The following is a 72,089-nucleotide window of genomic DNA, read 5'->3' as shown; positions in this document are numbered from 1 at the left end:
GGTCTAGGCCCTGCCCTATATGAAATGACAGACTATGGACACCCCCATGGAGGGCCTCACCCTCCCTGGGGGAATGAGGGGATAACGGGGGGGGGGGATGGGGGGGAGGGCACGGGAGGAGGGGAGGGAAAGGGAGAGGGACCTCGTACTGACTTGTGAAGCAACCTTGTTTCTTATCTAAATTTAAAATGGAAAATAAAAAAAAATATTAATTAAAAAAAAAACTGTACCTGATACCTACAGTGACATACAGGCTGAGTATTTTAATACTAATTATATTTTAGCAAAAGAAGGATGAAATTTTGAATACAAGCCCAAGCCCAGTGCCCTGAGAGGTCGGCAGCACCATTCACAGGGGGGCAGACTACAGCAGTGCAGGTGAGAGTCCTCATAGTAACTTGTTAGCAGTTTACTAGCCATGTCTGTCTTTTTAATATTGAACCATATAAATGCAATCAATTTAAAATATGGAAATTTACAACTAAAAAGCATGTGTCCGTGGCAAAGAAAGGAGGGGAGGAAGGGAGAGAAAAAGTGAGTACTAGTCACACTTATGGACTAAGTTCAAATTTAGTCTAAGCTTTGAGTTTACAAAATCTCCAGTTTGTGCAAAGCTTCGTGTGCAGTAGATTGACTTGTTCTACCCACCTTTCAGCATAAAACTACTGCAAGAGTTAAATGGAAAAACAAAACAGCACAATGCCCATTAGTAAAAGCTGAAGTACTTTGGCAAATGTATTAACACTGTAATGTCACATGATCAGCCTGAAAGACATTTTATAAAATACCTAAAAAGACTATAAAGTGAATGGCCTAAAATGATGGCACCACAGAGCTCTGAGATGCGTCAGGAAAGGGATGCAAATGGTACTAAAATGACTAGGCCAGGCAGTGGCACACACCTGCGGTGGCCCAGGGTCGGCGGTGGGAGAATCACTGGAGATAAAGCCACAAAGGAAGAGAAAGGAATGTGCCGTTCTCTGTGGAGACAGGATGGACTTTATGCATCCTGGAAGAAGCTCAGTACAATGATGGAACTGAGCAACTGTCTGGCATTCTTGTCACTTTTCCAAAAGGATTTGTACGCAGTTCAGCAAGTAAATATTCTGCCGGCCTTTTCTCAGAACCCAGAACAAAATCTGATGAGGACATGTGATATATATCAATTCTTGAAAAACAAACTGCACTGTAATTTCCTCTTTAATCTTCAGCAAGTTCAGAGAAACACTGGCTATCTGGTGTTAAACTTTCATCAATGAATTATTGCATTAATGTACGGCTGCTGTGCACAAATTGATTCTCTAAACTTTTTTCATCAGAGTTCTTATCTTCTGAGGATAAAATGGCCAGATGCAACCTACTGACCTAGTAACAGAAATCAAAAGTTACTAACTGCTTGTGTGAATTTCCAGCTTCTAGAATCTAAGAGTGTCTGCTCAGCCACACATTATATTTAACACTTAAGCAAACCCTTTATGGAAAGTGTGCAATTTCACAGAAACTTTGTATACAACCACAAGCCAACACCAGCTGGATTATTAGAGACATTACCAGATTCTTTTGTTCTTTAAGTTTGCCGGGGGAAAAAAAAAAAAGGTTATCGGGCAACTGACTAAGCTCAAGATTTAGAGTGGCTTATGTTGAAAAGTGGTTTTATGATGCAAATTCCAAATAGACAAAATGGGATGGGGCAGAGAACTCACAAGCTGTGCACCAACAAACAGCTAAGCAAGACCTCAAACGCCTAAGTGTAGATAAAACATGCTCTGCCCCAAGTCAACAGCTGTAAGAACTCCTGGCATGCTACGGGGAAGCAATTGCTGATTTGAAATTATGCAACTATTGTCTGGAAATTGCTCAAGGAATTGAAAAGGTCAAGACTGTATGCTACCAAGCCATTTTCTTTAAAGGAAGCTGGCTGGACAGCAATGTGAAAATCATCACTGCTCCCTTTTCAGCACAAAGCCTAAAACCCGTGTGACATAAGCAAACCTCCCCTCCCCGCCAAAACACTGGCCACCAGCCCAAAGGACAACAAAGCCAGCTTGACACCAGCTTTCCTGACGTTTCCAGTTGACTGCACATTCAAGGCACCACTGATCTGCCAGCTCTCTTCCACGTCTCAGAACTGCTGTGCCTGCCTCCTACCACCCTGGTCTTCTCCCACAGTGGCACTCACTCTCCCTGCAGGACTCCAGCTCCCCTATACTAAGGACTGGCCCATAGGTGTAAAAGACCAACTTCATCTTGCAGTCTCCACTCTCTCCAGCTTCCATGCTCCAACAGCTCTGAAGGTGAAGAGCAAAGTCTGGTCTGGTCATTCCACTCCCATGATCTGGCTTCCTCCTTTCAAACAAGTCCAACAGGACTCTCCCCATCCTTCACTGTTTCTAGATGGTAATCAAACGTTATTTTTCATGCAGTGCTGAAGACTGAATCCAGAACCCCACACATGCTATTCAAGGCAAATGTTCTACTACTCAGCCAAACTGTTAATGATACAGTTGGGCATCAGACCATTTGGTCAATATCTGTCAATATCTATCCCACTAGATTCTAAAACTCTGCATTTTGTTTACCAATACATTCCTAGCATGGGCACACGAAAGCACTCACCAACTACAATTAAAAGATATTATTCATGTCTTAGAAGGTACTATACATCAACCTATAAAAAATATACTAGATTTTAGAAATACCAAAAGGCAAAACCAATCAACACACACCCTCAGGGGAAAAAAACAAAACTCAAACCAGGAAGACCAGTGGTCCATTCCAGCTACTTGAGAGGGAGACCATTTCAGTTTAAGAGTCAGAGGTCACTGGGAAATACTGCAAGACCCCCATCACTAAAATAAGTAGGGGGGGGGGAGGAAAACTCAACCAACAAAATGAGAAACACTTCCTATCTCTAATGAAATAAAAAATAATTTTAAAATTAAGTTAGAAATGATTTAATTATGAATTCTATGGTCACTATTAACTAGAACACTAGGTAATTCTTCAGTTGTTTGTGAGAACTAAATTGAATAGCACGTGAAGCACATATATCATTTCTGAGAACCGCAATGTTAAGTGGCAAAACTACTACTGCTACAAAAGGAGAAAGCTCCCTGAAGTAATATATTTCTTTATATCTCCGTTGGTTTATACAACTTTCAACAAACCTAAACTTAAAACCATGATCCCCTAAGTCTGGCTACGCCACCCCTCCCTTTCACCTATTCCTATAATATACTGAACCCAGCCCACCTGTCATTTACCCCAACGTTCACTTCAGCACCGCCTCCAGCACCTGCGGCTCATGGGGAGGCTACTCTTGTTCGACACTGTATCTCCAACCCCTTTATCCAGAACATTAGCTAATTCTGTGAACAGCGTGACTTGGCTTCTATTTGCTCATTGCGGGGGCATTTTAAAAATTACGGTGTTTCCTGTCTGCTTCAGTACACTCCTCCACAACGAGAACAAAATCAAACAGCCTGTCTTGCATCTGCTGAGTCTATTATCCCCTGACAGACCTGCTGTAACAGGGTCCTCAAAGAGTACTGGTTCTTTCTCATAATTCAACGGAATTAAACAATGAGCAATCTATCGACTCCACAACTATTTATGCTCAGTACTTCTTCAAAGCCTACACTTGGAGCAAAATAATCAGATTACTATGAACTAAATAAATGTGTAGATACAACAAAAAAAAGACAAGTTAGGGTCTTGGACGGAAAGATCATGAGTGGTTTCCTTAGTGTTTATTTCCATGTTTCTTTAATTCCCAAGTTCAGGGTGAATGTGATGGATTAGGGAAGCTGTTTTGCCTTGAGTGAAGACAATGAACCGCCTGGCAGGCAGAGGCAGGCAGATCTCTGAGTTGGAGGCCAGCCTGGTCTACAGATCGAGTTGCAGGGCAGCCAGGGCTACAAAGAGAAACCCCTCCCCTCAAAACAGACAGTAAGTCAAGCATTCCTGTCTCCTCTGACTGAAATCCCAGCATGACCCAGCTGGCCTTGAAATCAGAATCCCTGGACACCCCCCACCCCTGGCTTGCTCCTAGACCTACGGGTCAGTGACCTGAAAACTGACCACTGCGCAAACCCGGAAGAAGGCGCCAGGGCAGAGAAGCTGCCACGGCTCCCATGCAGCCTGCACCCAGCAGTCCACACCTTCCCCTCACTCACCACCAGCGAGGCCGTGAAGCCCGGTGCGTCCATGGTCCCGCGACCACGCGAGAACTAAAGGTGGAGCAGAAGCAGGTGCTGACCCAAAGAGCTGGGCGCCGCCATGTTTGGGGCGGGATGTGGAGCGAGTACTTCCGGGGCAGGTCTCGTGACGTCAAGCCATAACAAACGCACACGTGCACCTCCCGGTACTTGGGGTTGAGCCATTGCCGGGAGGCGGGAAAACTGGGAGCATGGAGAGGGGACGGGAGAGGGACCTGGGGGGTCTCGGGCGCCTGCATACTGCCCTCCCGCAGCCCTGACGTGATGCCTTAGGTAAGGACCTCGCCCAAGCCGGTGGTCCCAACTACGGCAAGAGCCGGGAGGAGAGCCCAGGGAAGCGCCCGGGCTGCAGGAATGGCTGGGAACCGGTACCCGACGGCCAGCCTGTGGTTTCCTACTCTCAATCCAAATCAGTTATTCCTTCGCTTTATCTGTACAAATTTCTGTCTGGATTTCTGCTAATTCATTATCAGAAAAATTGCTAAACAAACATACGTTTCCTTTACCCAAAAAGTAGCATACTCCATTTCTGATGACCTTTATTTCCCTTTAAATTAATTTACTTATTCAAGAGTAGGGGATTGGTTACTAGAGGCGAGAAAAGGAAGAAGAGTGGAGGTAGCTACTATCAAGATACAATAAGATCGCTTAGTAGGTGTCTTAGGATTTTTATTGCTATGAAGAGACACCATGACCATGGCAACCCTTGTAAGAAAAACGTTTACTGTTCAGAGGTCCAATCCATGACAGCGTGCAGACAGGCAGACACGGTGCTGGCACTCAGAGTACTACATCCTCTAGGGAACAGGAAATCGACTGCCAGTCACACTGAGGGAGCTTGAGTAAAAGAGACCTCAAGCCCACCCCCACAGTGATACACTTCCTCCATCAAGGCCATACCTAATGGACCCTTTGGGGGCCATTTTCTTTCAAACCATTGCAGTAAAGTGCTTGTCCCCAAGTCTGGAGGTGGCTACTAACAAAATACTATTTATTATTCAGGGTCAATGAGATGGTTCAGCAGGTAAAGGCCCTTGCCATCAATCCTGAGACCTGAGTTCACTCCCCAGGACCCATATGGTAAAAAAGACAACTAATTCCCACAAGTAGCCCTTAGCCTCTACACCTGCCCCATGGGGGGCACACCCACTCATACATACTAATATTATATTTATTATACAGCATACATTATATATTAATATAGTATATGAAAAAGAAAATATATTATCACATATTAATAAATGTAATTTCAAAATGATATATATATGTATGTATACAGTTTGATAGAGACTGTAACCCAATGGCAGAGTATGTGCTTACCTAGCAAGGCCCTTATATATGGGAAGACAGGAAGAAAAAGTACACTGTGTGTGTATGTGTGTGTGAGTTTGAGTTTTGTGGGGGATAGTATCTCACTGTAGCCCATGATAGGCTAGAAGTCACTATGTAATCCTGGGTAGCCTCAAATTCTTAACAGTTCTCCTACTTTTGCTTCCTAAGTGCTGGGATTATAGATGTCAGCCATTCCACCAGAATAGTCATTTGGTGTTTGTTTTCCAGGGTCTTGAACATGCAAGAGCAGCATTCTGCCACACAGGCTGCACCTACAGTCCACTACCTAGCCACTGTTATATATTTTATAAAGAACTAGAAGAAAATAGAAGATTGCAAAGCTTACCCACAAAGAAATGTTAAATATTTAATGAACTGAAATGTTAATTACTGCATTAGCCATTTCACATAGTGTGAGTATTGGACTATCACTCACTACCCCAATAAATTTGTACAATCACTGTGTTAGCTAAAAATAAAATGGCATAAAAAATCACTTGCCATGACATGCAATGGTTCTTGCTCACTGTGGAGGCCATGTGTGCACTTGGATGACCATGTCATAACTACTTAGAAAGTTTCTTGGAGTAGACTTGTCTTGATATTTACTAGACAATACCTTCTAGCCCTCCATATATATTAAGGGCCTGCTAAATCTCAGTCATGGCACTAAGTGACTAGTGGATTTTTTCCTCCCTCAGGTAATCTTGTGTGAATCTCAGAGGATAATCTGTCTTTTGATGAACTCAGTCAACTTATTGGAGACCTAATTTACATCTGTAAAACCCCTTTTTAGTAATATAATGCAACATAACCATAACTGAGTGTTCTGTCACAAAGGTCCTGCTTACACTCAAAGGCAGGGAATGATTGCACGAATAGGGCATAAGAGGGCAGGAATCTTGGGGCCATTTGAGAATTCTCCCTACCACACTTTTCTTTATATGGCCACTGGGTGGCAGGGGGTTGTCAGTAAGCTTCCATTAGCATTCCCCTCAGATTCTCCCCACTATAAGTTCAAGGCCCATAATGAGTATCATGCTAGCCAGATCTATATAACAAGCAAGACCTTGTCTCCAAAAAAGAAGGAAAGAAGAGGGAGGACTATACAAACATTCTCTGTGGTGGCTAAAATTAAAAAGACCAATGTTGTCTAGGATGACAACAATTCATGCACTGTCTTGCTGAACTTAATTTAATATTATACAACTACTATAAAGTACAATTGTCACCCTAAGAGACAAACAGTGCATCCAAAGCTGTTACGCTATTATTAAGAGTTTTGTATAAACGGGGAAATGGAAATACCCAAATGTCTACGAACTAATGAATGGGTGAACATTTTGTACTTCATACTTATAAAAGAGCATTACTTAATAAAAAGTAACCTGGGAGGCTTATGAGATGGCTTACTGAGTAAGACCACATGCTGTGAAAGCATGATGACCTGAGTTTGAGTCCCCAACAATAACATAAGAAAGCCAGGCATGTCTGAATGCACTTGTAACCTCACTATTGGGGAGCAGAGACAGGAACCCCAGGAGTTTGATTGCCAGGAGCTAACCAAAAATATGACAAGACTCAGGTTCAGTAAGAGACCCTCACTCAAGTGAATAAAGCAGACTGTGCCTGATAGTACAGGACACCAGTGTCTCCTCAAGACACAGGACACCAGTGTCTCCTCAAGACACAGGACACCAGTGCCTCCTCAAGAGAGCACATGGACATGAGCATCCTCACACATGTGTACATACATCACACACTCACTATGCACACAACAAATAAATACATAAACATTTTAAGTAAATGAATGATGCCTACAACAACACAGGTTAGTCTCAAAGCACTGTAGTAAGTGAAAAATAAATAAAAGAGGATTTACACTTTGTAATTTTACTTATGTCAAACTCTAGTAAAGATAAATTTTTAAACATTATACTGTGTTTGGGTAGGTGTATTTGTACAGACACATATGAGTACATATGTACCACAGCATGAGTTTAGGTTCTCTGAAATAACAGTCAGTATTATTAACTGCTGAGCCAGTTATTTTCTTTTTTCTTTTTTTTAAATTCAACATGTTGATCAACATTCTGGAATGGCATTCACAGGCTTACTAGCGAATGCTCATTCATTAACAGACATAACACAATCAGAAGCTTCCTCCCAATTGTAGATGTACCCTTGGCTGTAACATTTCCCTAAAACATCCTGCAGAGGGACATGTACAGACATGCTTGTACACACACATGCTTGTACACACTACAGTGCTCTTAGACCTTTGGGCTACAGTCTCATGTTGGGGGTCTTACAGGACAAATGATCGCAAATGGCTCTGTATCATTGACCCATCAGGTGGTTCATATGCCATTGGAAAACCTAGGCAAGCTGCAAAGACAGAAATAGAAAAACTTCAGATGAAAGGAATGACCTGCCATCATTAAAAGTTAAAGAAGATGCAAGAATAATTTATATTGCATATAATGAATTAAGGATAATGCTGGAGCTAGAGCTCAGCTGAGTTGGCGACATGAAGTGTTCTGAAAGACATGAAATGTTCCAAAATATAAGAGAGGAAGCAAAGAAATATGGTAAGGAAACTTGGAGGAAGAAGGTGAACCAAATGATAACAATGTATAACATTTGTGCCACCTACTCTGTTTTACATTTTGTGATAGGCCATGTGGCTGTTTAGTGCCATAAACTAGACAGACAGACAGACAGATAATCTCAGGATTTTCACTAAGCTTTTGTCTTATAAACAAAATTAAATAGAGGGGAAGAAGGAAAGAAGAAAGGTTCTATGAATTATTTTAAACAAGAGAACACATGCTGTATATATAGTAATCTCATTCAAGATTCAATATGTAAACAGGAGCTAGAGACGGCTCATCAACACCCACAGAGTCTCACCAACATAACTGCCTCTGCAGGAACTGACCAACAGGACAACAGCCATGTCAAAGTAGACAGAGAAAAGCCCACAAGGCCAGAACCCTACACAAAGAGCTACAAACAGCTAAGGAATGCTGAAAAGGGGAGAAACAGCCTTCCCCAAAGAAGAGCACACAATTGGTTATCCAATACCAAATAGTCATCCCTGAAAACATACATACAAGGAACATTATACAGACTGAGCTGCTTATATCTATGCATCTAGAAATGTACATGTATATACATATAGTTATGTGATGACAATGAAAAGAGAGGCCATGAATTTGAAAGACAACAATGAGGGGTATGTGGAAGGGTTTGCAGAGAAGAAAGGAAAGGGGGAAATGATGTAATTATATTTAATCTCAAAAAATAAAAAACAATTTTTTTAAAAATCTTGATCTGTAAATGACAGAGAGAGAGAGAGAGAGAGAGAGAGAGAGAGAGAGAGAGAGAGAGAGAGAGAGAGAGAGAGAGGAGAGAGAGAGAACTAGCAGTGGGACAAGATTGTAAACTCTCAAAGCCCACTCCAAGTTACATACTTCCTCAAGCAAGGTGGCACCTCTCAAAGTTTCCATAACATCCTCCAAACCAGGTTCCAAGTGTTCAACTACCTGAGCCTGTGGGGAATACTGGCTATGAATATCAACAGAAAAAAATTACAGAGGCTGAAAAACAAAAAAAAATACAGATAGCTAATGAACATATGGAAAGTATCTTAAATTCAGTAATATCAGAGTGAAAATTAACACAACCATAAAGCATGTACTTAGCTTATCAAATGGGTAAGGGATTTCCAGAGGCACAATGGGAACAACTTCCTGGAGAGCCAAATACATCAGAACCCTAAGACCCACTTTGTCTTTAACTGCCCTGCTTTCACTGTACTCCAAGGAACTGTTTGAGACAAGCCACTGAAACATGATGGGATGTTCATTTCACTGTTCATTACAGAAACTAAGATAGTTCTAGGACTGAATCTACGGCCTCCTCACATACACCAAGTACATTCTATCACTCTGAAACCCTATTCTCACTTCTTATTTTCAAGGTCTCACTAAGTCCAGACTGGCCTGTATTTTCTCCGTAGTCTCCACAGGCCTGATCTTCATGCCTCAGCTGGGATTATAGGCCCAAGTCAACAAGCCCAGATGACAATAAGAATTTATATAGTAAGACTGATTCATCAGTGTCTGGTTGATATAATTTGGCTGTACTATAATAAACAGCTATTTAAATCCATTGGGTTGAAGATTCTGTAAAGATGGAGACAAATGGGAAGCGCAGAAGCAGATCCCTGGAGTGTGGGCATGCGCTTGAGATGACCATCAAGAACTCATCTGGCTTACAATTGGAACTGACCGCTAAAGGAGAGCAATCAGAGACAGAAGAGTGGAGAGTATAACAGGAACCCAGACCTTAGTTGCCCCCAGGCCTTAGCACAACTGACTCTATGATGGAAGTGCCATTCAAGCTGTAAAACCCAGCATGTAGACAGCACTGCCTGCCAAAATAAAAACAAATGGACATAACCCATCAAAGTCCATAGTTAAGGAAAGTCTCTAAAAACCGTACTAACCATGCTTTTATGGCTTCTGTAGTTCTGTTTCTGGCTAACTGTTGTTGTTAACTGAAGTATGTCAACCCAGGACATGGTTTTGTTTTGTTTTTTACTTAGAGGCTTGCCCTGAGAAAGGGTTCAGGTCTATAGTGGGATCCTGAACACCCAGTGTGGTTGCTGGCCAGCTAATAAGAACTTTCTACTGGCTTAAAGTCATGTCCCTGCAGTCTTCTCTGAAGACCTCACAACAGAGAGAAGCTAAGGTCTCTCTCTCTCTCTCTCTCTCTCTCTCTCTCTCTCTCTCTCTCTCTCTGCCCCTTGCCTGCTGCTACCTAATTCTAACAGTTATGTTCTACCTCTGCAATGTCCCACTCTCCTCTCTGTGACTTAAGAGATCCATAAAATAAAAAATGTCGTTAACCTATAAGCACTTTGCCCAATGGCAGATACTTCCTGAGATCCTTGAGGTTGTTGTTCATATAAGATAAAAGTAAATCTTCGGGGCCGCTCCCGGCTTCCAGAAGAGCCGCCCACACAGGAAAGAGATCAGCCCCTCCAAGACCCCAACCCAGCGAGCCCAGCTTCAGGTGAGATTGGGTCCCCGGCTGGGACCACCCGCCCATCACCCATCCCCCTCCATCTTCGGGGCCGCTCCCGGCTTCCAGAAGAGCCACCCACACAGGAAAGAGATCAGCCCCTCCAAGACCCCAACCCAGCGAGCCTAGCTTCAGGTGAGATTGGGTCCCCGGCTGGGACCACCCGCCCATCACCCATCCCCCTCCATCTTCGGGGCCACTCCCGGCTTCCAGAAGAGCCGCCCACACAGGAAAGAGATCAGCCCCTCCAAGACCCCAACCCCAGCGAGGCCAGCTTCAGCTTCAGCTGCAGTAAGGAAGGAGACCAGTGGAAACAGAAAGCCCCCACCAGCACCCACTGGAAGAAGAGATGGGAAGAAGACAGAATAAGAGATCACTCAGCAATAGAAACACCAACACAACCCCAACAGAATCCAGGGATCCAACACCAGCAAGGCCTGAAAAGCACTACATAGATGAAGAAGAGGAGACAGACCTTAAAAATTATTTCATGAAGATGATGGAGAGCCTCAAAGAAGAAACAAGGAAATCCCTTAAAGAAATAGAAGAAAAAACAAACAAAAAAATCCATGAAATGGGGGAAAAATTCAAGAAATAAACAAATCTCTCAAAGAATCTAAAGAGCACCAAGAAAAAACAACCAAGAAAATTAAGGAAACAGCTCAAACAGTTGAAGGATTGAAAGCTAAAATAGAAACGATAAAGAAAACACAGAATGAAGGGATGCTGGAAATAGAAAAGCTCGGTAAACGGTCTGGAATTACAGATGCAAGCATCGCCAATAGAATACAAGAGATAGAAGAGAGAATCTCAGGTGTTGAAGACTCATTAGAGGACATAGCATCGTCAACCAAAGAAAATCTCAAAACCAACAAATCCTTAACACAAAATATTCAGGAAATATGGGACACTGTGAAGAAGCCAAACCTGAGAATAATAGGTATAGAAGAAGGTGAAGAACTTCAACTTAAAGGTACAGAAAACATATTCAACAAAATCATAGAAGAAAACTTCCCTAACCTAAAGAAAGATATGCCTATGAAAGTACAAGAATCTTACAGAACACCAAATAGGCTTGACAAGAAAAAGAACTCACCTCGCCATATAATAATCAAAACATCAAACCTACAGAGCAAAGAGAAAATATTAAGAGCAGCTAAAGAAAAAGGCCAAGTAACATATAAAGGCAGACCTATCCGAATTACACCTGACTTCTCAATGGAAACGATGAAAGCCAGAAGATCCTGGTCAGATGTCCTACAAACGCTAAGGGAACAAGGATGCCAGCCCAGACTACTATATCCAGCAAAGCTCTCAATTACCATAGATGGAGAAAACAAAATATTCCATGACAAAGCCAGATTTAAACAATACGTATCCATGAATCCAGCTCTACAGAAAATGCTAGAAGGAAAACCTAGAGCCAAGGAAGATAACTACATTCACAAAGACATAGGCAATATAGAATCATACTTTACAAAACACTAAAAGAAAAAGGGAGGAGAAACTACACAAAATAACTTCACTAACAATAAATCAAGCGCAAACAAGGATCACCAATCAATGGTCATTAATATCCCTCAATGTCAATGGCCTCAACTTACCTATAAAAAGACACAGACTAGCAGAATGGATACGAAGACAGAACCCTTCCTTCTGCTGCATACAAGAAACACATCTCAACACCAAAGACAGACGTTATCTCAGAGTAAAGGGCTGGGAAAAGATCTTCCAATCAAACGGCCCCAAGAAACAAGCGGGCGTAGCAATCCTAATATCTAACAAATTAGGCTTCAAATTAAAATCAATCAAAAGAGATGAAGAAGGGCACTTCATTTTCATCAAAGGAAAAATACATCAAGACGAAGTCTCGATTTTAAATATCTACGCCCCAAATACAAAGGCACCTACATTCGTGAAAGAAACATTACTAAAGCTCAAAATGCACATAAAATCTCACACACTAATAGTAGGAGACTTCAACACTCCGCTCTCACCGCTAGATAGGACCTCCAGACAGAAACTTAACAAAGAAACAAAAGAATTAATAGAAGTTATGACCCAACTGGGTTTAACAGACATCTATAGAACATTCCACCCAAATACAAAGGGATATACCTTCTTCTCGGCACCACATGGAACCTTCTCTAAAATTGACCACATAATAGGAAACATAGCAAATCTCCACAGATACAAAAAAATTGGAATAACCCCCTGCATCTTATCAGACCACCATGCATTAACATTAGAATTCAACAATAACACAAATCGCAGAAACCCTACAAACTCATGGAGATTGAACAATGCACAATTGCACCATCCCTGGGTAAAGGAACAAATAAAAAAAGAAATTAAAGACTTCCTCGATTTCAATGAGAATGAAGACACAACATACACAAACTTATGGGACACTTTGAAAGCAGTGCTGAGAGGAAAGTTTATAGCACTAAGTGCCCACATGAAAAAACTGGAGAACAGTCATACTAGAGAATTAATAGCACAGCTGAATGTTCTAGAACAAAAAGAAGCAAACTCCCCCAGGAGGAGCAGACGCCAGGAAATAATCAAATTGAGGGCTGAAATCAATCAAGTAGAAACCAGGAAAACACTGAGAAGAATCAATGAAACAAAGAGTTGGTTCTTTGAGAAAATCAACAAAATAGACAAACCTCTGTCCAAACTAACCAAAAGACAGAGAGAGAACATGCTAATTAACAAAATCAGGGATGAGAAAGGGGACATAACAACGGACTCTGAGGAAATCAAGAGAATCATCAGGGCATACTTTGAAAATCTGTACTCCACAAAATTTGAAAATTTAAAGGAAATGGACAATTTCCTGGATAGATATCACTTGCCAAAACTAAATCAAGAACAGATAAATAATCTAAACAGACCTATAACCCCTAATGAAATAGAAGCAGTCATCAAAAGTCTCCCAAACAAAAAAAGCCCAGGCCCAGATGGCTTCAGTGCAGAATTCTACCAGAAATTCAAAGAAGAGCTCATTCCAATACTCGTCAAAGTATTCCACACTATAGAAGCAGGAGGCTCACTGCCAAACTCTTTCTACGAGGCTACAATTACCTTGATACCCAAGCCACACAAAGACACAACTAAGAAAGAGAACTATAGACCAATTTCCCTCATGAACATTGATGCAAAAATACTCAATAAAATACTTGCAAACCGGATTCAAGAACACATCAGAAAAATCATCCACCATGATCAAGTAGGCTTCATTCCAGGAATGCAGGGATGGTTCAACATTAGAAAATCTATCAATGTAATCCACCATATTAACAATCTGCGAAAGAAAAACCACATGATCATCTCACTAGATGCTGAAAAAGCCTTTGACAAAATCCAGCACCCCTTCATGATAAAGGTCCTAGAGAGATCAGGGATAACAGGAACGTACCTGAATATAATAAAAGCAATATACAGTAAACCAACAGCTAACATCAAACTAAATGGAGAGAAACTCAAAGCAATTCCTCTAAAATCAGGAACAAGACAAGGCTGTCCACTCTCTCCATATCTCTTCAATATTGTACTTGAAGTTCTAGCTACAGCAATAAGACAACAAAAGGAGATAAAGGGGATACAAATAGGAAAAGAAGAAGTCAAACTTTCATTATTTGCAGATGATATGATAGTTTACATAAGTGACCCAAAAAACTCCGCAAGGTTACTCCTAGAGCTGATAAACACCTTCAGCAATGTGGCAGGATACAAGGTAAACTCAAAAAATCAGTGGCCCTATTATATACAGATGATGAAGTGACTGAGAAAGAAATCAGAGAAACATCACCTTTTACAATAGCCAAAAACAGCATCAAATATCTGGGGATAATGTTAACCAAGGAAGGGAAAGACCTGTATATCAAGAACTTTGTGTCTTTGAAGAAAGAAATCAAAGAAGATACCAGAAAATGGAAAGATCTCCCATGCTCTTGGATTGGTAGGATCAACATAATAAAAATGGCAATCTTGCCAAAAGCAGTCTATAGATTCAATGCAATCCCTATCAAAATTCCATCACAATTTTTCAAGGACCTGGAAAGAACATTAATCAACTTTATATGGAAAAACAAAAGGCCCAGGATAGCCAAAACATCCCTATACAATAAAGGAACTTCAGGAGGCATCACCATACCTGACTTCAAGCTCTATTATAGAGCTATAGTCCTGAAAACAGCTTGGTATTGGCACAAAAATAGGCAGGTAGACCAATGGAACCGAATCGAAAGCCCTAATTTTAACCCACACACCTATGAACACCTGATTTTTGACAAAGAAGCTAAAACTGTACAGTGGAAAAAAGAAAGCATCTTCAACAAATGGTGCTGGCATAACTGGGTAGTGGTATGCAGAAGACTGCAGATAGATCCATGTTTATCGCCTTGTACAAAACTTAAGTCCAAATGGATCAAAGATCTCAACATACATCCAGCCACACTGAAACTTTTAGAAGAGAAAGTGGGAGATACTCTTCAACGAGTTGGTACAGGAGACCACTTCCTAAACATAACACCAGTGGCACAGGCACTGAGATCAACAATTAACAAATGGGACCTTCTGAAACTAAAAAGCTTCTGTAAGGCAAAGGACACAATCAAAAAGACAAAAAGGCAGGCCACAGAATGGGAAAAGATATTCACTAACCCTACATCTGACAGAGGGCTAATCTCCAAAATTTACAAAGAACTCAAGAAACAAGTCTCCAAAACACCAAAGGATCCACTTGAAAGGTGGGGTACAGAGCTAAATAGAGAATTCTCAGTAGAGGAGGCTAAAATGGCCAAGAAACACTTAAGAAAGTGCTCAACATCCTTAGCCATCAGGGAAATGCAAATCAAAACAACTCTGAGATACCATCTTACTCCTGTCAGAATGGCTAGAATCAAAAACACTGAAGACAATTTATGCTGGAGGGGATGTGGAGAGAGAGGAACACTCCTCCACTGCTGGTGGGAATGCCAACTCATACAGCCTCTTTGGAAATCAGTATGGAGATTCCTCAGGAAAATGGGAATTAATCTACCACTAGACCCAGCAATTCCACTCTTAGGCATTTATCCAAATGAGGCAGGTTCATACAACAAGGGCATCTGCTCCACTATGTTCATAGCAGCATTGTTTGTAATAGCCAGAACCTGGAAGCAACCTAGATGCCCCTCAACTGAAGAATGGATAGAGAAAATGTGGTACATTTACACAATGGAGTATTACTCAGCAGAAAAAAACAATGGAATCTTGAAATTCGCAGGGAAATGGATAGCACTGGAAGAAACCATCCTGAGTGAGGTAACCCAGTCGCAAAAAGACAAACATGGTATGTACTCACTCATATATGGATTTTAGATATGGATCAGGATAGTGCCAGTCTGCACTTCCACAGATAGAGAGTCTGGGAAACAGGAAAGAACCTAAAAGATATGCATATATGCATAGTACCCAAGAGAAGAGGATGGAGACAAGATCCTCTGAATGGATGGGGAACAGGGCGAGGGGGGTAGTGGGACCTGGGAAGAATAGAGGGGGTAAAGAGGAAGGGAGTTGGTCATGGGGGAACAGGAAGTTGAGGGGGTGGGGGTAGAATAGGGGGAAGAGGGAATCATAGGATCGAAGACAGATCAGGCACCAGAGTGACCTCGAGTGATCTAAAGGTATAACATCAATTGGCAAGCTAAGCAATAGTGGAAGGACCACCTCGAATGCCCATTCCTGATAATGAACTTGATGTCTATAACTATCCGGGAGCCTTCATCCTGGGACTGATGGAAGCAGAGGCAAACACACAACTAAGCACTGAACTGAACCCAAGGAACCCAGTGACAGAGAGAGAGGAATGATGAGCAAATTGGCAAAGAATGGGCTGGCAAAACCAGCAGAGACAGCTCATCTGAACAGAGGAGTGCTCTTGGACCCCAGACCGACAGTGGGGAGGCCAGAATGGGACTGATCTGGACCCCCCAAATGTGAGTGTCAGTGAGAAGGCCTGGACAACCTATGGGGCTCTGAGCTGTGGATCAGTGTCTATCCCTGGTATACAATCTGTCTTCATGTGCCTATAGCACAAAGAGAGATGCTCTCTCAGCCTGGACTCTTAGGGGAGTGCCTTGACCCTACCAAGAGTAAAATGATAGACTCTAGACATCCCCTATGTGGAAGGATTTGGCAATAGGGTGGGAGGGAGGGTGGAAGGGGAGTGCGGGAGGAGGGGAGGGAGAGGGAACTGGGATTGACATGTAAAACAAGCTATTTAAAATTAAAATAAAAAAAATACAAACAAAAAAAAAGATAAAAGTAAAAGAAAAAAAACCTTGCCATATAATAATCAAAATACTGAACACACAGAACAAAGAAAGAATATTAAAGGCTGCAATGGGGAGGGAGTCAAATAAGATATAAAAGCAGACCTATTAGAATTACACCCCACTTTTCAATGGAAAAATCTAAAAGCTAGAGGGCTGAACAAATGTCCTACAGACTCCAAGAAACCACAGATACCCAATCCAGAAAAACTGCACCATACCCAGGAAAACTTTTCAAGCACAATAGATGCAGAAAACAAAACATTCAATGATAGGCAAAATAATACCTATCCACAAATCCAGCCCTACAGAAGGTATTAGAAGGAACACCCCAACTCAAGGTGGTTAACTATACCCATGAAAACATAAGAAATAAATAATCCCAGCACTCCAGAGGAAGAGGCAGGAAGATCTTTGAGTTTGAGGCCAGCCTGGTCTATAGATCGAGTTCCAGGGCAGCCAAGCTTAAGCAGTGAAGGAAAGTTGATGAAGATGCAATTGGATGAGGGGCCATGTTGCAGCCCCAGCCAGCAAGAACTTGACAGTTTTGACCTCATAGTTCTGGCTTTAGAACCAAGAATAGAAGAAAGGGATTATGGAATCTCCATCAAAGACTGAGGAAAACCTCTGTGTGGGAACCCACAGAATTGATTCCATTGCATCTTGACAAAAGGTCAGAGAGTTCTAGCCTATTACTGTTCTTCCAAAGTGAAACAACAAGGATATCTGGCCTAAGGCATAAATGCAACAGGATGTTTGGCCTAAGGTGTGGTCACTGCATGTCCTGCCTAAACAGCAGAATACTTAACTCAGGATATAGTTACTTTATGTTTTGAATATTGAAAAGATAATTACACTTTTTTGATCTTTGTATTTTGGTAAAGAAGTCTCTTTCCTTCTCCCCCTCTTTTGATGGGGGTATAAAAAGAGTTTGAACAATAAACATGGGCTGCTCGGTATTCACTTAATGCCCTTCTGACTCTATCCTGTGTTTCTGTCTTCTCTTTTGTAACTTTGATTTTTCTACCTGTCATTCCTCAATCCACACTCCTCCTTCCAAGCATGGACCAGACAGACTAGCCGATGAGACCAAGAGAAGCCACCAAAATTGGGTCACTACACCTCTGAGGCCAGATGTATGTCAGGGATGTCCCTGCATGGAGACCTAGAGAGGTTATTGTATGAGAAGCTGTGAAGGTGAAGCCTGGATTGCCATGGAAACCCCAAGATGTTGAAGAGCTGTGGGATACCTGCCAAGGACAGCTGCTAAGAGGGAGTGGACCCAGCCCAAAATAAAGAAGTGTGTTGCTGTCAACAAAGATGAAAGGAGCTGGAGATCTGAAGAGTATTTTGATATCCATCATATTTTTTTCACTATGCTCTCTTTTCTCCAACCTGGAATATATATATACTACCTCTCCAGCACCATGTCTGCCTGCATGCTGCCATGCTTTCCACCATGACAATAGTGACCTAAACCAACCAGCCTCAATGAGATCCTTTCCTTTATATAGTTGTGAGCATGGTATCTTTTCACAGTAATAAGCTAAGACAAAAGCCTACAAACTCTTGGAAATTGAGCAACTTTCTATTAGGTCAAGGAAAAAGTAAAGAAGTTAAATACTTCCTAGAATTCAATGAAAATAAACGCATAACATACCCAAACTGATGGGATACAATAAAAATGGTGATAGAGAGGCAAGTTCATAGCACTAAGTGCCTACCTAAACAAATTGGAGAAATCTCATATTAGCACCTTGACAGCTTACCTAAAAGTTCTGGAACAAAAAGAAGCAAATATGCCCAAGAGGAGTAGATGGCAGGAAGTTGTCAAACTGAGGGCTGAAATCAATAAAATAGAAATAGTGAACAATACAAAGAGTTGGTTTTTTGAGAAAATCAACAGGATAGACAAACCCTTACCCAAAATAAGTAAAAGACACAGAGAGGATATCTAAATTAACAAAATCAGAAACAAAAAGGGGGCATAACAACAGTCATTACATGGGGGAATTTAATAGTTTCCCATAGATCTAAGGCTAGGTACTTGGCATGGCCAATTCATTAACAACATGCATTCACTTAGAACTTCATACACTCATGGCTTCTTCCTCTCCCCAAGTCTGCATTCAAGGGGTCTATCTGACTCCCTAGTCCCTCACTCTGGGAAGAACTCACTTAAGAAACTGTGTTTCTATCATTATTCCTGTTCCTTGTCCAATTCTTTGTTCCAGGACACAAGAACCTGAAAATTCCAGTGGTGTCCTCTGAACTCAAATTCACACATATAACATGAGGACCCACAGAATGGCACCTGGCTTCCATCACAGTAAGTGATCAAGGAGGCAGCATCCAAGTTGGACCAAGTTGGAAGCCACAGTCTTACCCTGTGTGTAACTCCAGGGATGGTAATGTTGTGAATCCTGGACAAGATCTTGGGAAAGCATGCAAAAATAAAACCACCATCTTTTGTAACCAAATTCTTGAGTGACATCCCACATGTTTGACAGTCACACTCAGAAGGAGTGCGTGACAAATGGGCATAAATTCCGGGCAGCAGGAATCACTGAGAAGTCATCTTCGAGGCAATGTATAACTCCCAAGTGCAGAGAAAAGAATCTGTGGGCAGATAGGCTGACTGGCGAGATCTGCACGTGTAAAGAGCAGTGCACCTGTTTTCACCTTCAGGACATTCCTAATGAATACTCATTAGTATTTTGACCATTGTCATTATATGCTTTTGTTGATGGCCTGTGTCGTGCTGACATCCATTCACAAGACATTGCTTAATTCCTCAACCTGCTCTGTAAATGAGCTTAAACACACTGGCCTACGCTTTCCAAAGAGTGATTCAATTACCTTTCATAATTGGATTTTTGCTCAGTATTTGATCCAAGATGAAGCCATGGCTCAGTTTTCAAGATGCATAAAAATAACCATGATGGAATGTTGTTTGGCTAATTGTTACAGTGTCTGACAAAGATCGCCATTCTGTGAGTTGAGGAAGTTATTCCAAAGCCGTAAACTTGGTGCATTTATTGCCCACCAGGCCCATAGTCCTGTCACAATGAAGTATGGCAAAGGAATTCCTCTCTTGTAATTGTTTCCCACCACTGAGGTGCCAGTGAATAGTGGCACTCTTGTGACACTCACTTGACACAGATGATGGCATCCAGTGGTTTTTCTCAGCTTTCGCCTACCATTGTGGTCAAAACCAATTTGGGCTGATTTTCTTCTGCAATATGAGAAATAAGGGTAAATGGAGCATCGTGAACACACTTATATTCTCAGCATTCAGGAGGTGGAGGAGGGGGGATTAAAAGTCCAAGGTCATCCTCAATCATGTTGTCAAAGTGTCTTCCAAACATTTATGTTTATGCTTATAGATTTGTGTTGCTCTGAGCCTCCGTCAGAAAAGCTGCCTTTTGCAGTAACCTGCAGTTAATGCGGAGATCCATAAGTGGTCAGAGTGCTAAAAAAAAAGTTACTGTGAGTTCCCAGCCTTAAATGGGACATTTATATTAACCCCATACTCTGAGGCTCAGGGAACATTGTGGAAAAGGGCTCAGAGGATGGATAGTAGCACTGTGATGTGCTTCCTCCTGGACATGACATGACCATTGCACTGGTGGAACCTGCAGCAGCTGTGATTACAAGATCAAATAAGCCAAAACTCCAGCATGGACGGAGAGGGGCCCACGAGGCAGTTAATGGCTGCTGTAGATGGAAGAGTCGTTTTTTTCTTTAGGATGTGGCCATTGGTAGGTTACTTATGCTCCAGTGCATGACTTCACATAATGAACATATAGGAGGCACTAGCTGGACTCTGGGTTATAAATTTTTTTTAAAGATGAATCTAGGAGAGGAACATGCCAGGGAGTCTGTCCAGGGAGAGTTGGAGAGAGGAAGTGGTGAGTAGATATGATTAAAATAATTCTGTACATGTATACAATTCTCAATGAATGAATTAAAATCACACTTTTTATAAAAAGATGCTCAAAGCCATCCTCAGTTAAATGGTAAGCTTGAAGCAAGCCTGGGCCAGATTCTGCCTCTCAGATAAAGAAATTAGCTTCCTTTTTCTAGCGTAGGCCAGGAGATGGTACAGCAGACAATCATAGTGCTGCCAAGCCTGAAAACCTGAGTTTAAGCCTTAGGACCTATATGGTAGAAGGAGAGAACCAACTACTGATGGTTGTCCCTGACTGCGTCACAGTAGGGCAGCACATACACACATACACACACACACACACATACGCACACACATACTCACACACATACACACACATACACACACATACACACACATACACACATACACACACACATACACACATATACACACACATACACACACTCACACACACATACACACACACTCACACACACATACACAAACAAGTAATTTTAAAAAGAAACAAGAAAACACAAATGTGGTTTACACAAACAAACTTAAAAATGTTTCCTAGTGACCCATATGTTTCTAACTAAGCTCAAATAAGAACTTTTATTATTTTTCAAATTAATTTATTCTATCAGAAATCACTAATCATTGATTATCTCTCTAAAACAATGTTTCCCTGTATAATCCTCTCCCAACTTGATTTTTAAGATTATTTCACTTATTTATTACGCATGTGTGGATATGTGTGCACCCTCACCCCTGCCATAGTGTCCTATGAAGGTCAGAGAACAAACTCTGGGAGTCAGTTCTTGCCTTCCCCTATATGGGTTCAAAGGATTAAACTTAGCTCATCAGGCTTGATGGCAAGCGCCATGACTGTTATCTAATCAGTCACTGTGCTGTCCCCCAAACTTGAATTTTTTCTTTACAATTGCTTTATGTTTATATGTGTGTATGTGTGTGTTTATGTGTCTATATGTACCCATGTACTCATGTACTCAGGGTCAGAAGAGAGCAGAACATGCCCTGGAGCTAGAGTTACAAGAAGTTACCAGCTGCTTCATGCCAGTACTTGGGACAGAAGTCCAGTTTTCTACAAGGGTAGGAGGTGCTTTTGACAAGTAAGCCATTTCTCCAGCCCTACTACTTGCTTTAAAAAAATCTTTGTTGCACTATAGTTGGATATATTAAGAAATCTGCTTCTCACCCAACTTGAGAATGAGAAAGAGAGAGAGAGAGAGAGAGAGAGAGAGAGAGAGAGAGAGAGAGAGAGAGAGAGAGAGATTTGCTAAGTAGCCCAATCTAGACTGAAATTTGCTAAGTAACCCAGGCTAACCCCAAAGTCACAATCATCCTGCCTCTGCCTCTAAGTGATGGGTTCACAGGTATTTAGAACCACACCCAGATTAAGTGCCACTTGTGTGAGGTGGGGACTTACCCTGAGGTCTATCTCCAGAACCCATGGTGGGAGGAGAGAACAGATTTCCAGAAGCTGGTTTTTGTTTGTTTTTTTTTTTAATATGAAAAGGCTCAGAGAATACCTAAGTGCTTCTTACTCCGCAAAACAAACTAATCTGAAAGAACACATAACAGCAAACTGCAAAACAAGCTAATCTGAAAGAACACATAACAGAAAACTGTGAGCACATGGCATTAAGGAATAGGCACCTCTCTGGAGACAATTGTGGTAGTAGTCTGGGGGCTGAGGAGACAGCTCATGGAGAGTGCTCACACAGAATGTAAAGGATCAGTCATCACCAGATTATGGGAGAAAGAGGAATGAACAGGTAGAGCATACAGGATTTTTAGGATCGTGAAACTACTGTGTGTGGGCCATGGTGATGGATGTATGCCATTATACACTTGTTAAAACTCTGAATGTATGGTGCTGACTTAGTGAGGGTTTCTGTTGTTGTGAAGAGACACCATGATCATGGCATCTCTTATAAAGGAAAACATTTAATTAGTGTGACTTTGCTCACAGTTCAGAGGTTTCGTTCATTATCATCATGGTGGAAAGTATGGCAGCATGCAGGCAGACATGGTGCTGGAGAAGGAGCTGAGAGTTTTACATCTTGACATGCAGGAAGTTGTCTGAGATACTGGGAATGACTTGAGCATATATGAGACTTCAAAGTCCACCTTCATAGTGACACACTTCCTCCAACAGGGCTACACCTACTACAACAAAGCCACACTTCCTAATAATGTCGTTCCCTTTGGAGCCCATTTTCTTTCAGACCATGGCAAAAACCAAGAGGAATTTGCCTAATGAAAATCATGCAGTCTAAAGATAATGATATTTCAATTTTGATTAATGTATAGAAATAATTACACCTATCTGAAGAGGGTATGCTGTGTGGGTGATGAAAAATATTGAATTATGCACTTCCTGATCAATTTTAGTGCCCTTTCTGGTCAATTTTAGAGCAAACCTAAAGTCTGAAAAATAAACATGTATCTATTTTAAGTAATGAAGATATTTTCTTATTCTCTGAGATTCCCAGTGATAACATTGCATAGTCAAATCCCAACCTCCTTCTAATCAAGACAGAGAAAGGAGAGGATAATAAGGCTGGAAAGGAGCAGCAAAAGGAAAAGAAAAAAAAACGAGAGATGAACAATGTCTCTGCCTGTGCTGATCAACTAGACACAAGCCGGGATTATCTGGGAAGAGCGGACCACAGCTGAGAAAATGCCTCCATGGCTGGCCTGCAGGCAAGTCTAGGGTGAGGGCATTTTCTTGATTGATGACTGATGTGGAAGGGCTCAGCCTTCTGCATATGATGGCCATGGGTTATATACAAAAGCAAGGTGAGCAAGCGAGGTAGCAGTTCTAACTCTGCCCCTCCTTGAGTTCCTGCCTTGGCTTCCCATTGTGATGGACTGTATCCCGTAAGATATAATAAAGCCTTCCCTCGCCCAGGTTGGCTTTGGTCAGTGTTTTTGTCACTGCAGAGGAAAGCAAACGCCACCAGTCCACACTTCAGAGATTCTTTTCCTACATCAATCTTCACCAGCAAATCAACGAGCAAACAAAATGCACTGTGTACATTTACACGTACCGTAGGATGTTACACAACCTTGATAAGAACAGACATTCTGGTCCATGCTGTAACGTTGGAGAAGCTTGAAGAAACTGTGCCCTGTGAATGAGATAGGCTTAAAGAAGACAGATAAGCCCACATGTAGAAGGTACATAGAGTTGTAAAATCCATAAAGGTGGAAGTAGTCTAGTGCTTGCCATGGCCAAGGATGGGGGGACACACACACATGTTATTTTATGATGGTTACATAAGAATCAATGTACTTCATGCTACTTAACTGTAAGCTTAAATATCTACACAGCCTGCCCCCTTTGGTGGTCCAAGGGCTCACATGTAAGGCCTACCAGTAAGCTACAAGCCCAGCTTCCTCCACCATGATAATTTTTTGTTTTTTACTTTGTTTTTTTGTTCACTTGTTTTTCGAGACAAGGTTTCTCTGTAGCTTTGGAGCCTATCCTGGAACTTGCTCTGTAGACCAGGCTGGCTTCAAACTCAAGAGAGATTTGCCTATCTTTGCCTCCCAAGTGCTGGGATTAAAGACGTTCACCACCACCCTCAGCTGTAATTTTTACATTATAAGCATTTTGTTACAACAAGATGCTTTTTCTTTGAAGAAAGTGGAACACATTTAACATATTTAATTTCAAATAAAGTTGTGTCTCACAAAAAAAAAAAACTTGCCTTGAGGCTGGGGGTGTGAAGTCCCTAGAAGAGTAACACATTAGGCTGAACCATCTGCAAGACCATTTAATTGATTAGGACTCCAATTTTGATTGTGGAGAGATCGGAATGCTGCAGGTCCAGAGCTAAATTACCTTGGGCCAATTATTTAGAGCCCCCTAATCACCATTTATTGCCCTCTTTGTGGTCATTGAGTAAATCCTTTGGAATGTCTAAAACAGAACTCTAGTTTCCAACAACCAAAACGCTAAAAAAAAATGTCATCAGATATCATTGGCCCTTAGCAGAAATTTCTCCACTTTGCTGTAAGTGACCTTCCTGGTGCGTTTTTGGTTGTGAGCCTAGCCTTTAATGACTGAGCTATCTCTCCAGCCCCTACCTGGTATATTTTTTAAAGTGTCTTAAATTATGACTTTAACTGTCTTGTTACTATAAAAACCTCATCACACTGTTACCACATTTAGAACCTGGAATTTAGGATCACCTGAAGTTGTGTCCTCAGGCCCGGGTCACTCATTTGGTTCCGGAATAAACGACCTCTTATCCCCTTGGAGGTGTGAGCTATTTCTTTCATCAGCAAAACTCAGTTGATAAGAGTGCTTGGCAGCATGCGAGAGGCCCTGGGTTCCACTACCAGTACCACATAAACTGGCTATGGTGGTGTATGTCTATAAGCCCAGCATCAGAAGTTCAAGGTCATTATCAGTTACACAGAGAGGCTGAGACCAACCTAGTCTACATAAGAAACTGTGTCACAGAGAAATGAAGGAGAGGGGGAAGAGAGAGAGAGAGTGTGTGAGAGAGAGAGAGAGAGAGTGTGTGTGTGTGTGTGTGTGTGAGAGAGAGAGAGAGAGAATCCTGACAGAAATTATGTTCTTTAACCAATTAATAAGTCAAGCTCTCCCCAGTCTTCCAAAGTCACTATGTTTCTGAAGTCAGGAGAGGCGGCCACAGTAATTAGTCACAGGCTCTGATAAGAGCTCAGAACCGCTGGTAATTCCCCACTAAGGAGAATTTTTAAACAATGATGGGCCTCACTTTGAATTTGTATCCCCTAGTTCCCTCACCATTACCTGCCTGTCTCATGCTCAGTTGGCCATTTGTTACTTTCTTCATCTTGAACCTTCCAAAGTGCTGTGGGGGCACCGTGGTCTTTTTATTTATTACCTTCTGTCAAGCAAACAGCAGGCCTCCAGACCAAAGAGTGCAGCCTTCTATTCTTCCCAGCCACCAGCATGCACTCTAAATGAACACGTTAGGCTCAGTGTTACAGACCAAATATTCATTGTCTGGATCCATCCCTATGTGAGCTCCGCTTCAAAGAACTGCTTTCTAAAGTGAATGAATGCCTTTGTTTTGTCATAGGCTCAATGCTGCTGTTGTGAAATGCCCATCACATCCCCAAATAATTAGAAGGGGACATGTTAACACATGTAGGGTCATATGTCATCTCCATGCACAGTCCTGCCTCCTATACTTATTTTTAGTTTTGTTCAATTTATCAGTGTTATTTCCCAAAGAAGTTTTGAGGCCATTGTCTCATATATTCCATGCTGACCTTGAATTCCCTTATTTCTACTGTAGCTGAAAATGACCTTGAATTTCTGAGCTAGGATCACAGGTTTTTACCACCAGGACTAGCTGGTGCAGTGCTGGAGATCAAACCAAGGTCCTCTAGAGCTTTATTCCAGATTTGTTTCTGTGGCTGTGACAAATACTCTAGTGCACACAAACAGTTTAGGGGAGAAAGGGGCTTACAATTCCAGGTCACTCACAGTTCATTATCGCAGGGAAATCAAGACAGGAACTTAAAATATCACAACCACAGCCAAGAGCAACAGAGAGAGACAGAGAGAGGGAGACAGAGAGAGGGAGACAGACAGAGAGAGAGAGAGAGAGAACACAGATCCTTCCCTGCTTGCTCTAGATTCTAGATTTCTTCCTTCTGCCTTACATGGATCGGGAGTACCAGCATCCCCACGCCTAGAGAATGGTGCTGCCCACGATGAACAATGGGCTAGGTCTTCATAAACCCATTAACAATCAAGCCCCCAGCAGATGTGCCCACAGTCAAGCCTGATCTAGACAATTTCTTGATTAAGGCCTTTTTCTTAAGTTATTCTAGGTAGAGGCAAGTTGACCAAAACTAACCACAGTCTTGTGCTTGCTTTACTCTGAAATTTTCTCTCTTTATCCTTCTACAGTAATATCAAGAGCAATATTCTTCATTGGTGCATTTTCTTATGAAAAAAGCAGTGGCCAAAGTTTTGCTGGTTCTGCATTGTGAAGCCCAGTATACTGCTAATGACTATATGAGTGGTTTATTCTATAAACTATATAATACTTTATACTATAAAATAGATAATGGTTTATACTATAAACTACATAATGATTTATACTATAAAATATGTAATGGTTTATACTATAAACTATATAATGGTTTGTGCTATTAGAAACTACATAATGGTATGATGGTTTATACTATAAACTTTATAGCCTCTTCATTTCAAAGATTCAGGAACAATAACTGTTTTGCAGTCAATGCAAGGGACAGTCTTTGAGATTCAACAGTATGTGTTCTTCATGGTCAAATACGGCCCCCCTGTGTTTCCCTCAATCTGAAGTTTGTTAGTTCCTGAAAGGAAGGAGTTTATAATAGATGCTGGTGAGATTCTACCTGATGTCCTCTTGGCTCTCCTGAGTTCACCTACAGCTAAGGTAAACAGTTATAGCAAACTGACAGTGTTCCTCCTCAGAAGCTGATGCCACTCATCCTCTTGCCCAACCATGAATACAATCAAGTATGTGGGTACAGAGGGGCCCCAGAATTCACTATCATGGGGAGATTTTATGTGAGTTCCAGCTTCTCAGAGATACTGATGAGGACTGAAACCTAATTGTGTCACTTACTTGGTTATGCATGATTCATGCCTGGCTGGCCTGTCAGCAGAAGACGCTCCTGCTTCCTTGGAGGCATGGGCTTCTGACACCAGCTGAAGATGGAAATAATGCTATCTGAAAAGGAGGTCTAAGATACTTTATTAAATATAAAAATCACTTACTGAGAAGCGCTCTATAGTTCCCACAGCGACCAAGATCCAAGAGAGAAAGATTTACATTCTCTCTCCTTTTATCTTCCTGTCCCACATACCCACGCAGGGTGTGGACAGTATCTTGAGTATGTGAGCTTACCCCTACACCCTTTCCTGTCTTATAGTTTTCTACTTTCTTATACATGCTTTAAGATATTGTCTTACCCCAAGCTACCTGTACCCCAGTCCTTGTCCCAGGCTCCATCATCAATGAAACACAACTGGGACAGACTTTCTTACAAATAAGTATCCTCAGTTGAGTGTAACTGATTATTTATTACATGAATGAGGGAATAATTCTAGCATAAGGTCAAAGGAGTTTTCTCCACGTGACTGAAAACACAAATATCTTCTACCCAAGCAAGAAAGTAAGCTCCATTCCAACAGTGAGTTAACCACTGTCCAATATGTAGCTGACACGAATCATATAATCTTGAGTGGGTTTAGGCATTAGACCCTTGCGTTTATGCTGTCAAATGTCTCCATCCACCCATGAAATTCTCTTCAGTATCCTAACAATGCGTACAAGTACCCCATTGCAGCACCAACCAAAGGCTTGCAGCAATCTAATTTTGGAACAATAGTTAACCCTGTGAGTACATCTGCTTCCTAACTGGAAAAACGTATAAGACTCTGGGGACATGGAATTTTAAATCCACTTCTTTGTTTCTTAATATTGTGCCTTTATCTCTGAGCCTCAACAGAGCTTTCTCCTTTCTCATTCAAGAGTAATGCGTGCTCAAGGAGTGTGAAATTGGAACAGCGCCTGCACAGTCTCAATAGGTAAACATGAAAACCTTTTCATTGCACATTGCTAACTTCATTCAATTAGCGAAATGTTAAAACATGCTGCCTTGGTACAACCTAACCTTTTAATTTCTGGAAAAACAAAACAGAACAAACAACTAGTAAATAAGAATGCCTGAAACTCTTCCCTGTCCCCCAAAGGCAGTGTGCTTAGTCAAACGAGGAAGCAGCAACATCTGGTTTCTGAAATTCACATTTCTACACCAATATCCCATGCACCTTACAGTCAGGTGAAGTTAGCCAATGAAATCTTTTCTTTCCTATAATACAAGCTTTCTTGATTTGGTGATTTTGCAATAGGAATTCAAATCTGTTTTTATTCTATTGTCACCTGTAGAATACAGTATATGCTGTGTAATAGGCCTGTTTTCCTTCAGTTTTGATCATCTGTGGGTGCTGATGTATACCTTGTCCCCTCAAGTGTTTATGGGTATGCAAGTAAAGGTTATTTATTTTATCCATGATGAGCTTCAAATCAAGTTAGACACCATGGCAACGTCAGCACCATGCAGTGTGCAGCTGCAATAGTTGTTTGTTATAATGGAGGATTAAAAATCATTAACTCACTTGGCAAGTTGGCAGATTCTGTTTGGTTCGGAAATGATTAGGTTTGTTTTAGTTCCTAGTTTTAGTACTATTATAGCCATTTCTTCACATTACTAACTTCTTAAATTTTGCTTTTTGGCTGTCTGGTTTTCTCTGATAAGGAATAAAGTGAATGCCATCAAGGAAGTAAATATGAGTGGGCTGGGGGTGTAGCTCAAGGGTAGAGTGCTATGATGAGCATTTACAACGCCCTGAGTTAATACCCAGGAATACATGAATGTGTATAAGTGTACAATTATATGATTACAGTATTATATTAAAGAAAATATGAGCCCAGCAATGAGTCATCTGTCACTTGCATTTTGTCTACCATGACTACTTGCCACTTTAATGAACAGCAGGATGATTGTCTATGAAGTAGAAACATCAACATCTTATTTTCATTAGCGATCACACTGGACTAGCCATTTGAGGCAATATACACAGACAATATTCTGTATTTGTCATTTGCTACAAGCTAGTTCAGTGGCATTTTCTTATCAGACATTTCTCAGTGAAGACCTTTCCCAATATGAGCCTTCAGAAAAACCCTCTCACTTTGATTTTACAAGAACCATAACTACGTGTCTAGGAAATTTAATCTTTCAATTTATAAAATAGTCTTTTAAAAAAATAGTTCCTGAAGGGCTGGAGAGAGGGCTCAGTGGTTGAGAGTCCGTGCTGCTCTTCCAAAGGACCTGAGTTCAGGTTCCAGCCCTCACATCAGCTGAATGATTTCAGTTCTATAGGATCTGATGTCCTCTTCTGGCCTCCATGGGCACCTGAACACATATGGTGCACACATACACATACAGAATAAATAGATAAAATAGATAAACCTCTGAAATCAGCTGCTTCTGAAGTATAAGCACATTTGTTTTCTTCTCTGGGAGATGATAAAAGCACATAGGTGGTTGATATCCTTTGCTCTCTTGTTTCTTTTCTCCCCTTTGCTCTTGTTGGACACATCTAATGTGTGTTTTACCATTCTCTATAGGCATGCATATGGAGAGAAACTACCACTTATGCTCTTTATAACGAAAACTATACAAAAAGGATCCAGTGCAACAGCTACAGTAATATGGGAGATGTTAGAGACAGTGCCTGGGCTCAGTAACCCTAACAAGTTAGGCTCAGCCACCATTCTCAATGACCTAATTAAACAGATAAGCAATAAAGAAAGGCAGAGAAATAAGATTTATTCAATGTGTCACATTAGGAAGAGGAACAAAAAAGGAGATCTAATACCTCCCCCTAGTTCCAAGCACATCTTCAGGATGTGAAATCCACCTGGCCATGCTGCCAGCACCATCCTTGGGGTCCTGGCATGAAGCTCAGATTTAAATATAAGATTTATATATAAATAAGCAATCCTGGTAAGGTGTGGTCTGGTCTGTTATGGACTGGTCATTGTGATGGGATGGCTCTAATTTGTCCTATAAGGGGGTCTAGCAAGTGAGAACTGTGTGAAATATCTTCCTGAGATACAAGTTTCTTTGATGGCTGCAACCAGCATGAGATTCCTGAGAAATTTTCAATTTCTTAGAGCTTATTCTTTCAATAATATGATAACCAAAGGGACACAAATGTCTGTTAGAATATTTTCCCTCCTGCCAGAATGGTTGCAATAGCTCCTGGGTCCACAGCAGTTAGCCATGAGCTGGGAGCTGTGACTAAATCCTTGTAATCTGTATGCCATGCCACTTGCCCTTCCCCACTGTCTGGATTGTACTGTCAGCTAATCTGTTCTACCCAGGACCTGCTTAATACAAAACACTAAAGAATAGTGACAGCATGTGGGTCCCAGCACATCCATGGTCTACCTGGCCAGCGAGGGGGTCTCTTTACAGTGCTTGAATTGGATCGGACTCATGTGAGAGCTTTTGCTTTTAATCTGTCTGACTTATGAGCCTGCATAACTCTGTTACCGTAGCAACAAATAATAGTAACAACCTACAGTTTTTAGCTCATTGTATTAGACCATGCTAACATGAATTAAAGCTTGTTTGAAAATAAGTAGGTAAAGTATAAGCAAGTTGATAAATATGTATAATTCTCAAAATAGGTTCTCATCACAAGTCACAAGAAAGCTAGATGAAACTAGAATGTAAATACATCGTGCTTAAAGTCAATTTGTTGATAATTGTCTAGGTCACATAAGAGTGCCGCTAAAAGGCAAAGGCAAGGGTTAGTGTGAGGTTCTGGGTCAGTGTGATCCCAGAGTCATGGTGAAGGCTGGTGTGAAGAGTTTACTATCAGGATGAAAGTGAAGAGAATTGGGTTATGAGTTAGCATTAGAGTGAAAGTAAAGATGAGAGTCAGAGTCTCGGTGTGTGTTAGCATAGAGGTCAGTGACAGGACTAAGGTGACGATCAAGGTCACTATCAGAGTCATGGTGAATGTCACAATGAGACTAAGCTCGAGTAAAAGTCAAGGTTCAGATGAATCTGAAGGTCAGTTCCAGGGTCAGGAAGAGGGTAAAAGATCAGAGTCTAGGGGAGTGAGGATTCAGTGTGAGACAAGAGTTAATGTATGACTTAGTTCATAGCCAGGGACACAATAAGCACTATAGTAAAGGGAAGGTGAGAGTCAGCTTCAGGGTGAGTTGTCAAAGCTAGGATCAGAGTCATGGTCACAGTATTTGTCAGGGGCAGAATAATGGTCAGGGCCAGGGGCAAATAGCATGTAAGAAATAGCAAACCTTGGCTGGAGAGATGGCTCAGCCGTTAAAGGCTAGGCTCACAACCAAAAATATAAGAAATAGCAAACCTTTTCCATCACAGCCGGGTTAAGGTTCTGTATTGGTTACTTTTCTGTTACTATGATAAAACACCATGACAAAGGCAACTTATTATAAAAGAAAGAATCTATTTATTTAGTCTTACGATTCAGGAAGGATAAGGGTCCACTGTGTCAGGGAAACAATGGCAGCAAATTGCAGGCATGGCAGCCAGTAACAGGAAGGTAAGAGGTCACACCCTCAACCAAAAGCACAAAGTAAAAAGAACAAACTGGAAGTGGCAGTCTCTTTAGACTCTCAAAGCCTACCTCCAGTGACATACTTCCTCCAAGACCGCATTTCCCAAACCACCCCAAACTGTGGACCAAGTGTTCAAACATGTGAACCCATGGGACATTCCTGTTCGAATCACTACAAGGTCACAAGAAGAGTGAGTGAGGTTAAGGCTCAGAATCATGTCAAAATGAAAGTTCAGAGTTGTGGTTAAGGAAGGTCACGTTCAGGGTCAAGATCAAGGTGTCAGTCAAGTTCATTTTTGAGACTCAAGGCAAGGAACACAGTCAGGGATGGGCTCATGTCAACATGAGTGTCAAGGTCAGGGTGAAGGGAAGATCAAGGGAAGGGTCGGTGTCAGGGTGTATGACAAAGTGTGGGTAATTGTCAATGAGTTCAAGAGTTCAGTTCAGGGAGAAAATCAGAGACAGATCTAGGATGAAGGTCAGCGCTGTCAGTATGAGGGTCAAAGTAAGGATCCTCCAGGTGAAGGCCATGGACAGAAATAGGATCAGAGAGAGGACAGAGGGAGGTTCCGTTTTTCCTTGAGAGAAAGTACCAACCAGGGTCAAGTTCAGATTGAAGGCCAAGGACAGTCAGTCAACATTACACTGGAGATCAGAGTGCTGTTCTGTCCTTGTGATATCCAGAGTCAAGTTCAAGGACTAGAGAGAAGGTTGTATCTGGATCAAGGTCAAAGCCAAGATGTTTTCAGAATGTGGAGATAGCCAAGGTCAGGTTCTAGGCATGTTCAGTGTCAGGCTGATGATGACACTGAATCTGACCTCTCACTCCAACTCTCACCTTGACTGGACTTTCACCATTGACCTCAGTTGTGGGTTCACCCTCACTGTGAACATGATCTGGACCCAAGTCTTCCTCCACCTCCTTCCCAGTGCCAACTATGACCTGTGCCCGACACAGACTCTGACCCTAACCTTGAAATTCAAGCTGGCCCTGACCCTGAATATGACATTCATCGTCACTCTTTTCTTGATTAATAATTACCTTATATCTCACTTCCCAGCTAGCCCCCCTCTATTTTATGATGAACCCCAAGCTGTCTGTCTCCCTGACCTCAGATACACAGATATTTCCATTGATACTGCCTGTAAATCCAACTCTCTCAAGCTAACCAAGCCTAAATTAGACCTCAGCACTCACTGTGACACAGCACTCTACTCTGATCCTGATTCTGACATCTGACACTCAGCTTTTGTTCCTTACTATGAATGTGATTCTCACTCTTACACTGATCCTGCTCTTTCAAGTAGGGCCTGAAACATCTTCTGATCTAACTTTCATTCTGACATGTACCTTGATACTCCATCCTTATCCTGGTCCTGAATCTGACCTTTGTCCTAAGCATGTCATTGGCCACTAACCTCACTTTGGTTCCCAGTCTTGACTCTTAGCTACTTTCACTATGGTCCCATGATCGTCACCATGTTACTGACACCGATGGAGAGTCTGATTGTTATAGTTTTATTTCTGTTTCTGAGAGTGACTATCCTGGTGAAAAGCATCCTAGTGTAGGTGTACGGGAGAACTCACATACCCAAGATACTATCCACTCATGGACAGAGGGACATGGGACAGGCAAGTGATATAAGGGAGACGGAAAGTAAAAACATGCTCTCTTGGATCCTGGCCATGGTTCAGAGACCATAGAGTGCTTCCCAGATTCCTTTGTAAGTGACGTCTCTCTTTAATAAAGTATCCTAGACCCCTTCTTTTCCCATTGCACTGTTTCCGTATCAGGTAGGAAAGGGTTTATTTGGCCTACAATCCCAGTTGCAATCGGCCATTTTGTGGAAGTTAAGGCAGGAACTCAAGCAGCTAGTCACATCCACAATCACAGTCAAGAGTAAACAGAATAAATGCATTTCTGCTTGCTGCTGCTCAGCTATCCCTTTCTACTCTTTTTTTTTTTTTTTTTTTTTTGGTTTTACGAGACAGGGTTTCTCTGTATTGTTTTTTGGAGGCTATTGGTCCAGCCTGGCCTCAAACTCACAGAGATCCGCCTGCGTCTGCCTCCCGAGCGCTGGGATTAAAGGCGTGTGCCACCACCGCCCGGCCCTTTCTACTCTTAACCAGTCCAAAGCCCCAACCAGTGATTGGTGTATCCACAATGGTCTAGGTCTTACTAGATCAGTAAACGATCAAGATCACCCTCTACAGACATGCCCATGGGCCAATCTGCTCCACATACTTCTTTAGTTGAGATTCAACCTCCTATGAACCTGACTCTGATCCTGATGTTCATCTCAACACTGACACTACCTCTCTCATTCCTCTAAGCTAATACTGACCTTGAAGTGTACCTACCCTTGACAGTCACTTAACACTTTAACCATGATCTGAATCCTTTCTGACCTCCACATTGATGTAAACCTTGACCTAGACCATGATCCTTATTGTGACAGTCAACTGTGGTGACTAGGATTCTAAATATGAATGTGATTTTTTTTCTACTTTCATTTCTTCTTCTTTGGGATGGATTCTTCTAAAATGCTCAGGCTAGTCTTGAACTCTTATCCCCAAGTTTCTGCCTCCTGAGTAGCTAGTATTAGAGGTGATGCCACTGAACTTGGTTTTGAAACTGACTTTTAACTTCATTGTGATTAAAAGAGGACACTCTCATGCTCATCCTGATCCTTCCCTATTCTTCATATGACACTGAAATGACTTCACCCTGTGGGAACAACAGACCTTGGCCAGAGGCCCACTTCCCCATCAGCCTGGGAGCAGGCAGCTGTAAGACAATGTTTACTAAAAACAATATGGTTCCTGGAGCAATAAGTTCCTGATAAGGGCTCATCCACTGGAATGCCCTGACCTTGACCTTTTCCAAAGACTAACCGCCTCTTCCTGACCCATCCACTGCAGCCTCTGGTGTCAGGGTATATATAACCCTCTCTGTGTCATCAATTCCGACACCCTCCACACATTCTCAGACGCAGGCTGCGCAGCAGGTGTGGCATCACCCCAAATCTGACTCTGATTTTCAGGTATCTGAAATTTACAAGGGCCCTGGTTGTTGGAAGATCCTGTACTTGACACTCAACCTGACCCTGACTCTGACCATCACCATGGATCTCAGCATTGACGGCTGACATGACCCTTACACTATCTCACTCTGAACTAGAATTTTCTCTTTCGCTGATTCTGATTGTGACCCTCACTTACAAAGATCATATGTTGACTCTCATATTTAAACCCATCTGTACTCTCAATTTACCTCTGACCTTCACCCAGCATCTTCCATCAACAGTAACCCACATTCTCACTTTGTCCTTTGTCATCACATTCAATCATTACCTAAACTTGACACTAATTGTCATCCAATTGTTATTTGATCTTCTCTGACCATGCCCCTCACAAAGACTCTGATATTAAACCAGATCCTCAACTTTACTTTTACTTCTCATCCTTGACACTGACCATAATATCCTTACTTCGCTCTGACTTTGACCCTAATCCCAATACTGCCAATTACTTGCCTCTTACCATGACTAGCCCTTCCCTGCAGTGATTCTTATTTTGATCCTGACTCCTACCTTAACCTCAGTCCTGTTCTTGATCACTCATTGTTATCTTAAGAGCACCTCTATTGGACTCTGATCTTAACCTTGACCTGAATCCTGGCTCTGCCTCTGACCTGACCCCAACCCATGCTTGAATCTAATATTTCCTTTCCTCATGAAATTGTCCCTGACCCTGATCAGAGACCAGTACTGACGTGAAATGCTCAGCATGACCCAGGACCTTATGCTGAGCTTTGCCATCAGGACATTAAATCCAAACACAGGATCTTTTGTAGACACACATTCTAGTTTCATCTAGCTTTCTTAGAATTCTCTATGGGAATGTAGAAAATTATATATCACTCTAATCTGGCTGACATTCATACTGAGTGCTTGTAAATTTGTTGTTCTAATTTGTGTTTATATGATCAACTCCAAAACAAGAAAGACAATTGAGAAAAATGTATGATTCTCATTGAGCTGCCTCAGATAAGGCCTCCACTAACTGTAGTAGTCATTAAGAGTTGTCTTCAGGGCCTTTTCACCAAGATAGCATTGAAAGTGAAGAAGGAAACTCCCGCCCTTTCCAAAGCCTAAGCCAAAACAATGGCCTTGAAAGCCAAGAAAGCAGTGATGAAAGGTGTCCACAGTCACAAAAAGAAGATTTACACATCAGCCACCCTCTGGTGGCTCAAGACCCCGTAGCTCTAGAGGCAGCCCAAATACCCCAGAAAGAGCCTGCCCAGGAGAAACAATCTTGACCACTATGCCATCATCAAATTCCCCCTGACCACTGAGTCAACCTTGAAGAAGACAACAACACATTTGTGTTCATTGTTCTGTCAAGGCCAACATGTCCCAGATCAAACGGGCGAAGAAATTCTATGACATTGATGTGGCCAAAGTCTACACCCTCTTAAGGCCTGACAGAGAGAAGAAGATGTACATCCCATCGGCAACTGATAATGATGCTCTGGATGTTGCCCACAAAACTAGGAACATCTAAACTGAGTCCAGCTGGATAATTCTAAATATGCACTTTTCACCGTTAAAAAAAATTGTCTCCAGGGATTGACATCTGAATCTAAGCTTGACTTTGTCTTTACTACTTGTCTCTTCACCTTCCTACAATTTTCAACTTTTTTCATTTTGACTATCGCTAAGAAATCCCTGTCAAAAGCACATTTCAGATTCACACACATGGCTTAGATTAACTCTGTCTGCCTCTACTTTGTGGGAAGAAACCACAATTGATATGAATGTAAGTCTCTACATTTTTTCTCACATAAATTCTACATGTATGATTTCAAGCAAATGGATAAGACACTAGGAAATATGTATCCTAAGACAAATCAAATATCAGGTTCCTTGGAGCCTGATTTAATGGCAGTTGTAAGACAAGACAACAAAAACCTTTGTACTGCTTCTTAGAGTAAGTTGAGATAATGTAACCACAGTCAAGCACATCCATTTAAAACGTATATTTCTTGGGAATAAACTTTTTTATATACTTTGATCAGAGGTTGAGAGCACTGACTGCTCTTCTGGAGGACCAGGTTTGATTCCCAGGACCCAAAGGGTGGCTGACAACTATCTGTAACTCCAGTCTCAGAGGATCCAACACCCTCCTCGGACCTCTTCAGACACTGCACATATGCAGTACAGAGAAATAATGAAGGCAAAACACCTGTACACATGCAATAAAAATAAAAATTTAAATGTTAAATAATTTAGGGTACATTCTTAGTAAACATAGATAAATATCTCTGTTCATAGGCCATAATTTTAACCTGACTCTTATTTCTTAAAATCTCAATGAATTAACAGAATATGAAATTATCTTTAGATAACAACACATGTATATTTGTTTGCTGCCTCAATAATGCTTAGTGAAAAATAACTGACATGTTTTTAAACTTTCTGTCCTCTAGGTGTCACTTATGTCTATAGAAAGAGAAAAGGCAATGACTTCCATCTGAGATAACAATTAAAGCAGAGTTTATTATACCCGGTATAACAGAATTTCTATTGATTGTTTAAAATTGTTGCAGTTTATAAGCTAAAATTACTTTGACATATGTTGCTTTAATTTACTGACAATTAATTATCCTTTATAGCTAAAGTTAAAAACTTTAGATTACCATCTAATCACTTGTTGTATGTACACAAGATACCCAATTATGTATCTGGCCCCACTCTTCTCACAACATCTAATCTAGGTCAAAATCCTCACTCCCTAAGTCTCCTAACAGAAGACAAAATTTACAGTAAGTAAATTCTGATACTGTCTTATTGAGACAGCATGCACGTCCTGCTGCCATGATTCTCCTTCAATGCAACTAACAATAACCCTAGCATACCCATCTACTGGTGTATTCCTGGTAGTCTGACTCAGGGCCTGGGAAGTCATTCATCAAGTATATGGAAACTATAGGACCAACCTGACCAAACTGAGAATTCTCCCATGTCCCTATTTTTGCCTTTTCAAAACTTAAAATAATAGGAGACTATTATTTTTTATTTTAAATCATGTGCATATGTGTTTGTCTATGTGTGTGTGTGTGTGTGTGTGTGTGTGTGTGTGTGTGTGTGTGTACATGTGTATGCAGGTCCTGTGGAGGCCAGGAGAGAGCACTGGAGTCCCTGGAGGTGGGTTCCCTGGCAGTTGTGAGTGGATACTGAGAACTAAACTTAACGTCCTCAGAAAGAGCAGTACTCACTTTAGCCTTAACCACTAAGCCGTCTGTCCAGCCTCAGGAAAACACCTTCCTTCAACAAATCAGTTGAAACTTTTAAGTTTCTCCAGACAATTGCCTCTTACTTCTAGAGAAAAGATTGGCTTCTCTGTAAAAGATATTTTTAAATATTGTTTGTTGTTTTGTTTTGTTTTTATTTTTGAGACAAGCTCACAGTTTGCTCTGGCTGTCCTGTAACTCACTCTTGTAGACCAGGTTGGCCTCAGATTCACAGAGATCTGCTTGTCTTGGCTTGCAACCAGGGCTGGCATAGAAGCTGCTGTGCAGCAGATGGTCTTGAACTCCTGTCTCCACTTTACACATTGGGATTACAGATGTGAACCTCCACAACTGCCTCGTTCTCAGTGTTCGTATTTTCCTGTGTACACGACTGAATTCCTACAAATAATGCATATTAATAACTCTCTACCACTATGTGGGTAAGGAATAAATGATTTGTCTTACAAGCAAAATGACTATTACTTTGCTCATGAGACAGTCCTTTTTTGTCACCAAATTCGTGTTAGTTCTCAATGCATATTCCTCAACCATTCTTTTAGGCATAACCCAATTTTATATTTTTCATACTTTAAAACTATACAGCAAAGCGTAGCAAAGTATCAGCAGGTGGAGACAGTGAGCACATAAGAAGGGCCTGGGTAGGCACAAACGCACTTATTTAAAGGAACAGGGGTGGTGGAAGGGAAATTTGGCTTTTGTTGAGGCTGAGCCTCCTACTTTGGAGGAAGGAGAGGCATGCAACAGATTTCAGCTAAGCCAGAAGGAATTCACCTCAAGCCTCCACAGCGGGTGTTCCTGAGGCTGCCAGGAGCTTCATCCAGCCCTGCTCCTTGAGAACAGCAGTTTGGCAGCTATGCACCTGGAATAGTCCCTGCAAGCTCAAGGGTCCAGCTGGGTGTTTTCCGCAAAGCGCATAGGACAGGGTCCAGGGGATTGTAGCGCGCTTGTTTCCTAGCAACGGCAGTACTGCTCCTTCTGGTACTGTTGAGGAGTGCAAGTGTGCAAGTCACCTGAAGAATGGCACCCCTGCACACTGGCCAGAACGTATTGGGGAGTAATGCGAGGGTTACTCACCAAAAGAATTCAATTGCAATAGTACTAGAGCACCTTAAACTTGCAAGCGGTTACTGGGCATCTGGCTAAAAGAGGCGTGGTTGAGATGGGTAGAGAGATTGCAGTATTGTCTTGCCCTGAGACAACAAAGAAACAGGAGGAAGAGGATTGTAGCGTCCAGTAAAGCCCAGGGGTTTCAGCTATCTACCCCTTTAAGAAAGACAGTTTCCCACTTACAGCTCGAATGTCCCAGAAGCAGACAGGAAAACTAATGGCCTGGAGACATGGGAATTCACCAAGCTCTAGAAGCTTTCCTTAGTCCTCTGTTTCATATTGAGGACTGCAGATGATGAAGACACGAAGTTTCTGTGTAAAAATATTCCACAATGGTACATCATTAGAGGGACAAGTGGGAACTTCCCAATGTGGAAACACAAAGCCAAGCCACCCCTGCCCCCACCTCTAACCCGGCTACAATCAGCTAAACACAGCTCTTTCGAAGGAAGAGAAATTTGAGTGACCCCTGAGAACTAATGCCTGATACACACAAAAGGTACTGTGTGAAGTCCATTGACTGGTGTTTACAGAGCTCTAGGGCCCTTCCCTCTGTTTGGTGACCTACTATGGGGCTTTATCAAGACTGTACCTGGGAAGTAGAGCAAGCTTTGGGACACAGTGCTGGCATGGAGACTTAAAATTAGTCTGCCGGTCCTCGACTGATGTTTATCTCTGCCTGGTGTTGACAACTTGAAGAATCTTCATTGAACTCCCATTTTTAAGTGTTTTGGCATCGTTGCTTAGGCAACCCTGAGATTTTTAACCCTCATCCCAAACTGAACTAGGGACAATTTACTGATCATAAACAGTGGATTGAATGTTTCAAGCCTTGTGGATATGATTATGGGAGTGTCTATCTAGATTAAGATTGTTGTGTCTGCACAGGGGTAAACACTTTCATTTGACACACAATCTGTGTGTTCTGTTTTGTTTCTGAAGATCGGAAATACCCTTGTGTTGAAATGACTCCAACTTTGTCCACTATGCTATGATGGTTACTACTGGTGGCCAGTTTGACAGGATCTAGTGTCACTGAGGAGACAATCCTTTGGGCTTGGCTTTGAGGGACTGTCTACATTAGTTAGGTGGGGTGATGTACCCTACATATGGGTAGCACCATCCCATGGGCTGTGGGGCTGGACTGAGTAAGAAAGGGACAGTTCATTAAGCATCAGCGTTTTGTACCTTTGTTTTCTGACTCTGGGAGCAGCTCATGGCTTCGTGTTCCTGCCTCTGTGCCTTCCTGTCATTCTATACTAACTTCAAACTGTGAGGCCAAAAACAAAAAAACAAAAAACCCTCCCCTAAGTTGCTTTTGTCACCTATTCAAAAAAACAAAAACACACACATAAAATTCCTCTTCCCCACCCTGTATCCAGTGAGCTGCCAAGTCCCATGAAGATGACAACATAAGTCTTCATAACTGACTTAATTTCTAGAAGCTGCCTGTATTTTGAGAACTATGTGATGGCATCTTAAAATTTAAACAGGAAAATATAGGTCAAGGCTATCAATGGGACTTTCTAACAGGATGGCTGGAGAGTATGCAGGAAGCATCAGCATTAGAATAAATTGGTGAGAAAAAGGAATGTCCATTGGTCATTGTGCTACCAGCCAAAATGACAGATGCATCACTTTACACGAAAGGTCTCAGTTCTGCCAGATGGGATGATGGTACATGCCTTTAATCCCCACACTTGGGAGGCAGAAGCAGGTAGATCTCTGTGAGTTTAAGGCCAGCCTGGTCTACATCCCAAGTTCTAGGCCAGTTACATAATAAGACCCTGTCTTAAAAAAGGAAGGGGGAAAAGCCTCATTCTAATACCTCCGCTATATTACTTATGCAAAACATATATAGTAAAAGATACATTCTCTGTATGCCTTAAGGCATATATAAATATGCAAACATTAGCAATATAAAACTATACTATTAAAATATAATTGTTAGTATACTAAATAAAACCGTATATGTCTATTAAGTTTATTATACTAACGAGCTACACAACTTTAAAGAAGTGCATAAACAAAAAAAAAAATCAAATGTTATACCTGCAATGTTTGTACTCAGTACAAAAACTAATGCCAGTTAGTATCTATAATTAAACTAACAATTCTTTTCCTTGAGGACAGGAAGTTACAAACTGCCCAGGTATATTTTTGTGAGTAGTCATCTTATTAATTAAAAGCTCTGTAAAGGTCAATCCAAATGCATATGCACTATGAGCCAAAGAGATTTACATATGTTGTTAATTCGATGACATTTTAAGACTAAAGAGTGGATTAAGATTATGTTTAGTTGCTTCTCTCCCAGGAAATATGCCTTTAATATGTGATTTGTTTCTTTAGGTGCATACTGTTTTTCTCTGAGAATTTTAAAAGCAGGTCTGATCTGAGCTTGATGATACTATCCAATACATTTCCATTGCTACTTTTTAGCATCACTGTAACTATGTGCTCGGCTGGGTTAGCCTGGTGGCTATGAGAGAACAGCATCCACTGGCTGGCTTCAACAACTGGCATTTGTCATTCATCGTTCTGGAGACTGGGGAGTCCAAGATGGAGGTGCCAACAGACGCAGCATACAGTGAAGGTCTTCCGTGTTTGCTGGTCCTCAGATGGTAGAGGCGAGAAAGGGGAAGTAAACATTCCACCTCTTCTTATGAAGTCCCTAGTCCCATTCATTCCTCCAGGCTCTCCCATCAGATGATAGGTTAGGATTGTAATCTAAGATTGGGAAGTATAAATATTCCTGCCCTTGAGATGGACACATGCTGCTCTTACATTTGTCTTGGTTCACTGGAAAAAGCAACAAGGAGTTTTATTGTTGTGGACTGAGACAGGGTCTCTCTATGCAGTCCTGGCTGTCCTGGATTGCACTACTATGTAGACCAGGCTGGCTTAGAACTCACAGAGATCCTTTTGCCTCTGCCTCCCCAGTGCTGGGATTAAAGGTGTGCACCACGAAGCCTGGCAGGAGTATTTTGAGAAGGATGTTGGAATCTGGGCTTGTTTAGACTGATTTGGATCCTTCCGATGCCACAGCTTAGGCTCTTCATCTGCTGTTCCCCTCACACAAGGACACACCTTGAAGATGAACGATACACACTACCCTTGTGTGCTTGCCTTCATCTCAGTTTAATCTAAGGAGCAACGAGGTATTTGAGAGGGACATGTAAGCCAGTTCGTTTGCATTGACACAGAGGTTTTCAATACTATATTTGCCTCAACCAAGATGCATATCGGGTTGGTAAGATTTTAAACATCCCTCAGCAACTCACCTTCATCTGAATTACATTTTCTTCCTCTGAGTCAGACCATATAGAAAACTCTAAACTCCATACAGTTACTTCTTGTCAGTTAAAAAAAAAAAGCATCTTTGAAAATTGTACTTGTGTAAAGAAACTGGAGAATATATAAAAGAAATCAGACATTGGTCTCTTAAGAAAAATCTTATTAACTACCAGGATTAATTGAGGCTATATCTGAGACAAGTAAAAACAACAAAATATTCTTCTCAAGCATATTTTTTTACTTTGACATATTCATGCAAATTAAAAGAATGTATTTGAAAACACAAAACACAAGTATAAGCAAGCTCAGAATTAAATATACTTTTCAAAATTACTTTTCTATTGTAAATTATAAGGAATCTAGATTAAGATCAGATACAAGTATATAAGATTTCATATTCGAACTCAGTTTAGTGATGGTTAGGTCATGGTTAATAATCAGAATCATTATGATGGTTGGGGTCATGTTTAAGGCCATGCTAAGGAGTAGGTTCAGGGTAATGGGTAAATGGGTGTGTGATGGAGTAAAGTTGGAAGTCAAGATGAGCGAGTAAGAGAGTATTAGGGTGAGGTTGAAGAAAACAGGGTCAAAGTGAGAGTGGTTGTGTATTTTAGGGTCTGTGATGTGGTAGTCCGAATAAGAAATGTCTCCTACAGGCTTATGCATTTAAATACTTGGTCCCCAGTTGATAGCACTGTTTGGGGAGGCTATAGGACTTTAGGGGATGTGATCTTGCTGGAGGAAGAATGTCCCTTAGGGATGGGTTTTGAGGATGTATAGCCTAATCCTACTCCCTGTTCATCTGTACTTCCTGTGTTCAGTCGAGATGTGATCCACTAGTTTACTGTCAGTGTATGGAAGTATAAAAGCTGGGGTCATGTAAGGATCAATGAATGGATAAGGTTTAGGCTCAGGATCAAACTGAAAGTGACAACAAGGATAAAGGCAACTGCTGAGGAAGAAGAATAAGAAATTCAACCAAAATTAAAGGCTTTTTGAGATACAAACTAATGTGAGGATGAGGCTATTGTGAGGTCATGATAATTAATCATGATCAGAGTGATTATCAAGGTCAGATACATTATCAAGGAAGAAGTAACAATTGAGGAGTAAGGAGATCAGATAGAGTGTGTGGGTACCAAGCATGGGGTCAGGGTCAATTTGCAGGTAAAGGTTAGCTTCAGTGTCATAGACATGGTAAAGTTTGGTAAGAGGGTCACAGTCAGTATGAAAGTCAAGAGAGGGTTAGATTGTTGATTATGGTCACTGTCAGTTTGAAGAATATAGTGAGAGTAAAAATAAAGGCTAAAAGTCATAATCAAATACAGGGTTTTGGTCCATGTAAGAGGAACATCAAGATCATGATAGTCATGGATGAGGTGTTGGCTAGTCTTTATGGTAACATGACACAGCTCACATGTGTCACTTGGGGAGAGGACCAAGGAAAGAGTCGTCAGGGTGTGAGTGAGAGCCAGGGCTAACCCTGAGGGTGAGGTTTACCAGCATCTCGTGGGTGACTTGTTACGGAGAATATTTACAGACTACAGACGCTCTGCCTTACAGGAACATAATCTACATTCAGAGAAAGCCAACAGCTGCTTCATGACCTTCTACATCACGCCTCCAATTTACTACCTTAGCTCCTGAAATAATCACTGAAATATCATAGGCCCTTCTGAAGCCAGTTACAAGGGCAGGAGAGATCTGTGTTTGTGTTCCTTCAGCCTCCACAGGGACATCCTTCAGGCAGATGTCCTTGGTGGAAGGCAGCTTCCAATGGGCACATTTTAATTTTTTATCTTTAGAGCAGAGAATGATTTGGCAGTTCTCTGGTCTGCCCCACTAATATTTTCTCACTATAGGTGGAAGGAAGAGCTGGGCCTGGCACATCTGGTTATAATATTAGATCTTATTCCTGGGGCTCCTCTATGTGCTCAATTGCATTATCTGTAAAGCAGGACAGCTGAATTTGATGGGCTTCTCATACTCTACTGGGACTTTTCAGGCATGAACTAAAAAGCCTTCTCTTCTGAAGACTCCACAGCACAGTGCTTCTCAGTTTCTGAATTTTCACACCCCTGGGATGCGGAAAAGTTCAGATGACTTGAGTTCCATCCACAGAACTGTAATTAAAAAAGAAAGAAAAATAGAAAGGAAGGAAGGAAAGAGGGAGGGAGGGAGGGATGAAGAGAGCCAGCTGGATTTAGAAGCATCCCTGCAGTCCCAGCACTGGGGAGGTATAATCCCTGGGGCTTGCTGGCCAGCTAGCTTAGCCCACTTGCAAGTTTCAGGCCAGAGAGACACCATCTTAAGCAAAACCTGAAAGTCCTGAAAACTGGCACCTGAGATGGCCTTTTGGCCTCCACACGTGTGCACCCTACATACACATAAAATTCATATCCCTAACGGCCAGAAATACAAAGTAATGACTCACTTCTCATAATTCAGAGCCTCTTCCCTGTCACTGCAACTCCCACACCACACCAGTGATCAGGGGGCATCCTCACAGCTTTAGTTTTCCCAGTTTGTAGAAAGAACATAAAAGGGTGATACTGACATTTCTCCAAATTTCAAAAACGGCAGCAGGAAATCTTCTCCTTTAAATGATTCCCTCCCCTCCACAGAAGATCCCAGGAAGCTTCCCCAGGCTGTCATTTTCAGACCTTCCTCACTTCCCCCTTGGGAAAACGTGCTCTCAACTCTTTTGAAGATATTGATTATCTGCTCCGTCCCGGACAGCATTCTTTCTTTGTGCCCTGGTTGCCTGTGCTTGGTGTCAGTTCACAGATAAGAAAGGAGAGTCCTGGTAAGGAGGATCTATTTATAATATGCCCTTGAAAGCTGAGCCCTGGGTTCTGGAAGTGACGAAGCTGTCAGGTGGGGAGACGAGACACAAAGTAGGTGGTCACTTCCAATGAGGAAGACAGCGCTGGATGGAGAGGCATGGGCACACTGTGGTATTCCCCGGTGGGCTTGCACACTGCACAGCTAACACCGAAATCCAGAGTTCTGGGGAAGGAAAGAGAAGTATTCTGAAACCTGACAGAAGCTCAGTATGTGTTGGGGGAGGGGGATGACTAGAAGAAAGGGGGGAGGGAGTAAGGTAGGAACCACAGAGAGTACTAATTTACCAGTGAAAGCCATAGTCTTGGGGCCGGGGGACATTCATGTGAAGCCCGGCTCCATATTTATTAGAAACCTGAGCTTGGACTAGAGGCTTGACTTCTCAGAATTTTGGTTTTTCTCCTGCCTTGAGTGGGTATCACATATCCTTCTCCACTAATCTCATCAGATTGCTATAAAAAATTCAATTAAAGAATGGCTATGGAAGCACTTGGTAAGCTGAAAATACTATACACAAACAAGGCCCGCAGTGTCTCTGCCATGGCTGGCAGTCTTCTAGAGTTCTACCCGTGAGCCCTTACACATGTTCTACAGACAGAAATCAGTCTGTCTCAGGACAAACCTGGCTGTAGAATCTGCCATTATTCCTCTTCTGCAGATGAGGAGACATAAACGGGGCAATAGTTAGCTGGAGTTAGTGACTAACTGGGCTTTGAACTAGGCCTGCCTAAATCCAGCATCTGATTTGTTCTAGCATTTCCTGGAGCTAAACGCATATGGAAGGGAGTTTCAATACTTACATGTAGTAAGATCAGCCTTCTGGTGTTACAAGGCATTGTGTTGGTTTGGCAGGTCTACCAACACTGTTACCACAGATTGGGTGGTTTCATCAGTATTCCTTTATGTCCTCACTATTCTGGAGGCTGCAAGGGAGGTGGCAGCAGGGTTGGTCCCCAGGGTAAGCACATGTCCTGCCTTGCGGATGGCAGATTTCTCATCCTGTCTTCACGTGACTTTTCCCTTGCACAAGTACACTCCTTGGGGCCTCTTCTCCACGAAAGACACTACTCTTCTTGGATTACAGCCCTACCATTATGACCACATTTGACCTTCCTCACTTTCCTTAAGGCCCTGTCTCCAGAGATGGTCACACAAGGGGCTAGAGCTCTGTACACAGTTGAAGGGGGGACATAGGTTCAGCCCATAGCACGCATGTAATAGACAAATGTCTAAAAATTTTTTTTAAAATCTGTGTCCCCCTTTTCCTCCCTAGAGAGGGAATTTTGAAATCTTATCAGTAATAGCCTCTGTCGCAAAAATTTCCAACTCTGAGTCCTCCCTAGATGCCTGCTTTCCCACGATGTCAGGGGTGGGGGTGGGGAGTGGGGGTGAGGGGTGGGGGTGGGCTCTGGCATGATGGAAAGGAGCCAGGCTTGTGTGAAGCCTTTTACATGCTGCTCCTCCCTGCCTCCCGCTCAAGAGCTCGCATACACGAAGAGGGCTGCCTCCCTTCCTCCACTGCCAGGCACTCCTGTTTATAGTTTTGGTGCTGGCAGACTAACAGAATCAAGGGTTTTAAAACCACTCGCACCTTTTGCAGCTCTCCCCGCTTTTGCCTGGGCCATTAGGAACTATTAGTCCTGGTTCCCCATGGGCGGAGGGAGATATAAAGGATAACAAATGGGGGGGGGGGCGGGAATGGCTTGCAGCATGCAAAACTGCAGGTCCTTTTTGAAAAGGCTCCGAGGCCAACAGATTGTACAATGTCTTCTGTTCACGACTGCCCCTTAGTAAGCCGTTCTCCATCCTTTCTGGAACCCAAGGAGTTTTATGTTGACTTTATCCTTGAATCCTACTCCATAGAGATGCTGATTGGTTTGGGGGCAAAGATGACAGGGCCAGGGGGGTTTGCTGCCAGAATGGCAGGGACCATTAAAGGGCTTTGCCATTCGTTTCTCTACTCCAGCCACACATGATAAACTACCGTCATCAGCCTGTCTAACAGTGTCAGACTTCAGAACTTGTGAGCCAAATGCTCATGGCATTTGCTTTGTGCAAATAGATGCTCTACACATGCATCGATCTGGCCTGTATCATGAGTATTTATCAGAGTGTCTCCCAACACATACATTAATAATAATAATACTGAGTAATACCAAGTTGCAGCCAGGCAAAAAATCCAAACTGTGGTTTCGGTTTGCACATTTAATGAAGGCTATTTATAATCATAAAAAGAAAGGGGGGAAACAGTAGCCAGAAGTTCATATGGAAGGTACAGAATAAAGCTGGTGTGTTACTGTTTTACAAATGGGTGATTGAAGTAAGAGAAATAAAGTTGAAATTGATTTATTACCAATAAGAACTGTGGGTTGGTTTCAGCCATCTGGAGAAAGAAAAATTACTTACTTAAGGTTCTTTTCTTTATGTTCATGAGCTAAGTCAGACCCCATACTTACCCTCACACTGCTAATCCCAAGTTTAGAAAACAAATTAAATATATTTTTAACTGTTCTCTGTTACAATTCTCTCTCCCCATTTCCTACTATCAGGAATCAAATTGTGAACCTCTAAAAACACAGCAAAATCAGTGACTGCATTGGACACCAACAAATTCTGAGGTAGAGAAACCTGTGGGAAAGTATTGTCACTTTAGCAATATCATAGATACTTGGGAATTGGTGAGTTCATAGGTCAGCTTAATCTTTTCTGAAGTTCTGAATGTTTTATTTTATTACAGAAGTGCTTTAACTTTTTAAATTTTTAATTTGGAAACATTTTACACATATTCAATAGAAAAATCTAACAGATCTGTGTGACACCTTCCAAATGAACAACTGATGTTAACAGTTTTCAATTGTTCCTTAAATCTCTTATTTAAATCTCATCACCCTGGGTATGGTGGTGCAGGCCTTTAAGCCCATTACTCTGGAAGCAGAGGCTGGTGGAGCTCTGTGAGTTCAAGGCCAGCCTGATCTACAAAGTGAGTTCCAGGACAGCCAGGACTACACAGAGAAACCTTGTCTGGAAAAACAAACGAACAAAAAGCAAAAACAACAACAAAAATCACATCACAAAAATTATAGATAACACTGACATTCTCACTGAACTTCTTGATAGCTTCATTGTTTAGTCTGTCTCTCCAAAGTGACCACCACTAAGAATGGAATGTATCTTTTAGTCACAAATACACAATTTCAAATAGTTATACAAATATCTTACAATATCACCCTTCAACTTAATTTCTCATTCTGCTTTAAGCTTTTTAGAAAGCTTTCCTTCTGTGTTACATGCTGACATTTTTGCAATATTTAATTTTTTGAAACACGCTACTTTCCCTCTAATTAGCAAGCTGAGACATGTTACTACTTTAACAAGTCAAAACAACTGGAAGGTGTCACTTCTGGGTAAGATCAACTGTAGAGTTCCAACACTTGATATTCCCAGAGATTGCCACCCCCTTGATTTGATATCTGTCAAGAGCTCCAAACTTGAGGATAAGGATTTCATGTAGTTAGTCTAAGGAAACCTCACAGGAGACAAAGGAGAGACAGGTGAGCAAGCCTGGAGGTTGTAGAATAAAAGACCCAGAGACTGATATTGGAGTCCAAGTTTCAAGATGAAGATCAGAAAAGCCAAGCAGCTGGTCACTAGCTCTTACTTTAACTTCAGGCTGAAAGGGCTGATCCTGTCTCCATGAGTCTCACCAAGTCTCAGACTGCTGCTTCTCCTCAGTGTGGCTAGAGAATATATGCTTTCCTATCGTCAATGTGGCTGGAGAATTAATGCCAGCTCTGAGACCTTGCTCCTGTCTCATATACCTCTCTAATGCTGGGATTAAAGAAATGTAATCCCAGGTATTGGGATCAAAGGCATGAGCTCTGTTACTCGTCACTCTTGTGTAGGCCATGGTGGCCTTGAACTAACAGAGATCCATCTACCTGAGTCCTGGGATTCAAGGTGTGTACCACCACTGCCTGATCCCTATAGCTTGAGGCTGACTTTGCTCTCTGAAACTTCAGGAAAGCTTTAATAAATGATAAATAATATATCACCATTCCCCTTTTTGTCTCATGCAAAATGAAGAAGGCTACAGCAAACAAAACTATACACAATAAGTACAACAAGCATATACAATATATTCAGGCAGCAAGTTTGTCAACAATATCTAGTCCATTTGCATTTGATTGTACTTTCTGGGGCTCACAAAGGGCATCAGGAAGGACTTTGATGCAGACCAAAAAATTACTCAGTACTCATTCCACTAAGACTTGGACAAACTGGATGGATCTAGAAACTTTTGAGGTATCTAAACTTGGCTTCAGCTGAGATCAGGAGTTGGGCATGAGTGCATAGCAGGTCTTGTGTTGCTCATATTTGACTATACAGTGGGCTTACCTTAGCTTCTCAGAATAACAGATGGTGAAGAGGACATGTTTCCAGCTCTCATGAGCCATCTCAGAAAATTCCAAGCAAAGAGCCACTACCTTTGAAGCCAGTCATTTATTTCATTTTATCTTAGTTTTTGAGACAGAGTCTTGCTATATAGTGGTTTGGAACTCTCTGTAGAGCAAGCTGGGCTTGAACTCACAGAGATCTGCCTGCCTCTGTTTGCCAAGGGGTGGGATAAGGCATGTGTCACTCACTATGTCTGGTTCCCATTTGTTTTTTACAACTCCAAACCAGCCAAATAAAAGTGAATTTCTTTCATCTTACCATGTCCTTCCCGATAAGGACAGTAAAAATTCAGTTACCCAGTAGTGTGAAGAAGCCAACCTCATCTTCATCAGTGGCCAGTACTAACCATAACAAAAGATAATGAACACATCTCTGTGTAAAACTTCAGTCCATAGTAGCTACTCAGAAAATATACACCAACCTACAACCTTTTGCCTAAAACACCTTCTCTAGTTCCCATTACTCCCTGGGGTATGAGTTCATATCTTGAGTTCTTATACACTACCCACTTCCTTGTTTTACATATGACCATCCCCTGAGCAACCACAGGCTAGAGGATGGGTGTTCTGTGAGAAACCATAGGGTATGTTTTCTTGAGAGTAGAATATAAGAGTGAGTGTTCATCATGAAATGGAAGGTAGAAAAATGTTGAGCAAGGCAGGGGGTAGAGCTGTTGGGGGTGAAAAAGTGGGAAGTATTGTGAGTTCTTCCTGATGACAACTTTCTGAAGCCTCACACTTTTTGTTTACAAATCTGCCATGACCCTCCTCTCACACAAGGCATGGTTTGTCCCAGTGGTCTCTGGAATGGCTTCCCTGTTCAGAGCTCTCCTGTTACTTGTCATTATTACTCAGATTGCGCACAACGACATGACAATCTCTTTTGCTCAATTCACCATCTCAACACTTATAAAATTCTGCAGGGCAGAAATCACATCAGCCAACTTCTCTGTGGTACTCGGCGCATTTGCAGGTCTCAGTGTGCGCAGTTAGCCATCCGCTCACTCTATCCAGAGGGCCTTTGCTTTGATTAAGCAAGCCAGACTTCCAGTGCCAAAGGGGAGCAGCGGATGATAGTAATTATCTGCAGGACTCCAGCAGCAATCTCACTTTTGCCTGAGTGTGAGACTTACCTTAATTGCCTCGGTAGCTAGATGGAGGATTTATTCTTGGAATTACAAAATTATAGGTCTAGAAGGAGATCTAAGGGGGTCATTTATCATCAGGATAATAAGCTTAATTTCTGGTAGAAATAGATACGAAAACCCTTTTCTCTTTGAAGAGGAGGTCGTTTTCTCCACATCTTAAACCTCTATCTCACCCCTTTTCCAATTAAGGCAACCAAAAATGAGATCCTCAGCAGATCCTACAAAATTCTGAGAAGTCCCTAGAAAATGGACAATTTAAGTTGTTCCTTCACTCCAGTGTGCAGATAATGCTATTCATTTTATTGGGCAGGTATAATCTAACATTAGACTTTGAAACCATGAGTCAAGTCAATACAAGAAGAGTCTGAGACCTTCTAAACTAATACCTTGTATTTGGATGGCATTTTCTCTCTCAAGAGCCTGAAATTTCAGGTAATATCCTGTAACTGCAAACAGGTTTTGGAAGAAGACTGATTTGATTTTTTGTTATTTAATCAATAAGGTTCAAATGTATTTTTGATTTACTAGGCTCCAAGCTACCAATTGGCTTTATATTAAGCAGCATATTAGAGAAACAAGGGCTGTCACTTGTAAAAGATGCCATCACCACAGCCTCCCTTGTCGAATCCCACTCTGGCTGTAGAAGCATTTAGCATCCCCAGCACTTATGCTGATATAACATCTCAACACTGTGCACAAGTTCTGTGGAAGGCACCAGAATATTTGCTGAAGTTATATTTTTCCTTTAAGCCCTCTATATTGTACACATACATAGATGATTTTGCTTTCCCCTATCAAAACATCTTTGAATGTGCATGTGTTCATGCTTGTGTGTGAGAGTATGAGCACATGCTTGCCATGGAGTCTGTGGCAGTCAGAGGATAACCTTGGGTGTGAGTCTTGGCTTTCCACTACTGGCTGGAAAGTTCTGGAGGTTCTCCCATCTCTACCTCTCATCTTGCTGTAGGAGCACTGAGGTTATTATAGACATGTCCAGATATACGTGGGTTCTATGGTTCTGAACTCAGGTCCTCACTCTTGTAGGGCAAGTACTTCACCTATGGAGCCGCTTCTCCAGTTCCAGTGATGGCTTCTCAGAATAAGTACACATAGGTATAACTTATTCTTGTACTGTAGATTCAACAAGCAGTGGAAACACTCTTTGGAATTTTTGGTAAGGTACTGCTTTCAAAACTAAAGATCTTACTACTGCCTTTATTCAGCTAAATGGACACAATATTAAATTAACCCCAAATGACTTAGTGCTATACCCACAGATTAGTGTGTCACTCAAGCCTCTTCTTGTAATAGAAGAGATTATTCCAGAAAGTCACAGCTGGTCCATGAACAGGGAATAAAAGATTGTGGGATGCTCAGCCCTAAATGGGACATCTATGCCATCTCCTTCCCTTCACATCCTTCCACAACAACCCAGGATCATTGTGGGAAAGAGGGAAGAAGGATTTTGAAAGCTGGAAGAGTGGTGACTACAATGGAAGAATGTTTTCAGATAAAGCAGGCTAGCTGCACTTATGACCCCACAGGGCTTGTGACAGCATGCACAAGACCCACACAAAGGCCTACTCTAGAGGAGGAATTGGGCACAGAGTTTCAATCCCAGCTTGGGAGCTAGTGGCAGCTGAGAGCTTCTGGGAGAGGGAGAGTCAGTTTTCTTTAAGAATATGATCCCCTGGTAAATCAGCCATGTTCCAGAGACTGGTCCACACCCAAGAGTATTTGGACAGATAAACTGGACTTGATAGGCTAAAGGGGGCAACGGATAAAGTTGGGTGAGTAGGTAGGTATGGGAGGATCTGGTGGGTGAATTTGATAAAAAACATTTTATGAAATTCACAAAGGATTAATAAAAATGTTATTTAAAAAATATTACCCAAGTGGGGTTTTCCAACTAGTCCATCTATACAAATGTCATGTCCAAACAAAAGGACCAAGTGCACTTGTGACTGTCTCATTATGGCTTTTACTTGTTTGTTTTATTTTTTAAATGGGATACCTCCCTATCAGTTATTGGTCAGAGAGACCCAAGAGATATCCAAAACAACACAGGCCATTGTCATGGCTCTTGGTTGCCCACTATAACTAGATGATAAGACCCTGTTGCCAAAGACCACTCTCTTTGGATACAGGACATGGAGAAACCAATCTTGACTAAGAGGGAAACCCTCTGGATGCTGGCTAAGTTACATGTAGCCAGAAGGTGCTATGCAAGCTACTGTGAGAGAAAAGACATGTGATCTCACCCAGCATTCAACACTGTTACTCCGATGCGGACCTGCACGGCAAGATGTGCTCACTGGTGCAATGATGTGGTATGATGAATATGGGAATTAATAATCACTTTCTGATTGGATATGAGGTCTGGTCTTCAGGACAGATTTCATGCTGTACTGTAAACCTTCTCAAAAGTTCATGACTGGGGACATCATTGGATATTGCTATTGTTTTGCTCCATGATCATGTTATCAGACTGCATTCTAAATAATTATGCTTATTCTCCTAGACTAGTGTTGCTCTCAACATCCGTCAGAGAGGCTTCTTACTTTAGGGTATAGTAGTTACTAAAGGCTCATTGCTGGTCAAAGTGCCAAGTATAAATGACAGTAATTGCTGAGCCATGGATGGATCATCTAACTTAACCTCCCTGCACCCAAGGCTCCAGCAACAATGCAGAAGAGGGCACATGAAGAGCACAAAAGTTGGTGGATGGGAAGAAGAGCTGGAAATGCTGATGTCTGGATGTGGCGTGGCCATTACACATCCCGGCTCACAGCAACTGTGGTTACCAGTCAGGGATCAAGGCAGTCAAAATCCCATCAAGGGTGGGAGAGGGGCCCCCTGAGGCCCTTCCCTTTTCAGAGCTATGAGCAGTTGATGTTGGCTGAGGGACAAAAAAATATTATTCTCCATTGGGGCTATGGCTAATGGTAGGTTGCCCACATCCCAGTGAGTTCCCCACATCCATGTCTATACAGACAACACTAATTGGGCCCCCTGAGTTATTAAAATAACAACAAAGGATGATATGAAATTGGGATGGAGATGGGGTGGAAGGAAAGGGAGGGAGTGGGGATGACATAATGATGGGTAGATATGATAAAAATGCACTACCTACATGTATGAAATTTTCTAAGAACTAAAAAGAAAAAACCCTTAGCAACAATAGCCACTTTGCCAAGTGCTATAGATGAGTGCCAGGCCATCTGGCTAAATCTTTATTAGCCAGGTATTTTTACTCTTGACATGTAGATAAGCAGGCTGGCTCTTGCAGCAGCTCACTTACTTGCCCAGAGAGTTAAAAGTAGGTCTGCATATATAATGTCTAATTTTTGTGTTAACTTTGTAGAACCACAGGGGAGCCGCAGCATTTGGTCCAGTAGTATTCTGTATCTTTCTATGAAGTCACTTTTAGATGAGATTAAACATTTAAATGTGAAGATGGACTAAAACACCTCCCTAATGTGAATGGACCTGACCTATGTGTTGAAGGCCTAGATAAACCAAAAGCTAGCCTGAAGCAGAGAGCCCATTCTGCCTGCATGGCTGATTGCCTTTGATCAGAGACATTGCCCTTCCCCTACCTTTGTGCTCCAGCTCTTGCCGGATCTCAAGCCTGTGAGCCTTCACATTAGGACTAACGTCATTGACTCTTGAGTTTCACATTTAGCTGTGCACCTACAAATTTTTGTACTTCTTCCAAACCACACAGGTCAATTCTTTGTAACAAAGATGTCTTCCTTTTTTGGTGGTGTTCCAACCAGGGTTTTGTAGGTAGACTTTCCTTGTCAGCCACCAGTTCACAAATAATGACATGGAGACTTCTGATTAATTATGAAAACTTGACCTTATGCTTAGGATGTTCGAACTAGCTCTTATAACTTAAATCAACCTGCTTTTATTAATCTACATCCTGCTACATGGCTTTTTAAACCTGTCCTTCATTCTGTGTGTCTGACTTGGTCAAGTCTCACTGACATCTCCCCCGTGCCTCAGATTCTTCTCCAGTTTCTCTCTCTGCCTGGAAGTACCACCTATTCTTTCCTGCCTGACTATTGGCCATTCAGCTCTTTATTAAACCAATCACAGTGACACATTGTCACATGGTATAAATAAGTATTCTACAACAGGGTTTTACTATGTTGACCAGCCTGGACTTGAACTCACAGAGATCTATCTCCTGAGTAGTGGGATTAAAGATGTGCACAACTGGTTAAATATTTCTCTTTATGTTATCTTTATACACACTTCCTATTGGCTCTGTATCTCTAGAAAATCTTAACTAATTCCTTCTGATAAATACTCATAATACTATATGATTTCAAGTCAGGTTTACCAACCTTATACTGGGGGCACCAACTGTATGACACTTAATGCAGAAACCCACATTCAGTGTGTTGATTTTCTGGGTTCTGGGATACTAACAATATTTTGTGACTTTTAATAATACATTTTCATAAGCTGACAACATCATCTCATTTTGGTCTTCATTTAGAAATAATGATGAATATTAATAAGTGCCCAAGGCACAGTGTCTCTTTTCTTAGGAAGGTCTTGTCACATGAGGAAGTGAACTTCTAAAAAGTTTTGTTCAAAATGGAGATGTGGGTATAAATGTTAATGTAGGAGAATGTGGGTGTTCTGTAAACTTAGGAACAACTTCTGGAGCAAATGCTTAGCTTGGGGAGTTGGTAAAGACTTTGAAATTTTCTAGGGTAGGGAAAGCTTTTCATCAATTAGGAACTGTTTACATTCTGTGGGATAATGAACAAGAGCCTGCTACTATTTTTGAGCGAGTTCATTCTACCAATAGCCACATTAAGTATTTGTATTGTACCCCATACTGGCGGGTAGCAGACAGACACTGTGTCATAAGAGCACTAAAAAAGCCCCATTTGAATACAAAGAACTTAAGGCTTTTATAGAATTAGAACTCAGTCATCTCAAATGCTACTTAGAGAGGAAAGGAATTTAACTGTGCTGGGAAAGATAATGAAGAAATTTCACATGTTCAAGATGTTTGAGATGATGTGAGTCCATATAGGTGATGGAAAGTGACTCCTTACAGATGCAGAGTGCTACACTAAGACAGAATCAGCATCGCTGAACACAATGGTCACCTCTCATCCCCCCAGTGAATACTTGGTTTTGTTTTTTAGTTGGGAACACCCCCCTTTCCACTTTCAATCTATGTTGTTCCTTCATCTACCCTAGCAGGAAGAGAATCTTGGGATTTTTAAATAGTCAATAGTTTTGGTCAGGTACCAGGTTGATGACAAGTGATATAGGTTTGTGATCTATGTCAGGCCAACTACAGCCATCAGTTACTTTTCTTATTGCTGTGACAAAACATGTGACAGAAATAAATGTCAGAGGAAGGATTTATTTAGGCTCACAGTGTCAGTCCAACATAGTGGAGTTTACAACAGTGAGATAATGTGAGGGAGGAGTCTTGCTTTTATCGTGGTCATGAGCCAGAAGCAGAGAGCTCAGGCCAAAACCATAAGTGGCTACAATCTTCAAGACCCAAAAGTAAACACAACTTCATGTGACTTATCTCTTCCATGTAGGCCACACTCTAAAGATAACTCCCTAAGACAATGCCACCAGCTAGAGACCATCAGCCTGAAGGAAATGCTTGAAACTTCAAGCATAGCAGGAACTTTTTTTATTGCAAAACAACACAAAACAACAACAACAAAAACTCACTTATTTCCAACTTGGAGATGCTGGTGACCATTCTTGTTGAAATTTAGAGAAAGTCTGGCAATTGTGCTATAAACACAGGGCACAGATCCTGGAGATGCAAAAGAAGATGGTTCCTCCTCATATAATTCATAAGCTGGGATACCTTAGGGTTTTGTGGTCATCTGAGGGCCAAGGTATGTTGCAAAGATCACACCATGCAAGAGATTTACTGGGATGAGGAGAGTGCAAAAGGCTGCTTCTAAGTGAGGATGGAAAAGAAGGGGACAGGTTTTCTAAAGAGTGTGCAACTCATAGTGACAGTGGAAACGTGTCAAATTTGGCAGCTGGTGATGACGTGGCTGCTGGTACTGAATCGCTGAAGGTGGACTTGGGGAGCACCTGCTTCTGGAATGTGGGTGGTTTTCTGTTTACCAGCAATGCCAACCTTCAGTCCCTCTGTGTGTCATATTTGGAAACAGAGTCATTGAAGATGTACATAGCTCATTGTTGTAGGTTTGTGCTCTGTTGTGAATGGTATTCTTACAAGGAGGGGGGTTGGTCACAGAAATGTGCACACAAGAACACCATGTTCTTGTGTACACATGAGGTCAGAAATTAGCACATGCATGAGTGTGTGGTGGCATGGGGATATGTCTGCACATCAACGAATGCCAAAGCTTGGCAGCAAGCTACCAGAATCTACGAAGAGACAAAACAGATTTTTCTCTTATCTTCTGGAAAGGAACTAACTCTGCCCACACCTTGGTCTCACACTTCTCAGATCTGTGAAACAATAAGCTCCCATCACGCAAAGCACTCAGGTACTGTGATACAGCAACTCTAGAATAGTAATTTAGGGCCCTGAGCTAAGCCCAAAAGTGACTCACCATAGAATTTTCAGTGTAATGAACCAATATTTTTTTTCAGAATTAATCTAATTTGATGGTGTCTCTATCACTGGTGGACATGGAGATCTATCATATCAACACTTCACTAGGATAGGACAAGGGACTGGGGGACACCCAACTAACCGACAATACAGCTTCTGTAGAAAGGAGGTGAAGGAAGGGAATGGGGCTTTCCCATCAGCTCTGAGAGCAGGAGCATTCTTTGTGTGGTTCCTTGCTGTGACTCCAAGCCTCAGCCACAGCAGCTGCTCTGTGAATCCCAGGGTGAGAAAGTGGAAAGCCTGGGGTAGGGGACATGGCTCTGATGCAGGCTCTGGAATGTGTTTAAGAAAACTGATAATGGAATCTGGTCTTTATCCTCCCTAGCACCACTGGGCCAGCAGGTATGTGTGGAGCTGCAGTTGCGCAGGACGGGGTTCACGAAAGTTGTCAAGAGTAAGGCCTACTTTAAGAGGTACCAAGTGAGACTTAGAAGGCAGCGAAAGGGTAAAACTGACTACTATGCTTGGAAACGATTGTTGATCCAGGACCAAAGTAAGTACAACACACCCAAATACAGGATGATGGCGTGTAACTAACATAGATATCAACTGCCAGATTGCATATGCCCGTGTAGAAGGGAATATGATAGTCTGCGCAGCATATGCACACAAACTGCCCAAATGCAGTATGAAAGTTGGCCTGACAAATTGTGCTGCAGCCTATTGTACTGGCCTGCTGCTGGCCTGCAGACTTCTCAATAGATTTGGCATGGATAAGATCTATGAAGGTCAAGCAGAGGGGACTGGAGATGAATACAGTGTGGAGAGCATTGATGGTCAGCCTGGTGCCTTCCCTTGCTATTTGGATGCAGGTCTTGCCCTAACTACAACTGGCAATAAATTTTTGGGGGCCCTGAAGGACGCTGTGGATAGAGGCTTGTCTATTCCTCTCAGTACCAAACGATTCCCTGGTTATGACTCTGAAGCAAGGAGTTCATTGCAGAAGTGCATCGGAAGCACACCATGGGGCAGAATGTCGCAGACTACATGCGTTACCTAAAGGAGGAAGATGAAGATGCTGATAAGAAACAGTTCTCCCAGTACGTAAAGAACAACATTACTCCACACATGAAGGAGGAGATGTATACGGAAGCTCACGCTGCTATCCGAGAGAATGCAGTCTATGAGAAGAAACCCAAAACAGAGGTGAAGACGAAGAGGTGGGACCGTCCCACAATGTCTGTGGCCCAGGGGAAAGATCAGGTTGCTCAAAAGAAGACAAGCTTCCTCAGAGTTCAAGAACGGGCTGCTGAGAGCTAAAGCGATTTTCTACGAAGATTTTTTTCATAAAGATAATAAACTTATTGACCAAGCCAAAGAAAAAAGAAAACTGATAATGTGGGAGATGGTACTATGTTATTGAAAGACTGCCAAAAAGACTGGAGAGTTTCTGGGGTGACTGGAGAACGTGAGCATCACTGTCACCAAGGACCAAAACGAATTCTTCAAAAACTTTGCAGTAGAAGCTACTTTACCCACGCAACATTCTGGTCTACAGAAAATAAAATTCTCACAATATCTTTAGGGACTGGGCTGCATTGGAAATATCTCTTCTGCTAACTATTCTAACAATAACGAGTGTGTGTATAATCCTTGGCCAGATACCAATCTTGGGTACCACTCCCCAGGTGCCTCCAACTTACTAACCTAGAACATGCCTGCTTTTTTTTGTGCACATGTTCTAGGGATCAGATGAGAAAGAGAGGGACCACAGAGACAGAAAGGCGCAGAGACAGATCTTAATAAAACCGTAAGCAAATGTAAGTTCTAGATTTCCAGCTTGCATGGAAACTCAATGCAGGCTTCTAGAGCCTTTAAGGTGAGGGTGCTTTCCCCAGGTGCATGCTTTGGTATAGCTGCAGCTGACTAGGTCCAGATTAGCAGCAGTGTGCCTCAGCCAGTGCTGTGCAAGCCATTGGGAGTACAAGGAACACCACAGCCCTTATCCATAGGAAAACACACATATAATTCAGAAGGACATGATCTACACGAAGAATGCCTCTTTCTTGATTAGTGTGTTAGTTGGAATTCCCTAAAAAAAACAGACTGATAGAATGAATACATACATGTACACATGCACACATGCACACACACACACACACACACACACACACACGTTAAACGAAGAGTTGTTAAAAAAGCTGATAGGCAATTGTCTGGCTATTCCAACAATGGCTTCTCCTGACAGAAAAGTCTAGAATCTGGTAACTGTTCAGTTCATGAGTCTGGATGATTCAGCTGACCTTCAGTCTAACTTGAAATCCTGTTAGCGTTAGCAGCAGGACAGATGAACATGCCAGCAACAGCAAGGACAAACAATCCAAAAACAAAAGCTTCCTTCCTCCGTGTCCTTTTGCATAGGCTGTCACCAGAAGATGTGGCCCAGATTTAGGGTGAGTCTTATAATTTCAAATGACCCTATCAAGAAAATCTTTCATAGGTATGCCTGGTTGATTCCAGATGTCGTCAAGTTAACAACTAAGATTAACCATCACAATTAATGAGTCTGAAACCTAAAACTGCAACCATTTTTAACCAAATCATAAACGCATTCTAAGTTAGCTACACCACCTGCTTCCAATACCCACTAGGCATTGAGCATCTGTATGCTAGTATGTAAAAGCGCATGGAAGCCAGGCATGGTTTTCATCCAGCAAGTACTTACCAAATGCTTGGTGCCAACTGTAAAAGGTGGTCATTTAGATATGAACACAATTAAGATTCCTGCTGTCATGGAGTTGTAATTCTGGGTAATTAAGAGTGGCTAGTAGCCATTTCATTTGGAGATAGCACAAGGAATGCCCTGGGGAGTCATTTGAGTTGGGATTTAAATTGCAAGGTGGAATCAACTTTATGAAGAATGAAAAAGATCTAGTAATGACTACCTCGTAGTTCTTTATCAGGAGATTAAGCCTTCCATTCTTCCAGATAGTTGAGGCTTAAGATGCATGGCAACACCACGAATACAGCCATGCTAGAATCAAAATGGATGTTCTAAGATCCCTGTCTGAGAGTCAGTCTTATGCAGGGAACAAGGAAGTACAGTGTGAATCTACAGAGAGTGTCAGCAGCAAGGAGAGTTACCAAAGCCGTTGTCATTTTCCCTCCAGACTGCAAGCATCAGAAGGAAAAAAATCTGTGACTTTTCCTGTCTCCCCTGCAGGGCTTGGCAAAGCACAGTGTGCAGCTGTGGCCAAGTAACAAGAAATAAAATTGTGCCCTCACTTGCCCCCTTTCTACGGCAAATTGATATGAGCTCAGTATCTTGCCTTCAACATGATGCCCAGCTGATGGACAGGACTGACCTTCTGCAATGGCAGACACTGACAGTTTGGAAGCTGTGCAAATCCTGGAATCATGAATTTACAAACTATTAGAGATGAGTCTGAAATGTGTGATTCCACTCCTCTAATTTTATAGATCATCGATGGGATTCTGGAAAATGCATAGAAAGCCCCAGATTTTCTGGCTGGAGGTTGGGGTAGGATGGAGAGCAGTTTATCAGCTACTGTCCTTGGTCCGGAATCAGTCTCCATGCCTAGTGTTGCACACTTTGACTTGGGTCTAACTGCTGCAGGACCTTTTAAGATTGATGGGGGTGGAGGCAAGATTCTGATTCCGAGAAAATAGAACTGAGCTTTCTATTACAAGAAAACAAAAAAGAGAATCGCAGAAACTTTTTTTTTTTTTTTTTTGGTTTTACGAGACAGGGTTTCTCTGTATTGTTTTGGAGGCTGTCGGCCCAGCCTGGCCTCGAACTCACAGAGATACGCCTGCCTCTGCCTCCCGAGTGCTGGGATTAAAGGCGTGCGCCACCACCGCCCGGCAAATCGCAGAAACTCTTGATGGTTCTATTTTTCTGACAATTATTGACCTTCTCCATCCCAAGGTTTGCATAGGAAGTCTAAAGCAGTGGGTAAAAGTCATTATTTAACAAATGAACCCAAAATCTTGGGTTCCCAGAGTCCCTGTCTGTTGTCCACAAGCTTCACCATCTCCAACACTTTCGATTATCTCATGGGTGTCTGAAAATTTTATTTCATGAGATGGGGGACTAACGTAGTCCCAACCCCCCCAAGAATTCTCTGTATTAGCTACCTATTGCTACTGTGGTAGTTTGAATGTGTTTGGCCCCCAGTAAACTCACAGGGAGTAGCACTATTAGGAGGTGTGGTCTTGTTGGAGGAAGTCTGGTCTTGCTGGATAAGGCTGGGTGACACAAGCCTTTAATCCAGATCTTGTGGGTGGAGGGCACACCTTTAATCTTGGTCACACCTTTTGTTGGAAAGGTGTCACTGCAGGGCCAGGCTTTGAGGTCTTTTTTCAAGCTTCACTCAGTGCGACAGCCAGTTGACTTCCAGTTGCCTGCAAGATGTAGGACACTGGCTATTTCTCCAGCACCATGCCTGCCTGCAGGCTACCATGTTCCCCATCATGATGGACTGGACCTCTGAACTGTAAGTGAGTCATCACAATTAAATGTTTCCGTTATAAGAGTTGATATGGTCATGGTATCTCTTCGCAGCAATAAAAAACAAACCTAAGTTAGCTACATTTTTAAAAATTACCCAAATTTAAGGAAAATAAAATAAAACACATTCTATGATGAGGGGCCCGGAGGCAGCTTAGCCAAGGTTGTGGTCAAGACATCAGCTAGCACTGCAGTCAAGTGATACTTATCTAAAACTGAAGAATCTTCCCTCAGGTATCTATTAACTATACAATCCTCTCAGCTGGCCACGTGAGTGTCCACACAGCACAGCAGTGGGCTTCCATGAGGCTGCGGTAGTGGTGGTATTGTATTCATGATGCCACCTCTGAATTCACACACTTGATTAGTGTGTTAGTTGGAGTTCCCTAAAAAAACAGACTGATAGCTGGCCCTACAAACCTCCTGACACAAGGCCATGCGTGCTCATGAGCAGTCATCTCAGAGAGACTACCGTATCCTCCATTCATTCTCATCAGGGCATAATCGCACTGTGTGGTGATGGCCTGTTTTATGTACAGTCCATGAATTAAAATTAGTTTTTACATTTTAAAAGTTGTAAATTAAAAATGTGTAACACAGGCCTTATACTTCACACAATACCAAAACAGTTGTCATATGGCCTTTTACAAAAGTTCCTGATCCTTACATGACTGATAGGAATACCACTCTAAACTTTCTCTTAATGGTGTAAAAACGAACAGATGCCCCACTTCCAGCACATGGGATAGAAGAAGGCTGCTGGCCCCGAGGGAGCTTGTGCAAGGGACTTTCCTCACTTATCAGAAGAAAAGACTTCACTAGAGAAGATTCCTGAAGCCCTGTACCTTTTTTGACATGGGACTGTCTGATGAGAACGGAGCTATGGCAACTATTTTACAAGTAGGAAAGAAAACCAAAGTAGTTCTGTAGGAAGTCACCCAGATATTTGACCTTATTGAGTTGTCTAGTTAAACAATCCCCTAGCAACTGACTGAAGGCTTTATTACACAAGAAACTTTAAAAGATCTTTAAGACAATCTTTGGGTATTTTACAATTTTCCGCTGAATAATGTATTTACTTTCTTTTGGGAGTGAACTTTCAGGAGAAAGGTCTTGCTTGACACAGACTTCCTTGCCCTCACAACAAGGTGTGGCACGGAATAAAATCTTAAGCTTGTGTTGTCTACCACCTGAATTTCACAGTCCCAACAATATTGACACTTGGGACCAGACAATTCTTCACTGTGGGGGTCCTGGGCGTTATAGATATTGCGGGGCATCCCTAGGCTTCACCCCTAACTGCTGTCCCATCCCTTCATAGGATGTGAAAATGTTTCCAGAAGTTTCCAAAGGTCTATTGAGGGATGGATTTAGTCATCCCTGCCTGAAGACCACTGATTATTGGTATAAATGAGTAATTACTAGAGCATACATGTTTTTTTCATAAATGACTTAGCATGCAAAGCTTCAGACTCTACAAGGGGTTCAACTGTTAGAGTTGAGTCAAGTCAGAGACAGCAGGGAAATGGAGAATATGAGATGGAAACTTAAAGACAAATGACAAGTAGGGCCTTGGGTACTATAGAAGTCTCAGCTCTGTCTCAGGCTGTTTGGATTCAGACATAAGCCTCACCATCTCCTCTCAGGTCCTTTTTAATGTGTTAAAAAAAAAGGATTGAAAGAAAAGGTTCTTGATCTGTGTCTTAGCTATACCAGTTCTGGAAGCCACAAGGACTAGACTATAAAGGGGGGAAGAAAGAAATGCCGGCTTGCTAGTAGTATCCAGAGTCCAGGAAACTAGGGCCTTTTGAGAAAGGTTACAGAACAGGACAGGAAAGGGAGATCAGAAGATAGCACGTTAGAATAGCTATAGATTCAACACAAAAACAAAAACACAACAGCCAGAATGAGTCCTGCCATGTGCCTGTCTCTTTTTAAAAGGACAACAGAAGTTTCCATCAGACTATGTTCCACCAAATGCTAGCCTCTGGCTGTGGCATATGGCATGCAGGGTCCTCTCACTTGGCCTCACCAAATAGTGGCTGTAATGATGGCAGCGTTTAACAAGGGTGCTGGGGGACCCACAAAGAAGCATGCACTACAGGGCTCCTCAGAAGGCGAGCTGGAGAACACTCTGCTCAGAGCCCAACCTAGAAAAAGCCAGGGGTCAGAGTTGAAAGGTCAGAGCTGTGACCCCGACTGACCTCTTACAAGATTGGTGAGCTTGGCAAAGCAAGGGTCTTCATCTGTGAAGTGGGGGTTGATTTGCAAAGACTAAACAAGAACCTCTACGTGAAAGTGTTTTCATAATGTCACCTCCACCTCAAGGAATACAGTTCTCCTCAGCTGTGTAGGCCATCCCCTCCGTGCAAGGCAAACAGTATTAGCTAAGTGCTTATACATGTTGTGCCCAACCACAGGCTTCTTACCACATCGCCACAGATACTGTGTGCTAACATGAATCTACTTCTTGATCTCAAGTCTAAAATTCTTCCACATAACCCATTGTTCCATTCAGAAGACAAGGACCTCCCCAATTCCTTCTCATGGCTCCAACCTCAACTTGAGTCTTGATATCACATCAAAAGCCCAACCATCCTAGAGCCAAGTTTCATTCCTCTATAATCTCAGCATTCAGGAAGCTGAGGCAGAAGGATCATGAGCTTGAGGCAAGCCTGGGCTATATATAAAGTTCAAGGCTAGCTTCAACTACAAATGGAGACTCTGTCTTGAATGAATGAATAAATAAATAACAAAACAAAGCAAAGCTACAAAAAGTACTATTCAGGACTGGAGAGGTGTTTCAGCAGCTAAAATCACATACTGTTCTTGCAAAGGACATGAGTTCAATTCCCAGTACCCACATCAGGCCTGTAACTCTAGTTCCTGGGGGACCTGATACCTCTGGCCTTTGTGAGTGTCTGTGGTCATGTGCACATACCCACACACATATGTATAGTTAAAAATAATAAAATAAATCTGAAAAGGAAAAAACCACCAACTCAAAGTACTGGACATGGCCTGCTTTTCCTACATGAATGCTGCTGTTAACAGTAGTGAGAGATGATTACATCATGAGGACTCAGCCTTGGTGAATGGATTAAGGACATTAGCACATAAGAAGGCCTTTAATGAATGGAAGAGTCTGTCTGCCTCATGTTTGCCTCAATCAAGGACACTTTCTTACTGTTTGAGTCCTTGCACAATATCTGACTCAGCGTGAAAGCTCTTACCAGATGCTGGCCCTGTTTTCAGTATTCTCAGCCTCTTGAACTCTGAGGAACAAACCTCCATATCTTACCATTTACTCCACCTCAGGCAGTCTGTTACAGCAACAGAAAACAGACAGAGTCACTCCATGTACTTCTCTCGCTTGGCAGCCTGGATACACAACGAGAGCCAATGGCACAGGATCTTTGTTCTCCCTTTGTTCAACACTCCTGTCTCTCCCCACTCCACCACCCCGTGTGTGTATGTGTGTGTATGTGTGTGTGTGGGGGCATGCACACGTGTGCTCATGCATTTATATTCGTGTAGGTGCACACGCAAATGCACATGCGTTGATGCCAGAAGACTACCTAGTCACTGTTTTCCATATGGCCATCAATCAGAATAAAGTGACAAGCGTTGAAAGGAATAAGTCCAAGATCATAGAAATTATTAATAAAAATGGAACCTTAATCTATCCTTTAAGTAATTTAAATACTTAATAACATTCAGACTAGAGCAGCTTATTTGATATTTGGATAACAAATCACTAAAAGTTGTAACAGCCAGAAGGAGCAATTAGGAGTAGAGAAAATTAAGAGCTCTTGAATATATTTGTGTCTATCAACTTTGTCAGTTGAGGGTTCCCTTTAATTACCATCAATTTTCACAATAGAGCATTAACCCACTATGTCAATTTACATTTTGTCCAGATTACTGCACACAGGTAATCACTCATTTCGCAGTATTGGAGGGGATGAGAGACCAGGTATACTGGGAATAAATGTTTTTTCTTATACAACTATATCGGAATTTAAAAACTGTTTTGTTTGAGCAGAGCTGTATTTTGTCTTAACTTGATTGATCAAGTCATTCTAGCAATGCTTTGGCTCTAGAATTCACTTTAGAAACTATATTTTCTCACCATCTCTTCAGAGTGGTGAAGAAGTAGAGAGCATAGTGTTTCTGACCAATCAAATAAAAACTGATGCATCAGGCTGGAAAGATGGCTCAGAGGTTAAGAGCACTGGCTACTCTTCTGGAGGACCTGGGTTCAATCCCCAGCACCCATATGGTGGCCTCAACCATGTCTAACCCTAGTCCTATGGAATGCAGTCCTATGGACATTCTCTTCTGGCCTTTTCTGGAATAGAGGCAGGCAAGTGATACACAGATATACATGCAGGCAAAATACCCATACACATAAAAATTACATTTTAAATTTTCATTACTGATACTTTCTGAATGTGGTAGATGACTTGACTTAAGTTGAGAGAATGAAGACCAAGTTCTGTAACTTGTAGTCTTCCCTGCCAACCGCCTGGGCCCTTCCGCAGTTGCAGCCCCCAAATAACATATGAGACACTATATTAATTATGAAGCTGTTAGCCATTTGCTATTGTTTCTCATTGTCCAGCTCTGACTTAATTATTGACCCATAATCACCAATATATATATTTTTATAAGGACTTATCTTTCCGAGAACGCCAGACTTGTGTCCTCTCCTCCAGGGATCACATCTCTATGACTCCTTTCACTACATTTCCCAGAATCCTCCTAGACTCCTAGTCCCACCTATCTTGCTTCCCTATTGGCCGACAGTGCTTTATCCAACAACCAATAGGAGAGAAATATTCTTACCCTGAAAGCATGGCTACCTAAGTTCAAAACCCCAGAAATCAGGTTTAAAAAAATTGGTTGTGGTGTGTGCACTTAGAGACAGGTGTGCGTCTGGGGCTCACTGGCCAGCCAGCCTAGTCTACTTGGTGGGTTCCAGGCCAGTGAGAAACTGTGCTCAAAACAAAGTGTATAGTGCCTGAGGAAGAGGAACAACACTTAATATTATCCTCTGGCCTCTGTGTACATGTGCATACTCATCTGCACACACATACACTGAAGTTCACGACAGATACCTGCTTCATCTTAACTCTCAGATGGACTGTGGAAATCAGATGACATAGTGGCTGGGTTTCTTAGGGCTTGAAGCCCCCCAAAAAGGCATGGATTCCAGGCTTCCCTGTTCACTGCAAGGACTCATTAGCTCAGAAGTACAGAGCATCCTCTCAGTAAATAACTACCATTATTATCTCTTAAGAATTAGTAATCCTGCGAATAAAATGAAAATTAAAAATCAATTGCCATGGGTGGGACATGGGCTGACATGGTGGAGTCTTACCCACACATGAATTATGAATGAGGAATATGCATTAGAAGCCACGATAAGGATGTTTCATGTTCGTCAGTAAAGGGCTCATGCTAACTGGCTCAACAGAAGACCTCTAAGGACGCCACTCTGATTTCCTGTTCAAGACCATGAACTCAGAATAATATACAGGACACAAAATCTATTTCCTTTCAGTCTGTAAAACTAATGAGATCCACCAGGCTTAGGTGGGAAAAAAATGAGGTTTTAGAAAGGTCATGGATGTTTCTTTTTTTCTTATCTTCACTAGGCTCAAAACTACTTAGACTCATTAAACTAGAAGGAGGAAAAAAAAGACTGTAGTTCGCACAAGGGCGTCTGTGTACATGATCCCATAGTTTGCCTATCTTTGGGGAAAAGGTTATCTCCCAATTTTAGTAATGATCACTTCCAAAACTTGTGTAATTATTAATAGCTAAGCCAGACTAACTTTTCCAAATGAAGCCAGTTTCTGAGGCTCAAGGTGAGGATGTCATGGCAGATTGTAGACTCAATATCAAAACAGGAAGACAGAGATTGAATGAGACCAACCTAAATCTTTACTGAAGAATTCACCACAAATACCTTAATGTCTTCTGAGATCAAGCCCACAGTTGACCTATAGACATGCTACTGGCTTCACTCTTTAAGATTCCATCGCCTTCCGATGCTACCCCTGGGTGCTAAGCTCCCAACACATAAACACAGAGACAAACCACATCCAAACCACAGTCCTGCTCAAAGCAGACTTGAGTCTCACCCAGTGTTCAGGCTTGCTCTTCACACCTTAATTAAACTCCTCTGGAGACTCCTACACCGACATACCAGGTCCAGAAGCTACTTTATTAGATGATGCTAAATTCTGTTAAGTTGACAATTAAATTTAACCATCACGCCGGGCGTTGGTGGCGCACGCCTTTAATCCCAGCACTCGGGAGGCAGAGGCAGGCGGATCACTGTGAGTTTGAGACCAAGCCTGGTCTACCGAGTGAGTTCCAGGACAGCCTCCAAAGCCACAGAGAAACCCTGTCTCGAAAAACCAAAACAAAAAAAATTTTTTTAACCATCACACACATGGATTTTGGGATTTTTTATTTCTAATTTTATAAAAAATATCATTGAAATTTTGATAGAGGCTACATTGAATTTATAGATTGTTCCTGATAATATAGGGATTTTACAATATTTAGTCTGCCAATTTATGAGCATAGAAAGTCCATGATTATTACTTCAGTCTCTGTGATCCCCTATGAGCCCTTCTTAGTTAATTCTATAGGTTGGGTTCTCATGGTTTCCTTGACTTCTCTGGTTCCTGCAAACCCCACCTCTTCTCCTATGGGGGTTCCCCTGGCTCTGTGTAGTGTTTGGCTGTAAGTCTCTGAATCTGCTTCCATCAGTTGCTGGATGACTCTGCTCTGGTAACAATTGGGCTAGGTAGAGATCTGAGTATATGATTAGTAATCATTTCATTGAATTTCTACTCCCACCCATCCTGGGTCTCTGGTTCCTGGCCATCTAGGCAGTATCAGGCAGGCATGGGCTCCCTCTCCTGGCATGGGCCTCAAGCTGGACTAATTATTGGTTGGTTACTACCACAAGTTGGACACCACCATTATCTCAGCATGTCTTGGGGACAGGGTAGATTGTAGGTTGAAGGTCTTGTGGCTGGGTTGGTGTTCCTGTCCCACTGCTGGAAGTCTTGCCTGGTTATAAAAGGTGCCTGGTTCAGGCTCTGTATCACCTATGAATAGGAGTCTTTGTTAGGGTCATTCTCAGTGATTCCAGGGAGTTTCCACTGTATTAGGTTTCTACATCATTCCCAAAATTCCCCTTATGCCAGTTGTCCCCTCCAAGTACTCTCTCCCTCCATCCCTCCCCCACCCCACCTGATCTCTCCTCTTCCCATCCCTACCAACCCCCAATCCACTCTCAAAATCTATTTTCCCTTCCCAGGGAGATTCATATGTCTCCTCTTGAGCCCTCCTTGTTACTTAGCTACTATGGCTCTGTGGACTGTCACATGATTATACTTTACAGCTAATAACAGCTTATAAGTGAATATAAAATTGTCTTTACCTCACTCCTAGTTCTATCCATTTGCCTGGAAATTTCATGACATCATTGTTTTTAAGAGCTGAGTAATACTCCATTGTATAAATGTACCACATTTTCTTTTTCCATTCTTTGGTTGAGAGACATCTAGGTTGTTTCCAGTTTCTGGATATTATGGATAAGGCTGTTATGAACATAGTTGAGCAAATGTCCTTGTGGTAGGATAGAGTGTATATGCCCTGGAGTGGTATAGCTGGGCCTTGAGGTAGATTCCCAACTCTCTGAGGAACCACCACATTGATTTCCATAGTGGTTGTACAAGTTGCACTCCCACCAGCAGTTGAGGAGTGTTCCCTCTGATCCACATACCTGCCAGCATGAGCTGTCACTTATGTTTCAATCTTAGCCATTCTGACAGGTGTAAGATAGAATTTCAGAGTTGTTTTGATTACATTTCCCTGATGGCTAAGGATGTTAAACATTTCTTTAAGTGTTTCTCAGCCACTTGAGATTCTTCTGTTAAAAATTCTCTGTTTAGGCCGGGCATTGGTGTTGGTGGCGCATGCCTTTAATCCCAGCACTCAGGAGGCAGAGGCAGGTGGATCTCTGTGAGTTCGAGGCCAGCTTGGTCTACCAAGCTAGTTCCAGGACAGCCTCCAAAACAATACAGAGAAACCCTGTCTCGAAAAAACAAAAAACAAAACAAAAAGTCTCTGTTTAGTTTGGTTGGTGGTGGTACATGCCTTTAATCGGGAGGCAGAGACAGGCAGATTTCAATGAGTTTGAGGATGCCCTGGTCTACAGAGAGAATTCTAGGACAGGTTCCAAAGCTACAAAGAAACTCCATCTTGAAAAATAAGCAAACAACAACAAAAAACAAAAAATAATTCTCTGTTTAGATCTGCACCCCATTTTTAGTGGATTACTTTGTTTATGCTTAGGTTCTTAAGGACTTTTTATTTTGGATATTAGCCTCTGTCAGATGTGGAGTGGATGAAAATCTTTTCCCATTCTGTAGGCTGCCATTTTGTCCTATGGACAGTATCCTTTGCCTTACAGAAGTTTTTCAGCTTTAATGAGGTCTTATTTATTGATTGCTGATCTTAGTGCTTGTGCTATCGGTGTTCTGTTCAGGACCTGTGCTGATGCAATCAGAGCTATTCCCCACTTTCCCTTCTTTTAGGCTCAGTGTATCTGGTTTTATGTTGAGGTCTTTGTGCCACTTGGATTTGAATTTTGTGCAGGGTGGTGGATATGGATCTATTTGCATATTTTCTATATGCTGACATCCAGGTAGACCAGCACCATCTGCTGAAGATGCTTTCTTTTTTCCATTGTGTCTTTCTGGCTTCTTTAGAGGTTTCCATTGGTGTATGGATTTGTATCTGGTTCTGTGATTCGATTCCATTGATCAATATGTCTAATTTTATGCCAATACCATGTGGTTTTTATAACTACAGTTCTGTAGCACAGCTTGAAATCGGGGATGGTGATACCTCCAGAGGTTCTTTTACTGTGCAGAATTGTTTTAGCTATCCTGGGTTTGTTTGTTTGTTTTTTCATATAAAGTTGAGTATTGTCCTATCAAGGTTTGTACAGAATTGTGTTGGCATTTTGACAGGGATTGAATTGAATCTGTAGATTGTGTTTGGTAGGACAGCTACCAATCTATGAGCATGGGAAATCTTTCCATCTTATATCTTCTTCAATTTCTTTCTTCAAAGATTTGAAGTTTTTATCATACAAGTCTTTCACTTGCTTGGAGTTACACCAAGATATTTTATATTATTTGCGGCTATTGTGAAAGGTGTTGTTTCCCTGATTTCTTTCTCAGTCCATTTACCATTTGTATCTAGAAGGGCTACTGATTTTGGGGGTTAATTTTATATTCAGTCACTTTGCCAAAGATGTGTCAGCTGTAGGAGCTTCCTGCTAGAACTTTTGGGGTCACTTATTTATACTATCAAATAACCTGTGAATAGTGATACTGAGATTTCTTTCCTTACAATTTGTATCTTCTTGATCTCCTTCAGTTGTCTTACTCCTCTAGCTAGAACTATATAAAATAGACATGAAGAAAGTAGACAGCCTTGTCTTGTTCTTGATTTTTGTGGAATTGCTTTGAGTTTCTCTCCATTTAATTTGATGTGGGCTATAGGGAAACAAGACCTTTCACAATAGCCACAAATAATATAAAATATCTTGATGTGGGCTGTAAATTGGTTTTACTATGTTGAGGTATGTTCTGTGTATTCTTTCTAAGATGATAAAAGATCATAAAGGGGTATTAGATGTTGTAAAAGACT

General features: G+C 41.9%; 1 protein-coding gene, 1 long non-coding RNA gene and 4 pseudogenes across 8 annotated transcripts in view; 4 read left to right on the top strand and 2 right to left on the bottom strand.

Moving 5' to 3' along the window:
- The window catches only part of Slc25a26 (solute carrier family 25 member 26), a 125,477-nt gene extending 121,171 nt beyond the window's left edge, over positions 1–4,306 (bottom strand). For all 7 annotated transcript variants that reach the window (XM_040738172.1, XM_005071183.4, XM_013114186.3 and 4 more), the window contains exon 1: positions 4,176–4,306. In XM_040738172.1, coding sequence (XP_040594106.1) covers positions 4,176–4,208 — 33 coding nt within the window. In that variant the 5' untranslated portion in view covers positions 4,209–4,306. The remainder of the gene's footprint in view (positions 1–4,175) is intronic.
- Positions 4,307–7,626: 3,320 nt separating this feature from the next.
- LOC110341088 lies at positions 7,627–8,244 on the top strand (annotated as a pseudogene).
- A 27,837-nt stretch (positions 8,245–36,081) lies between these two features.
- Positions 36,082–36,622, top strand: LOC106021204 (annotated as a pseudogene).
- A 6,634-nt stretch (positions 36,623–43,256) lies between these two features.
- Positions 43,257–45,747, bottom strand: LOC110341056. Its single transcript, XR_002382939.2, has 2 exons — positions 45,331–45,747; positions 43,257–44,896 (listed from the first exon to the last, which is right to left on the bottom strand). It is a non-coding gene; the product is annotated as an uncharacterized LOC110341056 (long non-coding RNA).
- An 8,407-nt stretch (positions 45,748–54,154) lies between these two features.
- Positions 54,155–59,131, top strand: LOC101844190 (annotated as a pseudogene).
- A 5,261-nt stretch (positions 59,132–64,392) lies between these two features.
- LOC110341087 overlaps positions 64,393–72,089 on the top strand; it is a 14,473-nt pseudogene continuing 6,776 nt past the window's right edge.

This window comes from Mesocricetus auratus, unplaced genomic scaffold, assembly GCF_017639785.1.
Source record: "Mesocricetus auratus isolate SY011 unplaced genomic scaffold, BCM_Maur_2.0 Super-Scaffold_100676, whole genome shotgun sequence".
NCBI classification, from domain to species: domain Eukaryota; kingdom Metazoa; phylum Chordata; class Mammalia; order Rodentia; family Cricetidae; genus Mesocricetus; species Mesocricetus auratus.
The sequence above is the reverse complement of the archived record's forward strand: the minus strand, read 5'-3'. Positions and strand labels throughout refer to the sequence as shown.